This window comes from Rhinolophus sinicus, linkage group LG05 (genome assembly GCF_036562045.2).
Source record: "Rhinolophus sinicus isolate RSC01 linkage group LG05, ASM3656204v1, whole genome shotgun sequence".
Classification (NCBI taxonomy): domain Eukaryota; kingdom Metazoa; phylum Chordata; class Mammalia; order Chiroptera; family Rhinolophidae; genus Rhinolophus; species Rhinolophus sinicus.
In genome coordinates, this window is record NC_133755.1 from 50,566,186 (window position 1) to 50,636,929 (window position 70,744).

General features: G+C 45.6%; 3 protein-coding genes and 1 long non-coding RNA gene across 6 annotated transcripts; 1 reads left to right on the forward strand and 3 right to left on the reverse strand.

The window, feature by feature from the left end:
* Window positions 1–8,715: 8,715 nt before the first annotated feature.
* LOC141571561 (uncharacterized) lies at window positions 8,716–34,874 on the forward strand. The gene is made up of 2 exons (XR_012496400.1): window positions 8,716–8,847; window positions 34,055–34,874. It is a non-coding gene; the product is annotated as an uncharacterized LOC141571561 (long non-coding RNA).
* Window positions 22,294–26,936, reverse strand: FIGLA (folliculogenesis specific bHLH transcription factor). The gene is made up of 2 exons (XM_019717033.2): window positions 25,603–26,936; window positions 22,294–22,717 (listed from the first exon to the last, which is right to left on the reverse strand). Exons 1-2 carry the CDS (start codon window positions 25,840–25,842, stop codon window positions 22,553–22,555), a joined length of 405 nt encoding a protein of 134 aa, XP_019572592.2. The 5' UTR covers window positions 25,843–26,936; the 3' UTR covers window positions 22,294–22,552.
* Window positions 34,136–44,225, reverse strand: CLEC4F (C-type lectin domain family 4 member F). 3 transcript variants are annotated; one of them, XM_074332140.1, is made up of 8 exons: window positions 44,099–44,225; window positions 43,764–43,867; window positions 42,339–42,455; window positions 41,937–42,032; window positions 39,724–40,842; window positions 36,362–36,513; window positions 35,343–35,461; window positions 34,136–34,554 (listed from the first exon to the last, which is right to left on the reverse strand). In XM_074332140.1, the coding sequence occupies exons 2-8, from the start codon at window positions 43,837–43,839 to the stop codon at window positions 34,416–34,418; spliced, it is 1,818 nt and encodes a 605-aa protein (XP_074188241.1). In that variant the 5' UTR covers window positions 43,840–43,867; window positions 44,099–44,225; the 3' UTR covers window positions 34,136–34,415. The 3 variants fall into 3 exon arrangements, with proteins under 3 accessions (XP_074188241.1, XP_074188242.1, XP_074188244.1); XM_074332141.1 differs by lacking the exon at window positions 44,099–44,225 and adding an exon at window positions 44,066–44,084; XM_074332143.1 differs by lacking the exons at window positions 34,136–34,554; window positions 44,099–44,225 and adding an exon at window positions 34,680–34,828 and having other exon boundaries at window positions 43,764–44,052.
* Window positions 44,226–47,965: 3,740 nt separating this feature from the next.
* CD207 (CD207 molecule) lies at window positions 47,966–52,737 on the reverse strand. The gene is made up of 6 exons (XM_019717124.2): window positions 52,619–52,737; window positions 52,402–52,518; window positions 50,626–51,000; window positions 49,688–49,839; window positions 48,592–48,710; window positions 47,966–48,116 (listed from the first exon to the last, which is right to left on the reverse strand). The coding sequence occupies exons 1-6, from the start codon at window positions 52,692–52,694 to the stop codon at window positions 47,966–47,968; spliced, it is 990 nt and encodes a 329-aa protein (XP_019572683.2). The 5' UTR covers window positions 52,695–52,737.
* Between the last annotated feature and the right edge of the window lie 18,007 nt (window positions 52,738–70,744).

A 70,744-nucleotide genomic window follows, 5' to 3' on the forward strand; every position in this document is an offset into this window, starting at 1 on the left:
GTTTGAAGGCATTTTAATAACAAAGAAAAAGCAAACTTCACAAGGGTTTGAACGTAAATCATGGCTATGCCAGTAGTTTGTTTTCTCACTATTGTACAGGGCTTGGTTGGAAATGTATGTCCTTGACTTCTAATTCAAGATAGCAGGCCTAATCCACCTATCCCCGAATTTCTCTCTCTCCTTAGTCCTCATTAAATTGATCATAAGGCAATACAAATATATAATCCCACACTAACAATGTAAAAGCAGGTCATTAGCAGAAGAGAGATTTCAACAAGTTTCGGAAGGACCAAAAGAAGACGGAGAACTGGTGACTAATGTTTGAAAGCAAACAAGCCTCAGCCTAGATTTCAGGCAGAGGATGCTGAAGCCCAGGAGGCAGACGATCTGTCTAGTGGAGCCCTGCAGATGTCCCAGACTTTGAGATGGCAGGTATTACGGAGGGCAGGGGGGAAAGACACTGAACACGGGGCACAAATTGCAGGTCTCTAAAGGGAGCAGCGGACCCTGCCCACTCCAGCTCCTACGCCACACAGAGGGCTCCACAGCCAGGCACTCAGCTGTCATTCCCTCTGTATCTATATCTCAAGCTAGTGTGCACATATTGCTGGTTCTGAATGTATCCATTTGATCACTAGAAGGATCTTCTTAGAGAAATTGCACATACTGTGGGGCCGTAAACTAGCGCAGCTATGATGGTGCTGGTGCCCCCAATGGAACAGAATCCATTTGAAATTCACCCGGGGAGCATTTTTTAGTTAGTGGCCCAAGAGGTGAGATAGTGGAGCCCCTGAGAAGGATATGAAATACTAGCATGTTAATTATTGTGCGGTGAACAATATCAACTCCATTAGATAATGAACACTAAGAGTTTTCAGCATTTAGAATTACCTTATAGACAAATCAAGGAAATCAACTGTGGCTATGGAACACAATGAATATTTTATCCATTTTGATAATGCAGAAGTAAATGGTCAGCGAGAGGGAAAGAGGAAGCAGGCAAGGAGAGGTGGTGGTAATGCCCTTCCTTATCTTACAGAGCAGAGAGTCAAAGGACCCAATCAACAGTCCAAGCAATGCGAAATCTTGTTTTAATAAATGCATTGTCTGGAATGGCAGGGGTGAAAGGAGGTGAGGAGATGTAAGCTGGTGTAAATAAGTTACATCCTTGACTTCCACAGCAGAAAGTCACTAGACAACGATTGAAATTCAGAAACAGCAGTACCTGCATATTATTTTGAGATACAGAGGGAACTATAGCAGAATGGAAAACACAGCTAAAAGTTTGCCTGTGGATAAAGGATTGGGGTGGGGCCGGAATTGTTGCTTTCTGTTAGAAGCCCTTCAGTGCTCTGGGATTTATTAATTATGCACATGTATTGCCTTAAAAACAATAAAGATTGGGGACAGGAGAAGAAGAAAGAAAAAAATGGTATGTGTTATAAAATACAAGAAAGGCAGTTTCATGCATGGTACTGTTGGAACAAGCATGGAATGGGTTAAGCTGGATACTGCATAACTATGGTAACAGATGTAGCTAATTTAGGACACAAATGAGGGTGTTGGAAGGATCTAAGAGAAATGTGGTGCTAAGAGGGAAGGAGAATATATTCTAAATAAAGGAATGTTGCGATAATCAGTGTGGATGCTCTGCCATCTGACACAAGGAAAGGAGGAAAAAAATGAATACGCCCTCACTTTCCTGGTGTCTTTTCACCATAGTTTTCTAAAAGCAAAAATCAAGAGATTCTTATATGCACTCCATGCTGAGTAAAGAAAGCAAACATGATGAAATTCAAAGTCAATAAAATAATGCGAGTGGAAAATCATGTCCATTGTTAAATGAAATTCTGTCTTCATAAAGTTCCCATGCATTCAAAGTTTAATAACTTCATTTGTTCTTCAAGAAAAACAATTCACAAGTGACATTCAAACGCACATGTATTGACTTTCCCTTCAATAAAATGATTCACAATTCAGCACAAGCATTTAACTACCCCTTTCAAAGATCCACAGAAAATTACCAAAGGAATATAAAAATAGGAACAAATCTGCATCACTTCTGGTTACCAGGAAGGCTGCCCCTCCACACGGCAGAATCTGAGGACTCGACATCTTTGCAACGTTGAGTCTTCCCATCCAGGAACATGACATTCAATATCTGGAGTAAACATTGGTAATTCATTTTTTCTGGGAAAATTGTCCACTTGGTCAAGATTTTCACCTATGTTAACATTGAATAACGCAGTGTTCTTATGATTTCAAATCTCTTTTTCTCCCCTTTATTCCACATATCATTTCTACTTGCTAATATTTTTCTTTTTTATCTTAATTAAGTTTGCCATAAGTTTGTCTATTAGTCGGCTTGCTCAAAGAACCAATTTGCCAGACAGAAAGTGGGGGGAGGCTGTATGAGGTGGAGGAAAGAACCTGTGAAAGGTGTGGAAGCTGCCAGGGGGTGGGGTTGTGGGGGAGATAATGTCTAGAAAGATGGTGCTTCAGCCTACCTAGGGGGTAGAATGCGAAGGAAGAAGATGTAAGCAGGAAAGGTAGGTAAGGAGTTTAGGCTGTATCCTGAGGATAGAGGAATGACGAGGTTCGATTTTTGTTTAGGAAGAATCACTATGGAGGGTGGGGAGGGGGTTGGGCTCAATGTCTGAAAGAAAAGGGGAGGCTCTGGAGGAATCCAGAGTTCCAACCAGGAGCAGTATGGCTGTGTGAAACAGAAACCCAAGCAAACTAGCCCAGGTAGGATGGAGGGCAACCTCATCAGCATAGGGACCAAAGTCTAGCTGGGCCTCACAGAAGCTACTAGAACTGGAATCACTGTGGCCACCTCAAGGGAGCTAGTGGCTTCTTCTCCAAGTTGGCAAGGGAATTAGGGGGATGACCCATGCTTTCCCTCATGTCTGTTTTTGGGTTTTGGAGGATTTTGTCCACTTGGTTTGTTGGTTGGTTGGTTGGTTGGTTGGTTGGTTGGTTGGTTGGTTGGTTGGTTGGTTGGTTGTTTCATTTAGTTTGGTTTTCTCACCCTGTTCCCCTCCCCTGTTTGACCTAATATGTCCTGAGATTCCAAGTCTTCACAGGGCTATGTCTGGTCCAGTCAGTTGTCTGTACGTGTGTGTGTGAGGACGTGATAGAGGGTGTCAAATGATCCTTAGAGCTGTCACTCATGGAAGCCAAAGGGATTTGCTACCTGTCTTGTAAGTTTCTTCCGGCCACTTCAAGACTAGACTTAGGGAAGACCATTTCAGATATCACATGGCGCACCGACATTTGTTTCCTGGCAACTATCAACTCCCTGGCCTCCAGGTCTTGCCTGGTTTGCTTGTAGGTGAGGTCTTGTGTCAAATCAAAATATGTTAGGAATATTTTCTGCTGGGCCAAGTGGCAATTATTTATGTACTTACGATCTTTAGTTTTAGCTGCAACTGTTGGGGTGATCAGAACTGACCTGGTTGGAAGCTGGCTACGTTAAGGCCCCACTTTATTGGGGATTCCCTCAGCACATGTCAAGATTGGGGGTCCAGACACTCAAGGTGGAAGGTGCTGATAGAGTTCCTAGAGCCCTTTGATTTACAACCCCACCCTCTCCAACCACGCCACAACCCATCCAGGTGCAGGGAGCCTGAGGAATATCCTAGGACTCAACTGGGAGAACATCCCTGCTTCTTCCCAGGAGGGACCCTTGTTGAATCCTGGGCTGGCTAATGTTGGTTGGCACCATCTGTACCATATTTCTAGAAAGTCCTTGAAGAATCTGGGCCCATTGTTCGCTCCTTGTTCTCTAAAATTAAAATGGATCTGTCTCTGTCTGCCTTTGCCTGGCACTGTCTCGGTTTTAGCACTGCAAGTCCCTTATCCCAAGAAACCCATCAGTCCTGGGCAATCAGGGCCCTATCGACAGAGCATCAAATGTAACTCGTGTGTGTGTGTGTGTGTGTGTGTGTGTGTGACATATTTATGTATATATCTATGACATGTATATATCATACATAGATATCCCAAAAAAACTACCAAAAAAAAAACAATAATAATAGGAGACTAATGTATTTCTTGCGATCTTTGAAAGATCACTTAGGTACAAAGAAAATTTAAAAATAGATTTGAACAATATAACCAATGAACTTGTTTTAATCCATACAATCAAATACTGTACTCCATGGAGAATAGACGTTTCTTTTCACCTCATTCCATTATCACTGGAAAACCTTCCATGTGTAGTTTATCTTGGAGGATAGGTCAGGATGAGTATTTGAAGGCAGCTTGCCATTCCATAGGTGCGCTTTGAGCCTGTGGGATTTTGCTGTCGTTGAAGACAGAAACAGTTTTTGGTATTACCACCTTAAAATTCTTTCAGGCTAAAACTATGGCAGTCAAGGTAGATGGAGTCAAATATTGGGGCTGCACTTTCTCTTCTAGAGATTCAAATTCTACTCCAAGAATCTTGGGTGTGTCCTTGTAAACAGTTCAAAATGCATAAACTACATAGAAGTCCTTTTTGAAGAAAAAATTTCTCAAGGACCCAGAGCTGACCTAAGTCACTTTTATTAAGATATAACTTAAATATGTACCTTCATAAAGACCAATTCTAAACACTTATACTTTATAGCTTTTACATAATTAAAATGCCGAAATAAATTGTGCAAATAAATACAACTATCAAACTTTAAAATATCAAATTAATTCCCTGCACCAAATAGTATTGTTTTGCTGAAACTACAACACCATTTTGGGTTTAACGATAGAAAGATGTAGCCTCAGGTATAGTTACCACATGTTATTTTCTGAATTTTGACTTCAAAAATATGAACGCAGACAATGCATAAAGCATGCTGTGCAAAACAACGTTAGAACCTCAACAATGTGTTTGCTACATGAAGATAATCAGATATCAGAATGAAAAATTCTATCAAACCATCCTGGAGTGCCAACATGAATGAGGTGCCATTTCATAGTAATAATCGCTAACATTTACTGAACCGGACTGTATACTCCAAGCATTTCACATGTCATACCTCTAACCCTCACAATATCGCTATGAAATCAATACCACAAATTTATCAACATATATCATAAAAGGAAACTGAAAAAAAGAGAGGTTGACTAACTTGCCCGAAGTCTCACAGCTAGTAAGTAGAAAAATGGATTTGAAGTCAGGCAGTCTGACTCCACTTAACAATGACACCAAATCACCTGTGTCATTGCTTTGGCCATAAGGGAGTTATTGGAGGATTATGGAGATCTAATCCAATTATTGCTGAAACCAGCAACAGCAACTTTTTCATTGTGTTTTTACTATACCACCTGCTGCTAATAAATTGCTGAGACTTGGTCCCTATGCAGGTAGAATTGGCATGAGAGCTGCATTCCTTGCCAACACAGCAGTGGTTACCAGGATCTGTTCTCTTGAGTTTGGCAAGCCTGTGCCCTGTGCCGGCTCGCCTCTCTTTCCACATGCCTCTGTTTCAATTCCCTTCCCTTCATCCGTGCTGTAACCTGAGCCACTGGGCCTGCCCCTGGCTCACATAGGAAGATAGAAAGGCAAACACAGTCCCCAGAACTGGTTTTGGGGTGGCCGTCAAGATCATCCACAACACATTTTTATTCATTATTTAAGATTATCATTGAAATGAAACCACTAATTTTAGAGAAGAAACAGATCCCTCAAAATACATATGCCGTCAGAACCGCAAGGCTCTGAAAGACCTGTAGTGTGACATGAGCTCACACGGAGGGACACTAGAAGAAAACAGCCAAAGGCCACTCACCCTTGTGTCTGACAAAAACATAATTGAAGACATCATTCCAAACACTGTAACATATTTGAAAAAAGTTCCTTTTTGTTCTTAGAATCAAGAATTGTTGTGCTTCTCTTAAGAAGTTTTTATTTTGTATCTGTATATTCTAGCCATGTGATGTTTTGTGTTTCATGCTTTTCCTGCACAGCTCTTATCACAATTTGTAATTAGGAGTATATATTCACTGGAGAGATTTCTTCATGAATGTCTGTTTCTTGCATTCGTCTGTAAGTGCTGTCAGGGCAGAGACCATGTCTGTGGCTCACAGAACATGGCATATAGTAGGTCCTCACTGAATGCTTGTTGAGTGAATGAACGAAGGAATGAGTCAACAAATAAAACATATGAGCCGTGGGCTGGTCGATTTCCCTTTTTGCTACGAACTATGAGAAAGCTGAGAGCTGGAATTGTTTCCCTCTCATGAAAGGTATAGAGGGTCTTATGCTTGTATTTTTGTATTTGTCTCATTCTTAATACCATTTTATGTCTCTACCCTTAGTTTCCTTTTTTCTTTCCCATCTACTACTTGGTTAGTCTGCTTTTCTATATTTTATGAATTCCTTAAATCCCTTGTGGAACAAACTAGGTAATAAATATATTTATGAAAGCCTTTTTTACATTTATTTAAAATCTTAACATTAAACTCTCTGCCAACAAACATAGTTGATCACCTGTAAACTCTTAAGAATAGCTGCGATTTACTAATTCCAGCACTATACTTCTATTTAAAGCAAATTCAGCCCAAGCCTAGAAACTACATGTGGAGTGTCATTTCAGGCCGTGTTGTGTATTGTGTATGTGACAAGCACATTTCTAACAGGGCTAAGCAATTTGATGGACAAGAAAGAACATAGGGCTTGCTACAAAAATGTTATGGATTTAGATCAAAGAATGTATCATTAGTGGTTCTCCAAAATGTATTGACATCATGCTAGTACTGAAAAGTATGCTTTTACTGTGCCCATTGTGGGTGGGGGTTTGGGCAAGATCCTGGTCCACAGGTATTGAGAACGTCTGGTCATGTTGCAGAATGAAGGTACAACATTATAAAGTGAAAATATTAAATGGCCTAAAAATCTTTAACATATACTATTCATATGCCAGTGGGCAGTGTGACTTGTAAGTCTGAAACTTCAGTTGCCTCTCAGGTTTTATTCATTTAAAGCACTTTCACTTCAAATGTTGACCAATTATTTTTCCCTTAAAATGAAACATTATTTTCACATCCCATTCATGAGGACACACCTCACTGCCCAAGTTAAAAACCTCATGTATCCCAGCGGGACCCACACCCTACACGTGAAAGAACTGAAGTCCACCGTCTCCAATCACCGGCTCCCCGCCTTTGGGGTTACTCATACAATACTCATAAGTGTCCATTTAGGAAACTGAGATTTGATTTCTGTTATTTATAAGGCTCATTTGAGTCAGTTGAGTCTTAAACGACAAACTGCAAGAGGAGGGAAGAGTGGGCGTAAAGAAACAGATGGGTGATAATCATGTGTCACAGATAAATGACAATTTTTAAAAGAATTTGATAGGGTGTGGGTTGGGACTTTTTTCTTTCTCTCCCCCCTCCTTTTATTGGGGGGGTGAGGTTGGGGGCAGGGGTGGAGATTAGAGAAGAAAAGGAAAGGGGAGAAAAGGCAAGACAATAGGCTAGACCCTAGCGCCTGATCTGCACCCTAAAGCAGCCTGCCCCTCCCACCCTTCCCCCAACACCAGGTAGGCTGTGGTCGTGATTTCAAAACAAGCAGACGCTGGCCCCTGCCTCTCGGACCGGGGGTGTCCTCCTCTCGTAGTGCAGGAGGGAGGGGAGGCGGGGGGGGGGGGTGAAGGGAGGGAAGCGGGAAGATGGAAGCTAAGAGATGAACAGACTAGCAAGACCTCCTCGGGGACAGTGGCCTTTTTTCCCCCTCCAAAGTGGTGGAGTTCCATAAAAATCCAAATCCACCGGGACCCGCACATTTGCCAGCTCTCCTGCTCCAAAGGCAGGCGGCTGGAGACGCCGCACCTGCTCACCCCGCAGCTGCGGCGGGGCTCGTCGCCGGGGCGATGGCGAGGCTCGGGGAGCGCGCCCAGCCACGCTGAGCGCGCCTCGCACGACACCCCGGGAGGGCGGCGGCTCGGCAAGGCGCCGCTGGCCACCCTTCGGCCGGGCGGAGAAGAAAGCCCCACCTGTCAGATGTTGCGCTTAGAGGTAGCGGGTCCGACCGTCCCCAAGCAGAGTCCAGCGCTCTGCATGTAGCCCGGCTTTCCAAAGAACCTCCAATGTTACATCATCAACAGAAACCTTTAGGCAAAAACACAGCCGCGGGGAAGGGCTGCATCGCAGACGCACTCGCTAACTGACGCTCACCGATCTGGACCAGCCAGCTCCCGCACGGTGGAAGGATGCTGTAGGGTCTCAAATTCCATTAAAATAAACAAAACCAAGGCAAGCCTACGGTGCCCATGCCGGAGACGGGCTTACCTTCTGCACGGCTTTTTATCCATCGCTGATCTTCCACTGTGAGCTGTTGTTTTCTTTTGTCTCGTCTTTTCCGTCTTCTTTTTGGGATCTGATCAACAAATGCACCCAGCTAGTCTGCAGAGAAATGTTTTCTCCCCATCCTGCAGCCCTGCACTTGTCAGAGCTGCCTGGAATTCCACCAGCAATGCAGTTTCTCCGCGTCACTGGTGATTACAGACAACAGAGACTGTCAGTCCTTGACAAAAGGCGTTCGTTCCCGCTCGTCCCTTACAGCCCTGCAGTGAGAATTAAATCCAGTTCCCGCATGAGGCTGGGAGGAAATGAGAGTTCTCCTGGCGGTGCGCGCTGACAAAAGGACGTTTGGTGGTGCCCACAGCGCCCCCTCCAGCGGGCCGCTGCCCGTCCGCCCAGGGCCGCTGTGCTGCAGTGCCCCCGCCCGCAGTGCCTGCTGCCCGGCGCTGCCGCAGTCCCGCCGCCGCTGGCCTCTGCCCACGTCCACACCAGCACTACGAACCGCCACAAACAGCCAAGAGCCAGTATGAGGATTTTGTTACTAGGAAGAAAATCTGAAAGGTGAGCTCCCTTGGAGAATATATCCTCCCTGGGGTTTAAAATTTTTTAAAAAGAAAGAAAGACAGAAGTCTTACACCTGAAATATTTTTTGTGTATGAGGGACATCTTGCCTTTAGAAGGTAACACTATTAATGATTTTAATAGCAATTGTAAGACCATTTGAATTCCAAGCCAAGATTATCCGTATCCTAATTCTGACTCCATTTTCAAAGAGAACAAAATTTTTATTGTTGTCCTACCCTCTGGGACTATAGGCCCAGCTCCCTCCAATTCTCACTACTTCCTCCTCTCACCCCTTTCCCCTCCTTAATCAGTCACCCATAGGAACAGGTAGGTGTTTAGTGAATGGGGAACTGGATGGAGAACCAGAGTCCTTGGTCACAGTCTCAGATTTGCCATTAACTAGCTGTGACCTTGATGAAGTCATTTAACCTCTCTGGGCTTTTTTGTCTTCCTCTGTAAAATGACGTCCTAATACTCCCTGACAGTGTTTCTCAGGGAGTAGGGCCATCAAAGTGGCAGCATGGACGTTAGACCCCTATAATCTCTACCAGCTCCCCTAAATCAACATTCACTCTAAGTGTTTCTAAAAAATGTGAGTGCAGAGCAAGTACAGCTTCCAGGAAAGCTCCCAATCAGATCATGGCCCCTCTGCTCCTTCTAGGTTCTGGGGCATCACGGCTTTTAGACACCCTCATAGAAATCACCAGACCCCACCACAGTGCTGCTGCAGAATCAGTCTCTGGAGGGCCCAGGAATCCGTATTATTAACAAGCATCCCTAGGGACTCCTTCGCACACTAACATTTAAGAAATGCCATTCTATGTGAGCTACTACTGATGTAGGAAAAGAGAAAACGTCCAGCACAACAACCCTAGAACAACTAGCAGCCTTTTCGTTTCAGATACCAGAGTAAGTTTTGTCTTTCTGCTCCAGTCCCTCCAGCCCCTCCAGCCCCCAGTCTTTACACCATCCTTCCCCACTCACAGCTTCTCATTCATTCGCATTTCGTCTTCAGGATCACTGAGTCCACAAGCCCTTTCCCCACTGTCCTGTCAAAACCTACTAGAATTACAAGCAGCTCAGCCACGGGGACCGAGGTCTGTTTGGCCTGAACCAGGAAGTGATGTGTTTATTGACACTTCAGGCAACTGTGCGCTATCGGTATGAACTGATAATATCTCGGAAGTCAGGAACACCTTCTCCAGAGCCCTGAAATCACAGCGCTGGTGGGTACTTCTCTGAAATAGAACCCAAAAAGGGAATAGAGAATTTCTGTTTAGTCCAGAAATTGCAGGTTTCATAAATCCCTTTGGTCATCTCTATCACGCAGAAATTTTTCTTCCTAGTGTACTATTTAGCTTTCTCAAGAGCCAGCAGTCTCTTGTTGGCTCCTGACACCGTCCTGAGGGCTTTGCATGCATTTTTATTTATTTAATCCTCACAAGAACTCAATAAGGATGGTACTATTATTACCCCATTTTACAGATGAAGAGACTGGGGCACAGAGGGGTTAAGTAACTTACCCAAACTTGCACAGTTAGTGAGTGGCTGAGTCAGGCTTCAAACTCAAGCACTGTGGCTCCAGAGCTTGTGAGCCCTAACCACTGCCCTGCACATGGCCTTCAGAGAAAACCAAAAAAAAAAAAATTGATTTAAAAAAAACTGAACTAGTACAAGACACTGATAAAGTTGATAAGGCTAATATGATATACTCTCCTTTTCCCAAAAAAGTGATTCTGCTCTCCTAGCCATCAGAGTAAAACAAAAAAAGAGAGAAAAAAGAAAAAAACAAATCCCTCATTTCTCCCAGATGCCAACTGAATATGATACCTGAATATGACAAGTGCTGGGAAGAATAGCACCATCCTATGGCTGTAGGAATTGTTCAAATGCCAGACAGGAAACAAGATTTCATTATATAAATTTCTATATTAACAGCCTAGATGGAATTCTAGTTAAAGATCCTGAGGTTCTCGCTCAATTCTAAATTCACTTTGAAATCCAATTAAAGGAACCACCACTGTAGGTGGCTCCACAGCCTGGCCCAGGAAGACCATTAGGATGTAGAACCCACACTGCAGAAAGTCCAAGATGCCTGGCCCTTAACTAGGGAAAAGAAGCATAGGAGACTCCATGTCAGACCCAAAAATTCACATTTGGCTAGCCCCCAGTGGCCAGATAGTTTAAAATTAGATTTTCTGACTGATTTGCAGTAAAATTATTTCTAATCTCCAAGTCTCTTGACAAAAATGTTTTTGGCCAACAATAACTTGTAAAGAGAGCAAAACAGCAGTTTTGTAACAGACACCTACAGGGCCCCCCCTCAGTGTCCATGTCCTTGTGTAATCCCCTTCCCTTAGGTGCTGGCAGGACCTGTGATTTGTTCCCAACTAACAGAATAGAGCAAAAGGGATGGGATGTCACTTCTGTGATTGCATTACGTAAGATTCTTCATCTTGCTAGCTGACTCTCTTAATTGTCTTATTGGCTTTAATTAAGCAAATAGGCATATTAGAAAGAAGTACATGGTAAGGAACTGAGGGCAACATCTATCCAACAGCCAGCTAGAAACTGAGGTCCTTAGTCCAAAAGTCCTAGAAGAAATGAATTCTGCCAACAACCACATAAGACTAGAAATAGATCCTTCCCCAGCCAAGCTTTTAGCTGAGACCCCAGGCCAGACCACCACCTTGATTTCTGCCTTGAAAGAGACCTTGAAGCAGAGGACCCAGCTAAGCCATGCCCAGGTATGACGCCTGACCCACAGAAACTGTGAGATAATGTGTTGTTTTAAGTTTGTGGTCTTTTTTTACACAGTAGTACATAACTAATGCAGTGCCTTAGCACTCTCCAGGCTCAGGCATGCTCACCAAGGGCCTTCCATGGGCAAGTTGGAGGTGCTGGAGGAATTGACACTCCAGCAGAGCAGCTCTCAACCAATGACCATCAGGATTTAGTGGATCAACAGCCAGGGTCCCTCATCTCTGGGTGTTGGGAGGACACTTCTGTAGCATGTTGTGCTCAGTCTCCCTGAGTGCCTCAGCAGAGCTGCGCCCCAGCTGCCCACATGCATCTTTCATAGGCTGCTTTTCTTCCCCATATCACCTTTCCTTCCCCCTGTTGGTGCTTCCTGGGCTTGCCTCCCAAATCAACTACAAATCATGGCCTACTTTTAGGGGAACCCAATTTAAGACAGTCGGTGAGGGGAAAGACAGTGATTTCAAAGCAAGATAAAGTCTAGATCTCTTGAAGACACCACTCTCCCAAGTGGAAGTTCAGCCAGCCCTGTAGCCGAGGCCTGCTGTGGAAGGAGAATTGGGAGTCCAGGACCTCAGGCTGCAGTCTCGGTCCCCATGACTGTGTAGCCTCAGGAAAGATTCTGCCCTCGGGGGTTTCACTTCCCAGCTGTAACGTGAGGGTAACAGTACTCACCTTCTGTTATGGGCTACACTGTGTCCCCTGCCAATCCATATATATTGAAGTCCCAACCCCCAGTACCTTAGAATGTGACTTTATTTGGAGATGAGGTCTTCAAGAAATCATTAATGAAATAATTAAAATATAAAAAGTGAGGTCTGATGGGTGGGACCTAATCCAATAGGAATCTTTATAAGAAGAGAAATGTGGACATAGATTGACACAGAGGGAAGACCATGTGAAGACACAGGGAGACGACAACCAACTACAGCCAAGGAGAGAGGTATCAGAAGAAACTGACCCTGCTCACACCTTGATCTCTTGAGCTCAGACACTTTTCTGTTGTCCAAGCCACCCAGTCTGTGGTACTTTGTTATGGCAGCCCTAGAAAACACATAGTCCCACCCAGGGTAAGGACATGAATTTGGGGAAGTCGGGGACAGAATGCTATAGACTGAACTGTGTCCACCCCTAATTCATATGTTGAACCCCTAATCCCCAACATGACTATTTGGAGACAGGGCTTTTAGGTCATTCTGGTTAGATGAGGTCATGAGGGTGGGACCTTAATCCAACAGGATCTGTGTCCTTATAAGGACAGAGAGACCACCGTTTGTTCACGTGCACTCTCTCTCCACCTTGTGAAGCCAGAGAGGAGGCAGCTGTCCCCACAATCCAGGAAAAGCGTCCTCACCAGAAGCCAAACCTTTCCATCCTTGATCTTACATTTTCCAGTCTCCAGAACTTCAAGTATAAATTTGTTGTTTAAGCCACCCAATTGGTTGTTTAACTATTTGTTATGGGGGCCCAAGCTAATATGTGTTCTGTGCCTTGGTTTCCCATCTGTAAAACAGGGATAACGGTGGCCATCTAGCAAGAGTGTTGTGAAAAACATTAACATGTGTGAGGCAGGTGAACAGAATCCAGCATATAGTAAGTGCTCTGTCTTTGTGGGAAACTGTTATAAAGATGGAGACAGTCTCTATGCTCAAGGGGCTTCGGGGTCTAAATTGCACAAAAGTGCCACGTGGCCTAAGCTGGATACTGAGATAATCTTGAAAATTCTCACTCCCATTGGCCAAAACTTATAACACCACATTCTTCTAGCTTTAATTTATATTCCTCTTAAAGGTTAATTTCCCCAGGAAGTGTAACAGTGATGAAAACAAATGGAATGAAAGATATTAGGTGTAGGACCTAAGAAGATAAGGCTAGAAACCTCTGGAGGATTTGAAGAATGAGAGTGAAGGCTGAAGGCCCTGAAGCCTATTTCTTCAAAGCGTTAATTAAGGAGAAAGTAGAGTTGAGTAGATTTGTGACAGGCAAGGCCATTTAAAGGGTAATTATAAACTGAATTATCACAAAATGTTTGTTTTTAAAAATACTCCAAAACTTTCAAAACTGTTTTATTTGTCTCTGGAAAGTAGGCCTGGACCAGCTTGTTCACTTTTCACACTTGGGGAAGCCTGAAACATAGAAGAGAATTTATTGTAAATAGTTAAAGGATAAAGACAGACAGTTCACACAAGAAATATCTCCAGAAAAATTAATTTCATTAGTAATTAAAGATATTTAAATTTAAATATACCAATATTTACCCATTAAATTCTACCATTTTTAATAGATCCCAATGTTGGCAAGAATCTGATGAAACTGGCACTCTTACACACCTGTGGTACTAGCACCAAACATCAAGTCACAGATTGTACCTACCGGTGACTCAGGAGTTCGACTTCTGGGAATCTATCCTAAAAATTTTTTTAAATTTATAAATACAGAAAGAAGAGGTTATTTGCCATGTTTATGAGAACAAAATCCTGAAAACAACTTAAATGTCCAACAATTAGAAAACTGTCCCATTTCATGGGCCATTAAAACTTGTTATAAAGTTGACTATATAGTAACCTCTAAACATGCCAATGACAGAATAAAACAGAACACAACACTGTGTACCATAGGATAATTTCTTAATTTGGTTGTATAAAAAAACTGCTTGGAAGCATTTTAGTATATTTCCATTAGTGGTTTTACTAAGATCATTTTGTATCATCTCAATTTTCTGACATCTCAACTTGAAGAAGAGACAAATGCATGACTAAAAAATAAAATCACTCAAATCATGGTCAGGCAGTTCAGATACTGGAACCCAGATGTATATCACTATGGATAATAAAATATTGCAACCAAATGCTTTAAGTTAAAAAATTTATCTATTTCCTAGTTTGCTCTCATTTACATTTCAAGGGTGAGTTCCGAGAGGGAGTTAAAGAGTTTAACACTATTACCCACAACCCCCAACTCCAATCCTTCATTGGCTCACTGGATATTGGGCAAGTGACTTAACTTTTGTTCCTTAGTTTCCTGACATAGAAAATGGATATAATTATTTGTGCATCACAGGGTGGTTATGAAAACTAAATAGGTTGATAGGTATAAACTGCCAGGAACAGTGCCTGGTACAACATAATAGTATGGACGCTGGTCATCCTTTCTCTGGCCTAGATCAAGCTTTTCACTATGTATGTGATCAAGCTTTCTTTTCTTGAGTTCTCATTTAGCTTTAGACATTTTATTTAAAAATTTTAAGTTTTCACATATCTATGTTTTAAACCTAAGAGATAAATTCATATATTGTTGTGTTTACCTAAAGAGCCTATATCAGCCTGTAGTCTATTATAGTTCGTTGTCTTAGTTTATTTTTGTCTTAAGAGTTATCTGGAAAATTCCAGGAAGGTAATATTTAAGTATCAGATTATGAAAACTTGAAGTTTATTGGTGTTGTCTTATTCTCACAGTTCATTTTTAAAATACCTGTTGGCCTCATCTAAGTCAAGCAGTTAAATATCCAAGAAGAGTCTGGTCTGAGGACTAGAAACCCAGCTTCCTGCTCAAATCCTTTAATGAAGCAGGTGCGCTCCTGTTGTTTGTGTAGCTGGATAATCTGACACGTTATCCAGTGGACTTTTCCCTCCATCTCCTGAGTCAAGGCTTGGGGATTGGGGTAAGGGGCCTGCAGATAGATAACAAACAGAAGTCCTCACTCGCTCAGCTTTAGAATTCAGTGCCCAGCTTAACAAGAGTCTGAAAAGCAAGACTCTCATTTGAAACAAAGCTGACTTTATTGAATGTGTGGGTTCTAGTGGGCAGAGCTCACCAGGTAGGCACAGAACAGGAAGGAGACAAGGTACGACGAGAGGAAGACTGCCTACAACCAGGAACTGAGATGCAGGTTGAACCAGAAGGATGTAGTTATTCAGAGGGGATGGAACTCCTGTGCAGAAGCTGCCTGATCCCTAGGAAGGGCCCCTGTACTGTGCCATCCTGGGCCTTGACCCAAAGCAATAGAACCCAAGACACTTAAAGTAGAATCTGAGGGAAGCAAGGATTTGCACCAACTGTTTGGGACGTTGCCTCTCAGAGGAGTTTAGTGGCCACATGGCTGAGGGACATCACCAGGTATATGGGGCTGAGGGCAGCCTCCTAGCCCATTTGGAAGTGGCAAAGCCAGAGAGACCAGAAGAGGCCTGGGTTCTGAGTGCAGAAGGCCCAGCAAGTCTGGCCTAGAGAAGAGAGCCACAGTGGGGCCATGGACATACACGGGGAATGTCAGCTCAGCAATACCCAAAACCAGGGGCCAGAGGACCAGCTGGGGTCAGGGGAGGGGAAATACATATGAGAGCTTCCATTCCCGCCTCTACAGTGCATACATATCGTCCCCACGGTAGCTAGAAGAGGAGGAGAAGTGGGGAGATCACTTAAGAGGCAAAGAGCTCCCATCGGGATTCTGAACATTGAAATGATTCGGCATTTATTTACTCAAGGAAGATAGACTTTAATGGGGCAAAATAAAGAGTTTTCCCACCATCTGAGTCATAAGAGTCTCACTGGGTTCTCAAGACTAAGTGGAATACAGTGTAGAAAGTCATATTTCTTTCCATCTAAATTGTGCTCAAAATCATCCATCCTGCTTCCGTGTGTGAAAGTGCAGACAGGACCCGGGCATCAGAACCCAGCATTGTGACCACAGCCTTGCCGTCTCAAGTCTGGAGGGAGAGCCATACAGATGATCTTCCAGCAAATGAAGATCCTTTATAATGAGCAGGGCTTTGTCCATCAAACCCCACGTGGCCTGTCTCTTCCCTTGGAGACCTGGCCTAACCTGCATGATGCAGGGGAACTTGGTTCCTCTAATCTCAGAGCACCCCCAATGAGGCAGGTGCCCAGGCCTGTATGCCACACCCGAGTTGTTGGAAGGACACATTCCTGGAAGGAAATATCCTCCAAAAAGGAAGAGAGTGATCAGAGGACCAGAAGAGTTCCTGAAAATAATCGAGTTGCATTTAAATCCCTCTACCCTTCCACTCGGAGATTTATGCTTAACGCTATTTCTGGAGCCCATCTGATCCCCGATCTGTTCTGGACAGCCCAGGGGTTAGAATAGGGGGAGGAGGGGGAGGATGGAAGGTGAAAGGACACACTGACCTCCCTCAGGGGTAGCTTATGTGGTCCTTGCAGTTGGTGGTTTTCTGCTAACCCAAAGAGCCATCTGTCCAAGGGAGGTCAGCAGCACGTCAGAGAAGCCCTGCCTGTACCTTTGAGGGGATCTTCCATCCAATTCTTGCCATTCTCCTCTGTGTACATATGGGACCTTTTATAAAATGCATAAATATCCCTTCAAGAAGTCCACTAGAATAGATGAGGATTTCCTTCAATGAATTTAACAACCAAGCTCATTCTATTGGTATGTCAGAGAAATAGAAATACTTGGCTTTCTTAAATTAAGCTCAGCTCACAGGTAGGGTTAGGAGCACAAACCAGGTAGAGATCTTGCCAAACATACCAAACTTCACACACACACATATGCCTGCACACACAACACACCAAAACCTACTTCCGTGACTGATTCAACCTTTTGTCTCCATGGAAAAATTACATTTCCAACAAAAGAACTCTCCCTCGCTTATTTTCACAAAGAAATAGGAATCTGTCTTCCCTCTAACATTTTTTTTATCTTGATCAGATTGGGCCTTAAGAGCCTTCCTTGGGTGCTGGTTGAACCTCTTCCTAAACAGCTGCAGCCCAGGGGGTGCCATTGGAGGTGGCATCACTCCCGAGTTCCATGGATCCTGTCCTGTATGCCCCAGATCGTATCTTTCCAGAGTTCCAGAGAGAACAACCAGCATCCATATCATCACAGGACCAACCCCGAAACCCCCCAAGTTTAGAAGACACAATAACATCCCCAAGCCAAAGGCAACCACTGGCACAGCCTTCCCTCTGAGCTTCCATGCCCTTGACCCAGGGCTGCAAAGTTAAATGCTTAAACCAGTGAGGTAATAAGGATGGTAAGGACTGACAAACCAGAGGACGCCCAGCCCCTCAAAAGGGAAGTGCAATTTTTGAAAATACTCTGCTGCCTAAACTCATCAGAATATGCCCCCTAAGACCACCAGTGAACACCGGGGCAGGCAAAAGTACTTCTGAAGGAAATGACTAGACCCCCCATGGTGGTAGGAGTTTTGCTAAAACACATAACCACTAGCTGGGGCAAATGCAAGATGAGAGACAGAAGATAGATGCTTCTGGGCTTGCCCAGGGTGCTAATAAATTCATCACAACTAGCCAGACTATCTCATTTCGGATCTTAAAATGCCATTAGAAGAAATGTCCCCAGTAATTAATTTCACATACACACATTACCGCAACCTGAAGAGGTGTCAGTGGAAATCTACCACCCACACAAGTTTCCTTCTCTCAGAAATCCTTTCCAAAGAACACTCCTATGACAGGCCAAAGTTTAGAAGTGTGTGATGGCGGCATATCCAGGCCTCCTAACAGACACTTATGTTCATCCATATATCCTTTCTGGAGCCCTTGTGAGCCTAGCACAACTGGCATCTCACTCCAACACTGAGGGTGGTCTTTGCCCAGGGACACAGCCTCTAGAGGATCACAGGCAACTCAGAACAAAACTCAGAGCCTTGCATGATGTGAAATGCCCGTGTTGTAGCCACAGGGGACAAATAGAATAAACAACAGTGGGTCAGTGAACATCTTGCCACCCAGCAATACCCATCCCCCAAGCAGCAAAATCCTACATCTCGAAGTCCAGTTCTAAGTCAGCCTGGCCTGGACCTTGGCATCGATCCCTGTCCCCACCAAGGCCAGATGCTGTGGCTGCACATGGCTCACGGCCCTTTCCGTCTACACACATACTTGCTGATTCAGTCCCCAAGGAAACCTGCTCCGGCCCGAGAAGTTAATCTCCATCTCTTCCATCAGCATATTCTTATGTACTTTGTTTGGGACTGTGCCTCTCAGGAATGTTGCTGATCTTGCATAGCCTGTTCTGCCCCCATCTCCAAATCCCCAAAAATGCCCATCTCTGCCAGCACCAGGATTGCACTCCTCAGATCCTCTCCAAGGGCAGAAAGAAAGGGTGATGGGGCATCCGGTGGTCAACTTACTCTCAAAAGGGTCAGGAAAGAAGTTCTCTGTACTGTACTTGCAACCTTTCTATGAGTGGATCATTGTTTCAACATCAGCATTTTTATTTCAAAAATGATGATTTGAATCTCAAAGAATGAGAAACCCTTGACAAAACGTGAGATCCAAGAACAGTCCCGTGGCACGCCTTACATGAAGGCACACTTGACAGAAGTTACACACATCTATAAAGATTTCAAACAGATGATTAATCCTTTATTCATTCTAAGAATTAGCACACTCTTCCAATTACCAACTTAAACTTGGTTAGCTAAAAGACTGAAAATTAAGTGTTTTGTTTACTTTCTAAAAGGAATTTCCAGTCAGAACTTTTGTTTCCTACTAGAAAACGTTAATCCCTCTTTAAATCAATTTACCATAATTGGCCTATTTCCAGGATCAATTATCCTTGGACAATAGGAATCTCCCATACAGCCTTGCGGCTGGTGTTGCCAACGTAGGTCTGCTCGGCGACCAGGATCGCCAAGCAGAAAGGAAGTGCCAGGTAGCTTACCGTGAGGATGCATGATGCCTACCTGATAAGGATCAGTGAGGATTAAATGCAAGTAAGATTCTTGCCTTAATAGCTAGTACATATTAAAACTTATGTTTGTGGAAGCGTTACTATTATTAACTTAGATAGCCAGGTTCAAGTTTCCATTCAGGACATATCTTCATTCTTTTCTTTTGTCCTCAGTCATTCCCTATCAGCTCATGTAGTAGCAAGAGAAATTCTGTCTCCTAAAGGTAGACTGGCAAGGGAAGGTTTATATCTCAAGTGGCCAGAATTGGAAAATCTAGATGGAGCATGTGCACAAATGGAATCCTTAGAAAACTAACCAGATCAGAAATGGGAACCAAGGCCCGCCAGTCAGCAGGCAGCCTGTACGACTTCAAACAAGAGTGGAGCATTGGTGAGAACCAAGTGAGAAAACCCAGAACACTTGGTACGAACAGAGCTGCAAACTGTGGCTCATTTTCAACTGCTCACCAATCAATACTGATTGCTCATGGTGATCAAGCAGACTTAATGCCCAAGTGAACACTGACGATGCTAGACACTTCACTGACATGAGGCCATTTGAACCTCACAGTTATCTTATGTACAAAGTAGGTACAATTATCATTCCCATTCTACAGATGGGAACACTGAGAACTGGAAAGATTCAGTAGCTTACCCACGACCACACAGCTAGCAAGTGATAGAACCAGGGTTTGAACCTCAGCATTCTATCTCCAGAGCCTGCACTCAACTGCTATTTGAAACTGTCTCTCACCACCAACCATCATTTATGATGCCACAGCCTCCACTGTCCCTTACCTCACACTAAGCTACTTGCTTGTTACAGCACATTTGGTTCCAGATCCTGATAAGCCTTTCTTATTTCAATAGCAATCGTGTTGTATGATGAAGCAAGGGGTCTCATTTGTGTAACAGTGAGATATAGCAAGAGCCAAAAGTCTACTTTCTAGATCTGGAGAAGCAAGCTGCTACTTCCAGGGACTTTGTTTAGCTTGGCAATTAGTAAGAGCTGTTACAATAAACTCCTTTGTTATTACTTATAAGATGCTGCCTTCTAACAAGGCCAATTTAAAAAAAATGTGTGTGTGTGTTATCACCATGCACCTTTATGTATAGCAATATAGTACTTATTTCTTTTTCTAAGAACCACAGAATACAGAAAACCTTTTGACGTATTAATTAGGATCATAAAAATGAGCTTATGTCTATGTTGAGTGATCGGGAGGAATGGCCTTCCCCTTGAGCTGCTGACCAATTAATTTGGGGACATAATAATACATCTTTCAAACCAGCAAACTCCACCTCCCACCGAGATACTTTTGCAAAATGATCTTGTTCCACTCATGGCTTAGCGTGGAAAATGCCACATGCTTCAAGGGATGTGTTTTGAGTTTTTTGACATCTATATTGCAGTTTAAGAAGGAACACTTTATCAGACTTCTGGTTGGGGAGATAGCTCCAGTCACAGACATCACACTCTGGCGACAAGCGTACGCCAACTCACCACTGCCACCATCTGCCCAGGGCGCTTCCTCCTCATTCTTCAAGCTGATAGCACAGCTGGCAGGTTGGGTGTTGTTTCTCAGTAGCTCTCTAGCCAAGGATACATGTGCTTCACAAGTACTGTTGCTATAGTTCTGATGATCTTGTTTCTAGAAACCGGAGTTAGTTGTCAAATAGTATGACAGTTAGAGTTTGAAGATCCGAATCAATATGTTTCAAAATTTTAATGGATAAAGTTGCATTTAAGTGATAAGGGGGGCAATGCTTCAGTTATTGTGGGGAGAAAAATCATTGTTCAATCAATTGTATTTTGTTCTTCTGTAACCATAAAATCTTGCACAACGGGCACCTTCATTAAAAAGATAATAGCATGGAACAGATCCTATATTTTAATGAATGCAGCATATGACAAATTCTGTTACACAATAAACATGCAAGAAAAAACTAAGGCAGCCACCTGCACATTTGCAAACACTATGACAACCCAACCATCAGATTTGGACAATAGGACAATCCATTCCCATAATTGCATAATTTATCCGGCCAACAGTCACCTAAGTAGGACTAGTAGACAAGAGAAAAAGAAATCCAAAAAGTAGCATTATACACCTGCCTGTTTCTGCCCTAAGTTTCTAGATTGATTGCTTCTCTTCTTTCTAGTATCTGTCCTTCTCTTCTGTCCCTAAACACAATCACATTGCTATTTAGGAAAGACCTTTACTGGCTCTTCTTTACAGCATTTCTTCTTCCTTTTCTGGGGGGGTTGGGAAGAAGGGGTATCTTTCTTTTAGTCTCAGACTTCCAGGTTGAACAGACTTGAAGTTTGGCACTTCGCTCTGCTTGGACTCCAGATCTGTACCTATAACACATCCTCAACCCTCTACGAGCTGGCTTCCAACCAATTCCTGTTACACATCTCAAATACTGGGCCTGGTTGCCTTTCCCAGCCTCTGTGTATCTTCTCCCACTACTTGCCACCCTCACATTCCCAAGAGTCCCCCGTCTCTGACTTCAGGACCTATCATGCTTTTGTTCTACCTTCCTGACACCTTCCCTCTGATGGTTTCTCCTTCCTCCTGTCAGTGATGTCATGTAGGGCTCATTTCTAAGGCCTTTTCTCTCTTCATATCTTACCTCCTCCAATGACTAGTCCATTTTCAGGCCTTCAAGCTTTGCCTCTCCAAGGAACGAGCCCATAAAACCAACCCACACTTCTGAGCTGTGCAACCTGATAACAGTGGTAACACTGATGCTTCCCAGTTTGTAAAGCAGGTTCATTTATGTCATCCCACGGAATGGCTGGAAAACCCCATGAGATTGCTGAGCTATCCAGCAGGGCTGTCTCTCAGGGAGGGCCTCTCCCAAGGGAGGCCCCTTAGGCACAGAAATGCCTCTTCTTTCTGTCTGATGTTTTTCCAGCTAAAGAGAAGCCACCACTACAGAGTGGGTGTACAGAGGTCTTCTCTCATGCCCCAGCTGCCAAGGTCCTATTAAAGATTCAGCATTTAGGAGCTCCGTGCCCTGGACAGTGACAGGAGGTAACTACATAGATGGCCAGGAACTTGGCTCCAAAGCTCTCATGGACCTGGACTCAATCCCCAGTCCTGACATTTCTTAATTGTGTGGTCTTTACCTGTGTTTTGTTTTCTTCCTTCGTAAAATGAGGACAGCAAATAGATCAGAGGATTGTTATAAACTAACTGGAATGTATACATAAATTGTCTGGCACATAGAACGGGCTCGATAAACGATGCGTATCATTGTTCTAACTTCTTAAACCTTTACCTCAGAGCCTTTGGCTGCTTCCAAAACGTCGTTGAGAACTTGTATGTATTCAGTTGCGCCTTTAAGGATATCAACTTTGCTGGGCTTCCTGCTTTGCGGAAGAAATGGCACCAGTGCCTTCAGTTTGGCAAAACCACGGTTGAGATTTTTTATCTGGAAAACAAAAAGACACAGTAACACACAGAGCAGCTAATTTGTACAGACATCCCCCCAAAACCGCACAAGGGGGGTTTGAAGGTTCATTTCCACAGCTCTCTTTTCTGGGTGGGGAATCTCAGCAGGCACATGCCAAAGAGTTGCCACTCCACCAACCATAGTTCCAGGCAAGGGGAGCGGGAGCCACATACACTCGGCACTGGAGGTGGACAGGCTGGAGGGGTGTCCATGTTCACTTGACCTCCTCCTCCTCTGAGAGCACACCCACTGCAACATAATGCGGAGGCAGTGGGGAGAGTGGCTAAAAGCTCTGAGTCAATACAGCAGGATTTAAAACCCAGTGCTACCATTAAGCTTTACAAGAGTGTATAGGATACTGCATATCACCAAGCCTTGGTTTATCTGCAAAGTGGAAAATACCACCTTGTAGTTTTATTGTTATAATTCTTCAACTTCTTTCCCAGCAGAGTTGATGATTTAGAGTCAAGTGTTAGAGTCCAGACAGACTGCATGTTGCCAGACTTGAAAGGTAGAATAAAGTACCTCTTTTTTTTTCTCTTTTTCTTTTTTTTTTTTTTTTTTTATCTCCAGGGTCTAATTCCTTAGCTCCAAAACACTGAAACTCTGATGATCAACCCCTGGGGGACACAGACCCTGGAAAAACTCAGCTCCCACTATACCATAAAACCAGTGTATGTACTCACTTATGTAGAGTCTTCTCCCACCCCACATCTAAGTGGACAATGGACATAGCCCATTCACAGCATAATACAGTGACAAATAAACTTGAAAATATTGAACTTTAATAATCAAAGAACTATAAATTAAAACAGAAATTAGATACTATTTTTCATGTACCAAGCTGGTAACCTTTTTCTTTTGTTTTGTTAATCATACCCAGCATTGAGAGTGGGAACAGTCCTATATCTTATAAAAGGGGATAAAAATTAGTAAACGTTTCTAAGAAAGCAATTGGGCAACTTGTATCAAAAATCATGAGATTATATACATCCCATTGATTCTAGCATTTGATTCCAAAGCAGGACACTATTCTGGTAAAACATGCACATAGATTTATGTAGCAGTAAAAAGCTGCAAAAAGCATACATGCCCCACAATGGGAGACTGGGTAAGTTATGGTTCATTTCTATGCTAGACTATGCAGTCAAAAGCTGCTCTCGGAAAGAATGCTTAGGAATGTGAGGGAATGCTTTTGATACTGTTAAGTGCAAAAAAGTATAAAGATGTGTACTAGATGGCCAAAATTTTGTAAAATTATATATATGCACACACATAACTAGAAAAAAAGACTGGGAGTATACAGAAAAATGATAGTTCCTGGTTGTTATATTTGTATAATGGGTGTTTCTTTTCCCTATTTAGTCATCTCTATATTTTCCAGGTGTATTTTTTCCCTAAGTTTCTTATTTTTTTAAGATATGTATTAAAATATAGCTAACATACAATGTTATATTAGTCCCAGGGGTACACCACAGTTATTCGACATTTATACACCTAAAGAAGTGATCACCGTAAGCCCAGCAACCATCTGACACCATACTATGCTGTCACAATATTACTGATAATGTTCCCTATGCTGTACATTACATCCCCAAGACTTATTTGTTTTATATCCAGGTGTATTACTTGTATCACTATATAGAATAAAGGTCATTAGCTTTAAAACAGTGGATAACATCAGGACCAATTCTCCACAGAAAGCAATTCCTTCCTGGTGGAAAGTCCCACTTAAAATGCAAAATATTGCATCAGAACCTTTTTTGAGGGCCACATCATCACTTCAGATCAGAGTCATTTTCATAAAGGGTCTAATGCCTGGTCAAACCATGGAGACTCTTGCACTTTTCCCAACTTTCCCTTAAGTCTTCTACTCTTCCTTGGTCCTTTCTCCCCACACCTTTCCCCAGACAAAACTTAGTTGATTCACTGGGTCTACATTTCTAAGGGACCCAGGGTGTGTAGGAACAGCCCCACAGACCTTCCTCCTCGAATCCAGTCTAAACGCTCACCCCTGCCTCTTCCACCATTCACCCTTCCCTCCCTGGGATCCGTCTCTACGGCAACACAAGACAAAGATTGCAAAGGGACCAAAGGAGACCAGATCTGACAAGTTTGGGGCCCTAGTTTAGTTAGAAATACTAAGAGCTACCGGTAGATGCCGCTCCGACTCCGGCCCACAGGACCATTCGGGTTGGTGATTTAACGAGAAACCCGCGGGATTGGGAAACAGACACTTTCTCTTGACAGGGGGTCGAGTGGGAGTCTGGGTGCACACTGAGGGGTCGTGTTTTTTTGTTTTGTTTGTTTGTTTAAAGAGTAACTTCCATTAGGTCCGACCCTTACCCCATTTGTGCTTCGAGGCAGAGTTGCAGAGCGCAGGGAAAATGGGTGGTGGGAGTCCTGTGCGCCCCAAGCACCCACGCAGCTTACTCGGTTGTGAAATTTAAGCGCAACTCTCCTGCTCTAAGCTTTCCAAAAGCACTTGCTAAGGGGAGACATTTTGGAAGTTGTCACGGGCCTCCTCGGGCTTACCCAAACCCGGTTTCTGCACAAGTTCAGGTGGGTTGCCAGGTGAGGCGGCCATCCCAGCGGCCGCGAACAAGGTGCTGGACCAGAGTGGAGGGTAACAAGGCCACTGTCATTCTCCCAGGCTAGGCCACGAGCAGGACCTCGGGAGGCCAAAGTCGCCTCTGGGCCCCGCAGGTGGGCAGTGAGTGGGTGCACCGTGTCCTGACCAGGTGTTCAGAGGTGGGTAGCAGCTACAAGAGGAGAGGGCAGGAATTCATTCCCGTCCAGGCGCGGGGGTCTTGGTGCTGCCGGACAGGGTGGCCTTGGGGACCCACGCGCGGCAAGGCGCTCACCCGCTCGCGCTCCTTGGCATTGGCCACGCGCCGCCGCTCCAGGACCAACTGGAGGTCGTCGGTGGATGAGTAGGCGCCAGAGGGCAGCCGCTTCAGCCGGCAGATGGCGGCCAGCTGGGGCAGCGGCCCAAATTGCTCCCGCAGCACTTCTTCCAGCACCTCGGCTGGCGGGGTGCCCAGGAGGCCGGGCGTGGCGTCCATGGCGGCGCACGGGGTCGACAGGCTGCCCGGGCTTTTCATCCAGGGCACCTGGGGCCGCACGAGGCCCGCGGGGCCGCGGGGGCGGGGCCTGGACCACCTGCACCCATTCCCCGCTCGCTCACTACAGCTCCGTCCCGCTTTCTGGAAGCAGGTCAAGGAATTGTTTTTAACGAACTGCACTGGTGATTATGGTGAACATTGACTTACAGACAACACTGGTTCTCAAATTTAACTGCACCCTGGAATCACCTGAGGAGTTTTTTTGGTTTTTCTTTAATCCACATGCTTGGGTACCAAACCCCCAAATTGAGATTTAACCAATCTGGGCTAGGACCTGAGCTTCTGGATATGTGTATATGCATGTATGCAAATACACGCATGTACATATATACATTTAGCAGAAAAAAAATTTGATGGATACACACAAAACTTTTTAAAAATTCATTTTGAAATCAAAGTTGCAAGAGCAATAACAAAGAGGTCCCGTAGCCTTTCACCTAGATTCTCTACTTGTTAACTTTTTTCACGTTTGCTCCATCACCCTCTTTCTCTCTATGAATGTTCTCACTGTGGTGGTTCGTTTTCCAAAGCATTTCCTCAGTCTTGCCCTATCTTCATAGCCTTGATCGTTTCGAAGAGGAGAAGTCTTCCATTCTGTAGGATGTCCCTCAACTTTGGTTTGTCCTGCGTTCCTTCAATTCCAGACCCAGGTGGTGCCCTCTTGGCAGAGACTCCATAGAAAAGATGCCTGGCTTTTCTGAGTGCATCAAGTCAGAGGATACATAATGTCAACCTTGATCATCTGATCAAGGTGGTGTCTGCCAGGTTCCTTTACCATACAGAAATTGACTAATTTTTCCTTTTAACTGATCAATATTTAATGAGGAGGTATCTTAGCATCCATTGCTGACTCTTGCCTGAATTCACCACCACTCTGATAATGGCCAAATGGTTAGCATCCTACTGTGGGGAAGAGCTTTCCTTTCTCCCCATTTATTTATTCATTTTGTATTCATCGGCATGGGCTCATGAATTTCTAATTTATTGAATAAGATGTAATTTATTCCTATCATTACCACATTTCCCCGAAAATGAGACCCAGCCGGTCCATCAGCTCTAATGCATCCTTTGGAGCAAAACTTAATATAAGATCCAGTATTTATATGATATTATGTGATATGATATGATATGATATTATTGTGGGGATAGAGCCCCAGAAAGCAGTTTCCAGGCTCTCAGCCTCATATAGAAAGGTGCTGGCTCAGGTAGTAAATGGCCATCAACTGTGATTGCATGGCCATCAGCTGTGGCTAGTTGGCTGTCAGCTGTAACCAGTGAGCCATTGGCCACTAATATAACTGCTGTGGCTAGGCTAGCAGTAAAGATGGGAGCTAGCAAGAAGATGGTGGCTGAGCCTGTAAGCGGTACAGTGAGGGTTGAGAATTGTGTGGCTCCTGTTTCCTGTTTCTCCAACCCAGCTGCCAGCGAGAGTATAGTGGTATGACTCCCCTACCTATGGCTCCGCGGGTGTTCCTGTTTGGCCTCACCATATCCTGTGTTCTCTTGTGGGGAGCGGGAGCAGAGACCCTGCCGGAGGCCCCCCACAACAATTATATTATGAGACCTGGTCTTATATAACACCTGGTCTTATATTATATGACACCCAGTCTTATATTAAAATAAATAAGGCTGGGTCTTATTTTTGGGGAAATGGCATTTTAATGCTCAAATTGTCCCAGATTTGGCCAGTGCGAAGCCCTCCAGGCTGTCCCCTTTCAACATAATCTCATCATTCTTTGAGCACTTTCTTGTACCAAAAAAGACACATTCCAGGCTCATCTTGCAGCCCTGGAATCAGTCAATTCTCTCTTTAGTGGAAGATGGGATTTACAGACCAAAATTGAATGCTTGATTTTTCATTCCTTTTGGGATGTCATTGCTTCTAAGCACTGTTTGCAGACAAAAAAAAAAAAAATGTACATACATACACACACACAAGCATACACACACATACAGCTATACGTGTATATAGATGGATCGGTAGATTTAAAAAGCACGAGTTCACACTAATACTTCCAATTCTAATTCAACACCTCGGCTTTCTCTCTAGTTTCCCCCGTTCCTTATTTATAACTCCCTTCTCCCACAGTGAGAAGTCTGGCTCCAGTCATCCTCCGTATATTTACTTATTTGCTCAGTTCTCATGTATGACCTCTCTCTTAGCCACATCAGCTAAGTCCTCAGCCCTATCTCCTCAGCTCCCACCATGGCACTGCCTCCAAGAGAAGGGCAAGGGGAAGAGAAGAGGACATACCAATGCTGAACTGGGTTCCCCTGAGTCAGGGACCTGAGAATGGGGAGGTGTAATCTGGTATTCCATCTTCTATATGGCTTGCATTTTTTATATTAAGCATGGGTCAGTTCTATAATTTTTTAAATACATATATTTTTAAGGAGGAAAATAATTTTGTTTGCTCTAAGTTTGTTTGGTGGTGTTTACTGGGAGGCAGATAGAAGGCAACAGGAGCCAAATGTGTGGGAATGATGCTGAAAATGGAGATACAGCGGTACCTCGGTTTTCAAACGTCTCCATTGATGAACATTTTGGTTTACAAACGCCATAAACCCAGAAGTAAATACTCCAGTTTTCGAACATGACTCAGAAGTCAAACATGTCACGCGGCTTCTACTGAGTGCAAGATCCTGAGTCCTAGCTGTCAGCTGTTTTTGAATGGTTCAGAACTCACGGATTACATTCGAAAACCGAGGTACCACTGTAGTTTACCACTTACTTAACTGTCCTTGCATCAAAAAGGACATTATTGACATTGTTCTATTTTATTGCCAAACCTTTGAGCAGACCAGCTGCTATACATCAGGAACCCAGTGTGAGAACCCCAGACTTTGTTCCTTCATACTTTCTCCCCTCTATCAACTCCAACTATAACTTTCTGAACTGTTGGCTGTTAGATTCTTCCACTGAGCCATCTGCCCTGAGGGAGAGCCGTTTGAGCTAAGGTGTTACACCTGATGGTGACAGTGTCACTACCTTGCCATCACCCAATAATGCAATGACCTAATGAACAAAAAAGATTATTTCTCTCTCCTTTAACAGTGCAAAAGGCATAGGTCAGCAGTGCATTTCTGCCCTCATGGTCACTCAGGGACTTAGGTTCCTTCCAAATCATACTCCTCCATCATTGTTCCTAGGTGTCATTTTGAAAAGTGGAGTTGTCCCCATAGAGGCTTCTGCCATCACTAGTGCCTGGCAGGGATTGAGCCTCACAGCACATAAGTCCCAGGCTATTCACCCCAGGCAGGGCTCAGAGCAGGATCAGAAGCTCTTCTAGGTATTCCAAGCAGATGCCAAGGGATCTCGTTTAGGGATTTAGGTCCTTACACAAACATTGGGAGGACTGGAGGAGGAGGGAGGGGCTCTGAGTTCAAGAACTCACCACCAAAGCTGCAGACCATGGAGCTCCTGCACCTGCCACTCAACGCCCGAAAGCTGGGAAAGGAGCCCTGGAACACTGCTGCAGAGAAAGTTCCAACCCCCTGTCCTGTCCACAGGAAATAGACAAAAGGACCGGAGGTGCTCTGCCCCACTTCCACACTTGCAACCTCACACAACTGCTTCTAATTAAATCACCTTAATTGGCATACACAACCTTCAGCACAAGGGCTTCTGGAAAATGGAGCTTCAGCCTCCCTGCCTCTGCAATGCAGAAAGGCACCTTGGAGGAAGGGAGAGAGGCTGGAGGGTTGAGGAAGCCAATCCACATTATCTTCCACCTGAAACACGAAGAAATTTCCCCTTGCTCATCTCATGGAGGTTCATCTCATCAATCTTTGCCTGTTCGTTACCCTGAGGCCCCGCTGAGAGGAGCACCCCCTCTTATACCTGTCAGCCTGGGTGCTCAGCAGCCCCCCCCATCACACCAGCCCGATCATGACTCAAACACAGGTCCCTTCATCTCCTTAGCTTAGTCAAGACACAAAAGAGCTGCTAAAAGAACAGCTTTAGTAAAACAAACAAACAAAAACATATTTAGTAAGAGAAGGCAAAGCATGACATTTTTAAAAGGGACCAAAAATTATACAAAAGTGTTTGCATTGCCCAGAATTCCTATCCAAATTAATTTGGCAATTGTATATTATTATTCATATTCACATTAATTTGTGTTGTTATTATGACATATTGTTTCTTATATGGTATATATTATTTTATCTCACCACATTTCTAGGAGTTAGACTTTACTCCAATTGTGTAGATGAGAAAATCAATGTGAGAATTTGAGTGACAACCCAAGGTTGTGCTGCTTGCTGGTCAGTGGCAGAGCCGAGTCTCAAACTCAGGTTTGCTGCATCCCCTGCAGTTCTTTTTCCTCGACGTCTGAGTGGCCTCCTTCCCAAAGTTACTGAGTCCAGCCCCGTGCCTGGGGTGGGCCTGGCCCACGGGTACACAGACCCTGATCCTCTCTCCGTGGCCCTGCTTGCCGTGCTCATACTTTACTTCCCTTGAGGCTCCTCCTCCACTCTCACAGGCCATGAGTTGAGGTAAACATCTTGACCATATCACTAGCAGGGTTAACAGTGAGTCAGAAGTGCTTCTCCACCAAGAGCAGAAAAGAGGAACCAGCCCACAGGCTTTGTCCCCAGAAAGCTGGTAAAAGGTTATTTCCTCAACAGGGACCCTCAGCTCAAGTCCTTCTACTTCGTGCCCCAGCAGCTGGTAGCCTTGAGCTCTGACAAGATGCACAAAGATGGCCGGCAGCCTCGAGAAGGGGTAGATGGAAGCTGAGAGCCCTGTGGGCTGTGGGGTCTCTAGAGAGAAGCTGAGACATAAGCAGGGCCCCAGGGTTAGTAGTGGGTCAGAGGGAAGAGCTTCTGCAGCTCGGTGGTTCATAGAACCTTTGGGCAAGTCATTCAAACTCCAGGCTTCTTCTTGCCATCTGTAAAGTGGCAATTATAACAGAAATCCCTCAGAGGTGTGATGAGGAGTCCATTAGACCATGGGCATAACCATAACAGCAAACACCTTTATAGAGGTCCACACTCCATAAAGAACCAACGCTTTTACAGGGATCCGCATGCCACACCCTTCTAAACCCTTTATAGACAATAACTGTCTTAAACCACACAACAGCCTCAAGAGGGAGCTACTGTAATTTTTTCACAGAAGAAATTGAGACACAAACTTCAGGTAACCAGCTTTCCCAGCTAGAAAGGGACAAAGCTGGGACTGTCCCCAGACAGTCTGGTCACAGAGCCTGGGTCTGTAACCACCAATCTCCTGCCTCATCTAATTCCCACCACATTGGAAGTGAAGGCTACAGTAGCAAAGATGGTTTATGAACCAAACAGAACATCCAGAAACTCAGCTATTGTACAGACAAATCCAAAGTGACCCAGGAAGAGGGATGGGCTGAGCAAGAGTGCAAAAGCTGAAATAAGAGCTGGTTGAGGGGACACTGAGGCAGGGCTCAGTTCCAAGGATTTGGTAGTGGAGATGTCAAGAAAGGCTCTTTGGGGCCGCCTGGAAGAGGGCCTGGAATTCCTGTCCTGGGACTGGTACAGCTGGGAGTGGAAAATGCTTGTCATATATAAGGAAGGTAAGATTGCAACAAAAGCAGGGCTTTGGGGAGATTCAAGAAGAAGTGGGGTGCAGGCTGCTTTGGGGAGAGTACGTGAAACTAAGAGGCACAGCTGTGCTGGCCATACCCTGCTGCGTGGGCCCTTGTCCTGCAGGAGGAAGCCTTGTTGAGGCCCAGCTGGCAGGCCCCTGTTCTAATTCTCCCCTCCCAAGAGCAGTGCAGGCCTCCTCACTCTTCTGTGATTCTCCCTGGGACCTGGGCTTTCACTGGCAGGGAGGGTCCCTGGCATTGGTTGGCTTTGAGCTGCAGGAATTGATAACAGCAGATAGAAGTAGAGCCAGTTATAACTTTCCCTTATAAGTGAGAGCAATACAAAAAGAGACGGTCTTTCCTGCAGACATGGTGCAGGGGAGATTGGGTCAAGGCCCAAATGTAGGTACAGTACATGGGAGCAAGTTGTTATAAGAATTCAGGAGGATGGAGGCCTGGGGCATTAGTTGGTATAGGACACTCAGTTGCTGACTATAGGCACAGGTACATTTTCCTCTAAACTAGTGACTTCTGTCGTCCTTAAAGTGCTGTGACATCTTCCTCCAGAATATGTGCACTCTCTTTACTGAGAAATTGTTCCCTACCCCTAGAAAACCAGGCCTGGGAGACCATGTCAAAAAGAAATCTATGCCTTCTTCTCCCTGTGCTTGAGTCAGGCCTTCCCCTAACATGAGTAGAACCCAGGCTCCATCAGGTTGGGTCCCCATACCCGTGGCTCTGGAAGAAAAGGCTGTGGGCACAAGGTGCCAACAGCACACCCTGTGTGGTGGCAATTGTCTGTCACAGCCTCCTGTTGCCACCAACACAATCCATGGTGACCGAGAGTGGCAGCTGTACAGGGTCCCCACAGCAGAGGCAGGGTGGGACAGGCTGTCCAGAGTGACAAGCTGACCACTTCCCCCAGGTCAACTGAGGACTTTACTGTCTCCCCAGATGGCTCCATTCAGTCTGTAAACAACTTAATTCCTCTGCCTTTCTGACTCTCTCTTAGGGAATTGCAGCTTTCGGAACCTCCCCTGGAGGAGCAAAACTACCTCCTATAACCAGGCAACACCATATAGCTGCCTATACTGCAGAAGAGTGGTTTATATCCAGAGAGGCCTGCACAGCCAGACTGAAAGCAGGGGGCTATCTCTCTACCAGTGGCCTTCTCCCTTCTGGGGCCTGTACATGGCTGGCAGCTGAGCTTCTATTTCCCAGGCAAAATATTGGAGAATTCCTTTCTGAGGAGCCTCCCACAGCCCTTAGGTTAACTAAAATTAGAAATGCAGATGCTCCAATGAAAAATCCAACTAGCCCATCATGCCCTAAAGTAGGACCCACCAATCACCAAGCCTGTCCCACAAAGATCTAAAACTTTTTGAAAAAGTTAAAGGGGCTCTTGCCCTACTAGATAACCAAACATAGAAAACTACAATAATTAAAACAATGTGGTTCTAGTAAAAGAAAAGAGCTCATTAGAATGTAATCAAAAGCCCAGAAACAAACTCGTGAATATAGTATTTGAAAAAGTTGACTTTTCAAGTGAGTGAAAAATAGTATGTTATGAATTAATGATATTTGAGAAAAAGTAGATGCCTACCTCATGATGTTCCAGAAATAAATTCCAGATGGCTTAGTAACATAAATGTAAAAAGTAAAACTATGTAAAAATACTAAAAGAAATATAGTAAAATGTTATTTCAATCCTGGAATAGAGGAGGAATTTCTAAAAGTGATAAAATGCTAAGAAGCCATACAAGAAAAAGTCAAAGGAAAATATGAATACAAACAGATTCAAGTCTTGTTCAGCCAAAGATATCATAAAAGATAGAATAGATTTCCATTTCTGATCATCATGGAGTAACTGGACTGGCCTTTTTGCTGTAAGCAACTAGAAAATTGGACAAAATACATGAAATTATTGTTTTCAGACATTGGACAACAGGCAGAGCAAAACTGTGATCCAAGTTCCTGGCTAGGGAAGCACACCTGAGCCCATGACCCACATGGGTTTCCTCCTAGAGTGTCTTTCCAGACCACAGTACAGGGAGCAGGGTCCCATACAGGGTATGATAGTCAAACTAAGCTGGAGAAAGAAAGATGGGAGTTTGGGGGGACAGAGTGTGCTAGAATTTAGTGAAGAGTATGATGGGGAGGGAGCTATGCAGAGAAAGAGTTCCAGAAATCTCCTCAGGGTTCCCTGTGTGTACATAGGAGGGGATTCCACAGGCAGGGCAAAGCACTGCTGTAGAAATTCTCATTCTAAATTGAGCTGGCAGAAACCTGAGTCCCTGGAAGGATGCATGGGGGCACAAGACAAGGCCGAAGTCAGAGATACGCCTCTGAGAGTTAACAGTCTGAAAATGAGATGCAGCCAACCACAGGAGAGAAATCCGTTTTTGGAGTGGTTTAAAGACCTGGAATAATCTAGCTCCAGCCCCATCTGCAGAAAAGGAAACTCAGAGAACAGCCAGGATGGCTATGACGTCCTGAGAACTTGGACCATCTATGGTTTCCCTGTCATTGGTGTTAAACCTCTGCTGTTTTTCAACAAATTAATTACGTGTTCCTAGCTATTAAGGAACTAGGAACTAGCACATTAACCAAAGATGTGCTTCTTTCAGGACAGAAAGGACATTGAGGAAGGGGAGCCAATCCAAGGTGAAGAGAGTATGGCAGCTGTCGCAGAGATAAATACAAAGGTTTTGTTCATCCAATAAGTATTTATTGAGACCCTTGGGACCCGCTGTCTGACAGACCTGTGCTGATTGCTGAGGGGGATACAGAGGCACAGCAAGGCTCTTGCCTTGAGGAGCCATTGGTGCCACTGGGTCCCTTGAGGTAAGTATGCTTGAGGGGTAAAATAAAAGTACAGAGCAGGAAACACAGATGGAAGGCCCCAGAGGGTTCAGAGGCTCGAGTGGAAAGGGTCCAGAGCTAGCAGCGGCAGTGACCTCTCATTTCTGGCCTGCCTCAGGCCACACCCTAGCTAACGGGCTTCTTGCAGACCCAGTGATAGGGGGAGTTACAGTTCATGTCATTCCACTTCTGCTGAATTTGGACACAGTCTTCATTCTGCCCATCTCTGTGGCGCCAGTTGTCTGGTTGGTTATTTTCCCAAAATCTGGAGGGAGAGGGCTTTATTCTATGAGATGAAGAAAGAGTCCCTTTCCCCCACTGTGGCATAAGGAGCTGACGTGACATGGGTCCCTAATCCCCTGGTGGCCCCAGGATGGGAACGGAGCTGGGGCCAGAGTCACCAGGAGGGGATCTCTGCTGAGGTCGGCCTTAGTTACCGAGGATCAAAGGACAGGAAGGGTGTCTGAAGCTGCAAGCCCCCACCCCAGAATTCACATTCAGATACCTTGTGATCTGGGCAGGGCCTCTTGGGACCAGGCCTATGCAGGATATAGACAGGCAAAAACAAACAAACAAACAAACAAACAAACAAAAGAAAAACAGGAACATCCCCTCAGGCTGCCTGCCACGCCTGGAACATGTCCTCTGTGGAGAGGTCCAGGCAAGGATCACAACTATGCCCATTTATACTCACATGCACGTACACACATCATACACCCATCACACACAGTTATGCACACACACCATACACACACACCATACATATGTCACATCATACACACACTATACGTACACATCACGCACAACTACACACATCACATCACGCACATACACACGCACACATCACGTACAATCATACACACACCATACACACACATCACACACACACCAGACACACATCATATCACACACACATCATACACGTATATCACACACACAACATTAACACTTACTGGGCAGGTTTACACAGACAGGACAGGGCCACACAAGAGCCTCTAATCAGACCTGCCTGAGACCGTGCCTGGGACAGCACCAGGCAGTGGCTGGACTTACGCTCTGCTCTGGGCATCATTGAATGGTGTCCCGTCTACCCAGCGCCAGGAGCCCTCATTTCCTCTGTCAGTGAGGCCAATCCAGTGGTAGGTAGTACTCGTGAACGCTTTCAGATATGCCTGGCAAGAAAAGGCAGTGTTGTTTGACCTGTGCGAGGAGCTGGTTCTCCGAGCCACGTAGAAGAGGAGTTCAGGTCATCCCCTGCTGGTCCCGGGGGCCTGCGGACCGCTCCTCTGAAGGAGCTGGGTCCCTCCCCGTGCCTTCCACGGTTTGTCCAAGATCTAGGGCAGCAGCCAGGTCCCCTGAAGGGAAGTCCAGCTTCTCCCATGTTGACTTGATGAGGAGTGGGGTTTTCCTGGGAAAAAGAGACCTGGCCACAGTTTATTAAGGAAATTTGTTTTACAAAATAGCATGTCCTTTGACAGACATACAAGAACAGTTGGGAGAACCACCAGGATGGGCAGTTCTGTTAGTTGAATTAGACCAAACCTGTTGTGGTCTTTTGTCAATAACCCTAGTAAATTCTGATAAGGACCTTCAGCAGACGGGCCACCCAGGGACTATATGGACTTTGGTGGTCCTCAAACTCCTATGTGTATGTCTGGCCTTCCCAAGAAGCCTGGGTCTCCTGCTCATGGGCCCTCCACAGCTACTGAATTAACTGACGTTAAAATCAAGATTGACAACTAGAGAAGATGCTGAGGGGTTAAACAAGGGGATGAGGAGGGAAGTATACGCCCCACACTTTGTGGGCAGTCATCTGGTGCCACCTCCCTTTGCCCTCCCTCACTGCTGAAATCTGTGGGCCTGGGGGTCTACCTCATTCACTGAGGACATTGGGGTTTGCTGTCAGTGCTTCTACTTCCAGTGCAAGATGCTCATCAGAACACAGTAAATATTTGCTCCCTTACTGACAGAAGTGACATGACGATCTCTGCCATGTGTGCTCCAAGAGGGAGAAGGCCAAAGCACCAAAGTCCTTTATCCCACCAGCGCCACACCAAGCCCACAGCTCTGACCTGCTCCTCTTCAGAGGTCACTGAGGCCAGGTGGGCTCCCTGGGACACACAGAACTGCTCAGCCTCGTGCCAAGACTTCTTGACTTTAGAGAAGTAATAAAAGTTGCTGTCATGGACCATCCAGCCTTGCAGGATCAGCTGGAGAAGTTGATCTGGAACAAAGGTTGGGGAGGAGAAAGAAGCAGGGGCTGGCTGTGGATGTCCAAGAGCTGGCCTTCCTGGCCTCTCCAGGGACTGGCCACTGAGAGTCACAAGCCCATGCAATGCTTGTCGCCCAGTGCCCCAGGGACAAGGCCTGGGAGGCTGCCCCCTCAGCCCACTACCCAATACTCCAGGTACTCCAGGAAGCTACAGCCCAAGACACCTGCTCCATCACTCCGGGGATCCTCAGACAGCTTTTCTACCCAAACAACACTCTCTTTCCAGACTCCTGCTTTCTGGCTCGACTCCCCTGCTTCCCAACTCATTGCCATCACTTGACAGTCCTCTGCACCTCAATTCCTGCCATGTCCCTGGGGGAGATTTCCAGCCGTCCCATAATGCCACTCATTGCCTTGACTTCATCTCCATCCACTTCAGCTGCCCACACCTAGGACCATACCTGGAACCTTGTCGTCACCTGGTCTGCCTGACCTCACACTTTCAGTGAGCTCCTCCCCCGAGCACCATCCCTCCCTGCCCTGACACTCTGCCCTTTAACATCATCTAAACGTCATTTGTCGGAACGGGTGCCACAACAGACTCGCTTATGCATTCATTTATTCTTTTGTTCAACATTCCTTAACTTCTACTAACAGTGATCTATTATACAAAGATCAGTAAAACAGGATTCATGCCCTCTAGGAACTTCCAGCCTAGTAAAGAGACTGGTGTAAAAAAGGGTGTTGGAGGTGCATTGATTGACGCCTGTCAGAATAGAGGCAGGAAAGAGGTTATGGTCTATTTCACCAGGGCTAGAAGTGGGGCTCAGGAAGGATACCCAAGGTGAGATATAACTTGAGCTGAGTCTTAAAAGACTAAGGAACAGTTTTCCAGGTGGTCAGGGTCAAGGAGAGGATTCCTGGCAGGAGAAAGCGTAGACACAAAAGCGTGAAGGTGTGAAACAGCAGAGCATGGCCTGATCTGTTCAAGTATTTGGTGTGGTCAATGCACAAAGGATAGGAGACGAACTTGGACGGGCTCACCAGCACTAAATTGTACCTCCACTGTGAAGGAGTTTGGGATTTTTCCCCTGTGAGCAGCGGGAAGGCCTGATGGCCACTGGTTCCTTTCTCTCACGTCAGATCAAGCCCATCGTAATCTAGCAAAAGCCTCTCAAGGAAGTTCACCTAAATGTTAGCAGTGGGTTCATATAGAAAATATAGAAATTTTCATGCAAATGTACTTGGTTGTTTTCTCATCCTTCTCTTTTTCATCCTTTGCCACATTAATACATAGGTTTTATAATGTAAATACTAATGATACATTTTTTTTACATCCCTCCCTCTACCCTGCCATCCACTCACCTTAGCCTCATCTCTCTCCTTCTCTTCTCAGCCGAGGTCCTTAAATGACCGGTGCACCTGATCTTTCATTCACACCCCTGGCCACATACCACTCTCTCCACTTAAACTTCATTCCAATGAAGTTTGCCCAGAGTCAGTGAATGTTTATTGGTTACTTTACCTATCCGCTCTAAGTTGTTTGCAGGAATAGCCACTCCCTCTTGTAATTCTGCCCTTCTTTGGCTTCCCCAACAGCACATGTGCTGGTTCTCCTCCTGCCTCTAAGATTGCCTTCTCCAGTCTCCTTCAAAAACACCTCTTTCCCTCTTGCCACCTGAAGGTTGACTTCCTGTGTCCACCCTCAGCCTTCTTCTCATGAAGCATTTCATCTCATGCAAATCCCCCACCGCCGCTCCCATTGCCACAACCAGAACCAAAATACCCAGGATTCCCACATCTAGGTCTGCAGCCAAGGCCTCTCTCCTACACTCCAGACAGTCTGCAGGTGACATCCACATGAATATTCCTGCAGCATCTCCAACTCAGCATGTCTAAATCTCCCTGCCCTTCTGCCTATTCTATTCCCCGTCTCAGTAGGAGGCCTATCTAGCCCTGCAATAGATCCTCAGAGGCCTTCCACATCTAGCTGGTGTCTCTCCAGGTCTGCCTACCTTTCTAGCATAGTGTTTTTCAAACTGCAATTATCAACTCATTAGTGGGGTGTGTTGAGGTGTTTTTGTTTTTTAAGAATAAATTATAAAACAACAGAATGCATTCATGCAGTGAAAGTTTTGTTTTTTTGAAACGTGTGTGTGTATGTGTAGGTGTGTGTCACATACATAATTATACTGGGTCACACTGTAAAATGAATTGCATGCTGTGGTTACATTCAAAACAGTTTGAAAGCCGCCATTCTGGCCCCTGCCTACTGTCCTTTCAGCCTGCACCTCATCAACTGCCCTCTTGGCCACAGTCCAGTCAGAGAGAACTGCCTCAAGTTTCCTGAACCTCGTGGATTCACGTCTCCATGCCTGCGAACCTGCTGCTTTCTTACCCTGTTTGCCTGGCAAACACTTACTAGTTTTCCAGGACTCAGTTCAAGGGCCATCTTCTCAACAAGGCATCTTTTGTTCTTTTCTCCCCCAAAAGATTTTCCCTCCTAGGAAGATCTCTTCTCTACACCAGAGAATGCCAGCCCTCAGAAGCTCCCTCCTTTCCCTTCTTTTGCTCTTTCCCACCCCCAGTTTCTAGATTTGCTCCTAACATAATAACTCGTATGCCTCTATGCATGTGTTTCATGCGAGGCTGCTCTACCAGCCTGTGAGCTTCAAGGGTGGGCATCACATCTTATTCACCTTTATGCCCCGGACATATAATAAAGCCTCAAAAACTTTTCTCAGAGGAATGCATGAATGCTGGGTAGTTTGTTAAATGTGTTAACTCATTTTATCCTCACTGAGAAGCAAATATTATTGTCCCCACTTTGCAGATGAAAAAAGTGAAGCTCAGAGAAGGTAAGCGACTTGATCAGTTACACCACTTGTGACAGCGGGAAGTCAGAAATAAGGCTGTCTGGCCCCACTAGCACCCGCTGTCCTTATTGCACACCTTCACCATACACAGTTTGTTTCCCAAGTGTTCATTTTGTGACTCTGGCCAGGTGATGAGCAACTTGAAAGAAGGGTCTGTGCCTCCTGTGCCTCCTCCACCACTTCCTAAGCACATCGAGGTATGTGGTTGGATTTGGCCCCTCTCCAGCACTCACACTCTTTCCCAGAGGGATGTATGGTGAAGTAAGCAAAAGGCCAAAGCAACAGAAGACTCTGCCCTCCCAAGAGACTGCATCTTCCCCAGGTCAACCCCTTCCCTTCCACTTACTTTGGGTCTTCTGTAGCTGCTCCTGTGAAGCAAAGGCCGCGTGGAGGGTCTCCAGGCTCCTTTGCGCCTCCTGGACTTTCGTAGTGAGTGTTTTAGAGTTCTCTAACTGGCCTTTTAACTTCTGGATCTCAGCGTTGGCCTTCTGCAGGTTGCTCTCTAACATCTGGGTCTTAGCATTTAAGGCCGCAGCACCCTTCATTCCTTCTTTTAGGGTCTTTATCTCTCTGCTGGCATTTTTCAAATGATCATTTAATACCTGAATATCAGAATTTAAGGCATTGGCATTTTCCAGCTGTGTTTTTAATACTTGGATCTGAGCACCTGTCTGCTCCAGGCGGCCATTTGCCATTTGGGCCTGGGCAGTGGCAGTTTCCAAACCTCTTTTTAACAAGTGAATCTCATTGCCAGCCCTTTCCAGATGACCTCTTAATAACTGGATCTCAGCACTGCTGTTGTCTAAACTGCCTTTTAAAAGGGTCTGAGTCTGGGAATTTAAAGCATTTACATTTTGCAGGCTTTCCTTTAGCTTCTGAATCTCAGTATTGGCTCCTTTCAAACTATTTCTTAAAAACTGATGCTGAGCCTTTAAATCATTGACACTATCCAGATTGCCTCTCAAAACGAGGATCTGAGCATTAGTATGCTTTAAACTACTGTTTGTCAACTGGGCCTGGGAGTTTGCCATTTCCAACCCTGTCTTCAAGGCCTGAATATCAGTGTTGGCATTTTCTAATCCTCTGCTTAATATGCCCAGCTCGAGACTGGTGTTTTCTAAACTGCTTTTTAAGAAAGTCTGGGTCTGGGAATTTAAGGCATTTGCCTTTTCCAGATCTCCCTTTTGCTTCTGGATCTCAGCACTGGCCCCCTCCGAGGAACTCCGTAACATTTGGGTCTGGAAACTCAAAGTTTTGACATCTTTTTGAATGCCTTTTACCATCTGGATGTCAGCACTGGCATTTTTCAGATGACCACTAAGCATCTGGATCTGAGAACTGACGTTGTCCATTCTGCACATCAACATCTGGATCTCCACGCTCCAGCTGCTGGAATTCTCCACATGATCTTTAAACATCTGGATAGCCTCTTGCAACTCTGCCACCCTGTCAGAGTGGTAGGGATCTGGAGGGAGGAGATGGAGAAGGCAGCCAAAGAGGCCCATTACATGGGGAAGCATTCATTATCTGGGTCCCTAAAATTTCCAAGGGAATGTGTACGGCACAGCCCTGAGTGCCCCTCAAGCAGCCTCCTGCTCACTGTTTCCTGAGTGTCCTCTGAGAGGCCCTGGGGACGAGCCACCCGAGAATGTGGGCCAAAAAATGAAAGAAGTGAATGCTTACTTAGCGATCCCACACAAACTGAGGGGCAAATCACATGACTGATAAAGGACCAAAAAATAGTACATGCTCTATGATCCCTTTTATATAAATCTCTGGAAAAAACCAAGTGATCTATATTACAGCAATTACAGTGGTCGCCTGGGGATGAAGGGAGGAGGGAAGAGGCAAGGACGACAAAGGGTACAAGTAAACTTTGAAGGGAGGATGGTGGCTACTTGTACGTTCGTTATGGTGAATGTGACATGATTTCACAGGTATATACGTATGGCACAACTTATCAGATTGTACGCTTTAAATATGTGTACTTTAGTATGTGTCAATTATACCTCTATAAAGCTGTTTTTAAAAAAGATCATGCCTCTTGAGATTATAATGCTAAGCGAAACAAGTCAGACAGAAAAAGCAGAGAACTATATGATTTCACTGATATGTGGTATATGAACCAAAAACAACAAAAGAACAAGACAAATGAATGAGAAACAAAAACTCATAGACACAGACAATAGTTTAGTGGTTACCAGAGGGTAAGGGGGGAGGGGTGGGAGATGAGGGTAAGGGGGATCAAATATATGGTGATAGAAGGAGAACGGACTCTGGGTGGTGAACACACAACGGGATTTATAGATGATGTATTACAGAATTGTACACCTGAAATCTATGTAATTTTACTAACAACTGTCACAAAAAAAAACAAAAAAAAACTTTAATTAAAAAAAAAAGAAGAAACAAACCAAAAAAAATGATCATGCCTTTCTGTGAGGAGAGTGGAACCCATTCAGGGGCCGAGGAGTGTGAAGGGAGAGGCCCCACCTAGGACCCGGGCACCCGAGTGCCCCAGCTCCCTCCCCCACCCCCACCCGCACTATGGCTACTCACTGTCAAGTTCCACATGTAACTGCCCAGTAGTGTTGTCTCCTGGAAACTCTTGGAAGGAGGCCGAGGCTTCTGGTGTAGGTCTTTGGTTCTGTAGAACTGAGACCCCCCCATTCCTGGGTCAGCACAACCCCTCAGCACTGAGCCTTGGGGAACAGGCTGCCCTACCCAGTGGCAGGGTTCTGAAATGAGGGAGATGGCACCAAGGACTCCTCAGTTTCCTTCATGGACCTCTGCTCTTGGAAAGCTCCCCTTTGACAGTGGCCTTGGTTGGATCCCAAGAAAGCTCTTCTTTGGGCCTGAGGCTGGAGATGAACTGACCCTTCTGGGAGCAGGGTGTGTGTGTCTAGCCTTTATGCAATAAGGAGAGAGAGTCAGTGGGGTTCAGATTACCTAGGAACTTACCCACAACAAAGAGAGCCGTAAGAAAGGTGATGATGGTCACCACCATAAATGCCAGGGTGGCCCGAACAAGCCTTGACGTCTTATGGGCCGCGGGAGCCACTGCTGAGGAGTCCGGGCCTGTAGGGGAGACACCAGTGTCCAGGACAAGACTATGCTGTGCAACCTGGACAGTCAGCCCTTCAGGCTCAGTCTCCTGGCCTGTCCGAGGGAGATGAGAACACCCGCCACACTATCACGGAGAAGGGAGCTTCAGTGCTTTGAACGTTCACCAGAGCTATGGGGGGATATGGTGGCAACACAAAGGCCAAGAGAAGACCACAGCCCAGAACCTGGAGGAGGTGCATAGGGCACAAAACCTAGCACAGACAAAAAGGACAACAGATGTGTAGTTTGAATGAAAGCAGAAAGGAGGAAGGGAGAGAAGGCAAGACAGAGCAGGAACCCCGACCTCAGAGTCTCAGGGCCCGTCTTGTCCATGAAGCCTGACCAGAGAAAGACTCACAGCCCTATGGGGCTGCTGCCGCCCGCCCCCAAACCAACATGGCCTCAGTCTCCCTCTGCTGGACTCAGAAAGGCCCCTGTGGATGTCCGAAGGGCTGTGTCTGGGGGGCTGTGGTTAAGGATAAAAAATATACAGAGAAATCCACTCAAAGGTAGAGAGACACCAGCCCAGCACCCCTGAGACCTCACAGGGTCAGCCCAGAGTGCAGAGATGGGATTCAAAACCAGGACCCTCTGAATTCAAAGTTCACCTTCTCTCTCTTACTAGGTTGCCAATGTCAAGGAAAGGGTCTGGGAGGGGCGGCCGGGTGGCTCAGTTGGTTAGAGCACAAGCTCTGAACAACAGTGTTGCCAGTTGGATTCCCACATGGGCCAGTGGGCTGCTCCCTCCACAACTAGATTGAAGACAATGAGTTGCCACTGAGCTTCCAGAGTGACAGCCGATGGCTCAGTTGGTTAGAGTACCAGCTCTCAACAACAAGGTTGCCAGTTCAATTCCCACATGGGATGGTGGGCGGCGTCCTCTGCAACTAAAGATTGAAAACGGCAACTGGACTTGGAGCTGAGCTGCGCCCTCCACAACTAGATTGAAGGACAACGACTTGGAGCTGATGGGCCCTGGAAAAACACACTGTTCCCCAATATTCCCCAATAAAATAAAATAAAATAAAAAGATTTCTCTGACTAGATCTTTAAAAAAAAAAAAAAAAGAAAGAAAGAAAAAGGTCTGGGAGATTTCATGTGGAGACTAAGGGTATGCCCTCACCCTACCACCTTCTGTCCTTGCCTGTTTGTTCTGGAGGCTGAGACAGAAATGAGCAGAGCTCTGGCCTGGCATGGAGGAGTTGAGAAAAATGGCAGAGGGCTGGGGGACAAGCAGGCCAGTCCCTGACTGAGGATGGGCCGAGCCCCCAGTTTGCTCACCTGGCGGGTGCAGGGAGACATTCTGGTTGTCTGTGCAGAAGTGGACGCTGTCACTGTTCATCTCTGCTTCCATCATCCTCCAGTGCTGCTCGCTGCCTCTGCCCCTGTAAAGTCGTGTTGTAGGCCAGCAGTGGTGGGAAGAGAAGCTGACATACCCCGGACTTATATGCTCCTGAGCAGGTCCTGACCACCCCCAAGCTCTGCCGCCTTCCCCTGCTGACTCTGCACAAGCACCCCAGTGGGGCCCCTCCCCTCAGGACTCCAGGCACCAGTCCATCCAGGCTCCCTGAGTGCTAATAAACCTGTAGCCCACTGCACTCGTGGAAGAACCATACTGAAACTGCTTCCTACTGAAGCTGGGCCAGGTGAGCAGCTTCAGTGCAGGGAAGCCTGCCTGGGTCCTACGGCCACTGTCAACTCAGATTGCAACCAGCCAAGTGCACAGCTGATCTGCAGAGTGAGGAAGGAGTGGTTGCCTACACCCAGTTCATGATGGCAGAAAAGAAAGGGTGTGTACTTGGTTTCTATTTCCCCACACACAGAAGGGCTCAGGCCAGGCCCACTCAAGAGCTGACTCTTCCTAGGGCCTCAGAAGCTAAGGGAGCCTCAAAACAGAAATTTGGGGACCCCCTTATCCAGCTAGAAGGGCTGAGTCTGGGCCAGGAGAGGGGCATAGTCCTCCAGACGTGGTGGCCTCAGAGGTGTGATCAGCAGGACCCTTCCTCTAGCCCCCTCTCCCCTGTCCCCATTCCCCTCCAACCCCCAGATCCAAGCTTTTACTTCTCCCACAAGAACATCACCTGCCAGCAGGAAAGAAACACCAGGAGGCTGCTGCATCCTTGCCAAAGAGGTCTCTCTGTTCTCTGGCCAGAAAAAATCAAATGGACATTTTATACATTAATATCAGAACCATTCATCAGCTGGGAACTCTCACACATTTGTTTTCCCTATTCCTACTGAAGGGTACAGGGCTGTGCTCCTAGAGGTGCAGACCACTAGCTTCAGGCACCCCAGAAGTTTTTCAGTCATCCATATTAACCCCTAACAACACAGTGTGGTCAGCTGTATTCCAGGGAGTAGCTAGATCCAGCAGTTTTGATGGAAAGACCTACAGCCTGCAAGCAGGGGTCCTTAGCAGCTGAGAGCTAACAATCTCCCTTCCTCAGGCATCTGTCCTGGGATTTGTCTTGAGAACGACCCTTCCCTCATGCTCAGTCTGGTCGGTAGGGGTGAGGCTGAACCCATACCCAATTCCCAGCCCCAGGAATGAGCGTGAGGCTCCATCAACATAACCCACTTCCCTGACCTCCATCATTACTTCAGAGATAAGCATGTGACCCAATGCTGGGTTTGATTGGAACTGTTGGAAAAGGGACATTCTTTTCTCGGAAGTTGCAGAGCCATGAGGTTGTAAGTGTGGAGCTACCAAGATCACCACCGAGAAGCTTGCTTGGCACTAACTCCAAACCAGAGGCAGCCAGAGGCAGCCAGAGGCAGCCAGAGGCAGGGCAACTTCATGGCCTGATGGGAGCACCTGTACCCAGCTGCACAACGTGTCTTGACACCCCATATTGAATCCAACAATAGCAACAACAATCCCTCACTCCACAGGCCGCAGTGCAGGCCACCATGTCACCTGGTTTTAGCTCAATTAGTCTTCTAACGGTTCTCCCTGCCTCTTGTCTTGCCTCCCTCAAGTCTGGTCACCATATTGCAGGAATGAGCGTGAGGATCCATCAAAAGATCATGTGTAATGATCTTTTCAAAACACAAGTATGCACACACACATTACCTAGCTCTCTCAGCCAAGAAGAAGCAACCACACTCCAATAGCAGTGGCTGATCTTGGTTTCTAATACCAGTCTCCAAAAACAGAAACCAGGTCTTTTTAGAGAAATGGCTGATTCTAGGATTGGGACAGGAAATGCACAAAATGAGTCTGGAGTATCTTGTACTGCCAGAAAGTTAAAGAGATGCTTTAAAAAGAAATGATGAAAGTATGTCAAAAGGACACAGGAGACAACTGAAATAGTTCCCAATGGCCAAAGCTGGAACAACTTGAACAAGAAAATACATATAGGATTATCAGGTTATAACACAAAGTAGAAAATCTATGAATTCGGGGGCCGGCCCGGTGGCTCAGGCAGTTAGAGCTCCACGCTCCTAACTCCGAAGGCTGCCGGTTCGATTCCCACATGGGCCAGTGGGTTCTCAACCACAAGGGTGCCAGTTCAATTCCTCGACTCCCGCGAGGGATGGTGGGCTGTGCCCCCTGCAACTAACAATGGCAACTGGACCTGGAGCTGAGCTGCGCCCTCCACAACTAAGACTGAAAGGACAACAACTTGAAGCTGAAAGGCACCCTCCACAACTAAGATTGAAAGGACAACAACTTGACTTGGGAAAAAGTCCTGGAAGTACACACTGTTCCCCAATAAAGTCGTGTTCCCCTTCCCCAATAAAATCTTTAAAAAAATAAATAAAAATAAAATCTATGAATTTATACTGATGTAAATAAAAGTTTGACTACATAAACAAATAGAGAAATTCCCCATGCATAAAAATTCCAAGTAATTTCTGTAGATAATCCATCCTCAAGAAAGTACAGCATAACTTCCACTCCTTACGTGTGGGCTACGCAGAGTGACTGCTATGGTCTGAATGTTTGTGTCCCCCAGATTCATATGCTGAAATCCTAACTCTCAACGTGATGGTATTAGGAGTTGGGGCCTTTGGGAGGTGAGGAGGTCATGAGGGTGGGGCCCTCATGAATGGGATTAGTGCCCTTAGAAACAAGGCCCAGAGAACTTGCTTCATCCTTCCACCATGGAAAGACACAACAAGAAGTCTGCAGCATGGACGAGAGCCCATTTCATTGAAAGACAACGTCCTCTTCTCAGGACCCTAACAAATGTCCTAACGAGAACACTAACGAGGGGAGGGTCGCTCTGCCGAGCCCACTCCTGTGCTCACACTGTACTCCTTCCTGCTTCCTCTCTACTCTCCTCCTGTCTGCTGCCACCTGGATTCCTGCCTCAGTCACTGGACTGGGATTTGGAACCACTACCCATGAACAGGGTCTCCGTGAAGAGTGGGAAACCTGAGTAGCCTCCCCCTTGGGAGTAAAGCCAGAGAATAGAAGATGGTCCAATGAACATCAGACAGGAGAGACCACCAAGAAAGTCATGACACTGCAGACCTCACTCTCCTTCATTTCAATAAAACCAGCGGTAAGCACTGCTGTATTCTGTGGCATTTCCGGAGCTGGCAGTTCCCTACTCCTTGTTCATTTTAAACCATCAGTTGGTTCCTGAGGGTACCCCAGCACTTCGTGTCCGGCAAAGCAGCTGGCCTTTCCTGAACATTCACTTGCACACCCAGGAATAAAACATGCACAGAGAGGGAAGACTTCACCCAGGGAGCACTTTATTCTAATGAAGCTTGGAAGCTTTATTCTAATGAAATGCTTCAGGTACTGAAGACCACTTCCCCTGCACAGGGCACAGGAAGGGAAGACACGAAGAAGAAAGAGGATGTGCAGGGTGGTGAGGCTGGGGTGGGAGAGGGGCTAGCTGGGCCTCACAGGTTACTGAGTGAGGGGGAGGGAGAAACAGCCCAGATGCTGGCCCAGCTCGAAACGAGATGGGTCTCCTGATCCCATCCAGGGGAAGAAGTTCAGACCTCGGAGGATGAGGATGAAGAGGATGATGGGGGCGTGGCATGGACAGGGTCACGAAGAGCAGAGCTCTTCCCACTGAGAACACGGCCATCTAAACAGGCAACTGGGAATATGGGGGGATCGACCAGAAAAGCGCTGAGTATGTATCAGAATTGCTTGGGTGTCTGAAGCAACTTTCATGTGATGAAATTGAGGCTTCAATTCATCCCTGAAGGAACGAGAAACCCCAGGGTGTTGCCCCAAATTATGAGTCCTGATCCACCTTACGGAGGCAGTTTGAACTTCTAAATCCTCTCCACCCTCCGCTCCCATTTTAACCCAAGGTCTCCTTTCCATTCCAGCTACCTCGGTGGGGTCGGAGAACTCCCAGCCGAGGCAGACAGATTCCAGGATGCCTTTGCGACAATTCTGAAGCAAGCAAAATCAAGGTGCAAAGTCACCCAGGAGTATGGAGGACAGAGAAGCATTTCCTTGAGTTCATCAAGCACTAGAGCTCAAAGTGCCAGCTTGGGGGCCAGTCCTGTCAGGGTTCTGATGGTTTATAGGGCCGTTTACAGATGAAAAGGAAATTTTTGTCACAGAGGGCATCATTCCACGACTGAAGAGAGTATTTCAACAAATTGGCACAGTGTTCATTGTTCCCAGCATTGTTGGGCTCACCTGGAATCCAGAACCTACCACAGGAAAATACAAAGAAAAACATATTTCCAATGAAGAAATGAATGACTTCAATTCAAGCTTTGGTCCTAGGTGAAAGCATCGCAAGTTTTTGCACCCAGGCCTGAGAGAAAGGGAATTGGTGAGCTGTCAACCTCTAAGCCTGCAGTCACCCTCCCCACCCCCAAGTAAGGGCCAAACCTGCCCACCTCTCTCAAGACCCTACACAAACCCACAGTTCTGAGATGAGACTTAGAACAGGGCCCCTGCTGAAGCCAAACCCCAAAGGGCAGAGAGAGGCCACAGATTTGTCCCCAGTCCCACAGCCCATTAGTGGCAGAGAAGAGCTGGATTTTGGTTCAGGGCTCCTGCCATCCGTGGACAGGGAAGAATCACAAACTCTGTAGTCAGAGGAAAATATCACTCCATCCTTTGTGCCCTGGCCCTGGCCCAAAAATGTCTGGCTGAAAAGGAGGGTGACGGGCAGCTTACCTCCTACTCAGGACCTTGTCGAAGGGGGTATCATCCACCCATTTCCAGTCCCCGTCACTCCCTGCTTTGGTCAGGCCAATCCAATGGCTAAGTCCACCAGCTGTTTTGTACAGAAACTCCTGGAGGGGAGACAGAATAAGCAGAGGCGCTGCCATCACTTGCAGTTGGAGTACCTCTATGCCTGGGTCTTCACCTGTCCTCAGTGACAGCCCACAAACACACTGGGCACACTGACCTCTAAAGCCTCTTCCTGTCCCTGCCCAGAGCCCAGAATCCCATCTTCCAATTTCTGATTTGTCTCTGCTCTGTAACGAACAGACTCAGGGCTCAGGCCTTTCTGTCGCTCAGGACGAAGGTGCTGGAGCACAAGAAAGATTCAGGTAAACCCCAGAGCAAGAACCCCAAGAGAATGGCCCAGATAATAATAGCTAAATTTAGTAAGCACTTAATATGTGCGAGGCACTATGCATTTAAATGCATTTAAATTGTTTTTTTCGTCTGAAGTCGGGACTATTGCCATATGTGTTCCATCTAGGACTACTTAGAGGCAGGATTGGGACTCTAGACTCTGACCCCAGAGCCCACACTCAACTGCGCTGCTAGCGGACCTCCCAGATGAAAGGCTTGTTCAATATTCTGCCTCACAAGAAGGAGACTTCTTGGGTTGTGTAGTATCATTAATGCTGTTTACAAATATTTCTGTTTTCTGGGCACATAGAAAGATTGTACCTCCCTGCCCTCTTTGAAGCTAGGAGTATTGGGTCAGTTGCTTTGCAAATGAAATGTGAGCAAAAGTGATGTCTGTTATTTCTAGGCAGAGCCAACATACAATTTTTCATGTTTCCTTTTCTTGCCTCAGCAATTATGGAAATATACGTTGAGATGAAGTTTCCTTTGGCCTAAATCCTTGAGTAAGCACAATGAGTAAAACCCCTTGTTGGCCCTTATTGCACACGTAGTGTAAGTGAGACATAACCCTTCACTTTTAGGTCACTGATATTTGGGGATTTTTGTCATCACAGCATAATCTTTCCGATCCTGCCTGATACAGATACTAATATACCCCCTTTCTAGAGCCTATAGGAACAACACTCACCTGTTCACTCTCTGAGGTCACTGAGGTCAGGTGTGAATCCCTGAATGCACAGAACTGCTCGGCACTGTACCAGGCCTTTGGGACACGAGAAAAGTAATAAAAGTTCCCCCTGAAGTACTTCCAGCCTTGAGAAACCATCTGTACAATGTCATCTGGAGAATAAAGGTGAAAGGTGAACACTGGTGTTCTTCTTTTCTCTGGGTTCTGGCTAAGTGGGGGCACTGGAGTGGGATCTCACAGACAGCAGTAAATGGGACTGGGCTCTGGGGTCCTTGGGTTCAAGTGTGGACTTGGGGACACTCTCTCAGATCCTGAAAGTCGGACTGAGATTAGTAGAGTCTCTGGTCTCAGAGAGGGGAGAGTGAGAGAGGATGGATCAAGAATCTGTCTCTCAGGGCGGCCAATTAGCTCAGTTGGTTAGAGCACAGTGCTCAGAACACCAGGGTTGCTGGTTCGATCCCCCCATGGGCCAATGTGAGCTGTGCCCTCCACAACTAGATTGAAACAACTGCTTGACTTGGAGTTGGTGGGTCCTGGAAAAACACGCTTAAAATAAATAAAAAGTTATAAAAAAAAAAAAAAAAAAAAGAATCTGTCTGTCATGAGAGAGAAGCAATTCTCCCCTAGCCATCACAAGTGGCTGAGCCCCTGGGCTTTAGGTAAGAAACTTAATGAAAAATGGCTCAGTTTGGGCCAGGACGACTCCTAATGCCTTCATAGTCTGTGTCTTTGTGTGGGAGCCCAAGCTTAACCCTGGTTCCCTCTCTTCTGAAAAGCCCCTGAGTCCTCTGTAACCCCAATGCTGAGCCCTCTCTGCTTGGCTGTCCAGCCACGTCTGCTTGCCTCCACAAACACCAACCCAATGGCCTCGTGCCTGAGACTGGCAAAGTCCCATGGGCCACTGATCCGTTTTCCATGTTCTTTTCTGAGTCACTTACTTTGCTGTTTGAGCAACTTTCTGATATTCTCCAAACTGCTCTGGAGTCCCCGGACCTTCTCATTTAAAGCACTGGCTTTATCCAAATCTCTCTTTAACTCTGGGATTCGGGTGTATAAATTATGGACATCCTCCCAACTGTTTGTTAATATCTGGATCCGTGCATTGGCTTCTTTCACACTAGTTTCCAACCTCCGGATGTGAGAATGCACGTGATCCAGGCTCGCATTCACCATCTGGACCTGAGCGCCAGCTGCTTCCACGCCGCCTCTGTTCCTCTTAATTTCAGAACTCAGGGCGCTGATGTTGTCCACACGACCTTTCAGCAACTGGGCATTGGTCTTTTCATCTGATAGTGTGCTCATAAACCAGGGATCTGGAGTTGAAAAAATCCAGAAGTCAGTCAAGGGGATCCCTAGGGACGGGAGTGGGGTGTTATCAGGGTGATTCCAGGAAGAAGAGAGAAGGGAAGAGACAAGCTCCAGCTTCACAAGGACACAACCCAAGGAGCTGTTGCCTACCCTCCATTCATTTATAATCTATTCATTCACCAAACATACGAGGACACCTACCATGTGCCAGGAACCCTGGAAGAGTGGGTAATGCAAAGATCGATAAACACAGGCTCTCTGTTAGAGGACTTCACAGGCGAGCAGAAGCAGGGCTTAAAACCCAGTCCAAAACTTTCTTTGAGTGTTCAGGGCACATTTGATAAAGGGATGCCCCTGACCACCCCCTTGTCACTCTCCCTACATCCTTCCGGGCCCCATCGCTTGATTCCCAGCCCTCTCCTGCAGTGGCCATCAGCGTGGGCAGCACCACCCTTCCCACATCTGTCCACAGACTCTTTGTGACCATGGGAGGAGCCAGCCATGCAGACTTCTAACCTGTTCTCTTCTAATCCAGAGCACACGCAAAGGGAGAATTATGACACCATTTCACCTTTTCCCTTATCCCTCCCACTGTCACGTTCTGCTTGGGCCACAGGCTTAGTGACAGAGAGGAGACCAAACGTAACCCAAGACGACTCCAAGCAGAGGAGACTCTGCTGAGAGGCTCAAAGTCTGAGACCAAATATGTCCCGAGGCCATGAAGGCAGAAGACATTCGTTCCCTCCCTGTTTTCTGCAGACCTGCTGAGAGATGAACGCTCTGCCAGCAGCAGATGCCATAAGCCTTGACAAAGCTGGAAGAAGAAGAAAGATAAGCCACACATCCAATGAAGAAGAAGGAAGTCTCCCTTGACATGAGCCTTGCGAGAATAGGAGAATGAAAAGAGCATGAAGGGGTCCTGCTAAGGGGAGGAGCCATGGAGATGTATTGGCTTGTTCGTCCGGCTCTCCATCTAGTCGGTTGGGGCTGAGGATACAGTCGGGAATCCATCCCTCATGGGATCAGGAAATATCTCACTGTTGGGGCTGCCCTCAAGGTTCTGGATCAATGGGGTGCAGAGCTCAGAGAGGGAGGCGAAAATGACACAGGATGAAGAAATAGGTGAACATTTCCTTGGGGCAGAGGAGTGTACCTTTGAGCACAAGCATGCAAGTGCTGAGCCCATTCAGGAAAATCTCCCCAGAATTGGGAAGGAAGGAGCAGCAGCTCATCTTCCTGAGGACAGGGACCCTGTGACTGCACAAGGAAAGAAGAGAAATGAGACCAATGAAAACGCCATAGGTGGGAGAGACCACTGGAGAGCAGGAAAGCGAGGGTCTGGATTGGAGGGAGCTGCCGGACCCTGGAGAAGCACCCAGCCCAGCTGAGTAACACAGAGGACTTACAGAGGATGGCTTGCAGCAGGACGGAGGCGAGCAGGACCAGCGTCAGGACGATTACAGCAGCACGAACTGTGCATATTTTCCTCAGAACCAGAGATGAACCCGTCTTGGGAGGAGGCTCTGTCAGAAGGAGAGAACATTTGTTGAAGGGCCAGCGAGGGATGGGAGATGGGTTTGTGCGCGGAGCCCTGAGCAGGTCCTGAGCAGGAACTGGGCTTACCTCGGGGCCAGAGGGAGATATTCTGTTTATCCACAGTGAAGTGTACATCAGGGACCTCGCCTTCTGCAGTCTTCATCCTACACCTTCACTTTTGCAGCACAGATGCTTCTGGTTGGCTGCCCAGGGAACTTTATCTAAAGGAAAAGGGAAGTGAGTCCCGCAAGAGGTCGTCATGTATCCCGAAGTTCCCCGTTCCTGCCTTAGACACCTTGTCCCGCCTGGGCCACCGCTCAGTCCTCTCTTCCAAGGTCTGAGCTTTCAGGAAGAGGCCATTTGTCTTCTTCTCTGGGGGAGTCTGTTACATGGACACTTTAACCATCTTGTCCCAAGGCTATCCTACTTCTTTTATTCCCCTCATCCAGCATCTCTCCACCCATCCCTTTAATCCCACAAATACATATAGAGTGCCTTCTAGGTGCCAGGTATGGCGCTAGGACTGGGCCACAAAGACAAATACTCACAGTCTTTGCACTCAAGCCACTCACAGTCCAGAAGGAAAGACAGATCCAAGCAAATCAATTACACTACAGGGTGATGATTATAACAATAAAAGAATACACACGGTTCAAAGGAAGTAAAGAGAACGGAGAAAGGGTAAAAAGTTCCAGGTAGAGGGATTAGCATATTTAAAAGACAGCATGAGTGTCTGGCAATTGCAAGTAGTTTGGTGGTGTTGGAGTGTAAAGCATGGGACAGGAGCCGAGTTCATGGAGCTAAAGAGGCACCTGGGGTCAGAGCATAAAGATCCTTTGGAATCATGTTAAGAAGCTTGAACTCTGGCTTATTGGTGACATGGAGGCAGTAAAGGATTCCAGGCAGGAGAGAGACATGGACAGGGACATTGTAGAAAGATCGTTCTGATGATGGTGAGAAACATAGATCAGGGTGTGGAAAACCTGGAAGCAGGGAAACCAAAAAGGAAACCACTTACTGCAGAATATTCTACTTTCTGTTATTAGGGCATCTTAGATGATACAGTATCCCCTTTATAAAATGGGACTTGGAGATAAGAAATTTAAGTGTAAGACTTGGGTTCACCTCCCTGTTTCCTGTACTTGTGAGCTTCTTACAGTGGGGAGGCTCAGCAACATCAGGCCAGGAACTGTTCTTTCATATGTGGGAGTTCCTCAGTGCAAAGAGGAGATGATTTAGGGCTCAGTGATTTAGGGCTCACTAATTTTCCTCCTGGGGCACTTCTCATGCTTTGAAGAAGTCTGCCAAATCTGAGAAGGCTCGTACGTAACAGATTCTAAACAACTATTTCTTGGAAGGTAGGAAAGAGAGAAGAGAAGAATGGGGGAGGCGGTGGGCAAAAAAGAAAAGGAAAGGAATTTAGTCCAGAGAATTGGATGGATGGATGGATGGATGGATGGATGGATGGATGGATGGATGGATGGTTGGATGGATGGAAGACTGATGAATGGATAGATGATGGATGGATGATCAATGAGTAGATGGCTGGCTGGATGGATCGATAAATCAATCAGTTGATCAATGGATGGGTACCTGAAAGATAAATGAATGGAAGAATTGCTAGCTGATCATTTCTCAGTTTTCAAACCTACAATCTGTGGACTGGAATCTATCATCCAGAAGCTACTTCTTCTTCCCACTGTCTCCAAAAATTCTCATTCATTTTCATAGCAAAAGTATAAGGGAAGTGTGATTGACACCTTATCCAAAATGCAAAAAACACTTCGGCCACGGGACTAGAAAGTTAGCTTAGCCTTTCTGAGACGAAGCCAGTAGAGCTGGATGGCAGAGCAGTGTCAGGGACTTGGGTTGGAAACTAAATGAGCAGGACAAAGGAAGCAGCCACCTATACTTTCAGGGGGCATTTAGAAGAATCCTACCTCCCTGCTCAGCCCAGCTTTGTCTGGCCAACCCGCAGTTCCTACGGGTCTCTTGCTGTTCTGTTCCTGGCTGACTGGGCCTCAGACTGGAGCTGCTTCTCAGACTGGATGAGAGAACCCAGGGAGGACTCCACATCACACTTCCCAAGTGCTGGGAAAGAAGCTAGGTCACAAGGATGGTATCCCATTCATCCTATCTCATCTCCTCCCTACCCACATTCTGTCCATAGCTTCCAGAACGGCTATCTGTTCTAACCTTTGACACTAGTTAATCATGCAAACTGAAGGCCTCACTCTGACTCACCGCCTATGTGAACATTTATCACTATATGTACCTGTTTTCTTCAGCGTTGCTCATCTAGTTGCAGAGCCTTGATGCCCCTGGTTAGAATGTTCTGCTCCTGGACTCTCGTGCCTGGTACCCAGTCTAACCCCAGAGTCATCTCAGCCCTTCTGCACCTGGCTCCTGGCCCTATATTCACAACTTGTCATAGTCTAGGGCCTGAGAGTGGAAAAGAATCCAAGTTACTTAAGACCCCATTGGGGTCTGGGTCTCTTCCTGAGGCTTTGAGAGAGAGAAGCTGCCCCATAACACAACTTGGGGGTATCTGGCCCCTTTCCTCTCTGTCAGAATGTTGACTTTTCCCCAACCTCTGCTGATTGGTACCGTGAGGCATTGATGGAAAACCCGCATGCCCTCTCATTGGTCCCAGAAAAGAATCCAGAAGCCTCACCATGCTGATGCCCACTGTGAAAGAGGGACTGGGGTTGGGGAGCATTTATCCAAGGGATAGAAATGGAGGCCTCAGATAGATGTTCTGCTGATTTCTGGGCAAAAGGCTGAGCCAGCATGAGGAAGCAAAACATGAAGCAACCAGAAACCTGGGCTGCGGGCCCTGTGGGGTTTCAGAAACAGTGGGTATAAAAGTCCCAGCTATAAGGAGTTTCGTTTCCCATTCATAGGGAAGGAGTGAGTCACATGCTGTCTTCCTATGGCCAGGCCCATCTGCAGCTGTTTACTGAGCACGAGCAACCCTCCCGTGCATCCCTCTGGGGGTTCTATCAGGCCCCTGACCTAACAGTCTGGGAGGAGAAAGGACAGAGCGGGAGACGAGTGCTTCAGGCACACTTGCCAGCCAGAAAAGTGAGCAGTTCTCCTGGACACGCAGGAGATGCCAGTTCTTCCAAACAGAGGAGGAACTGTGGACAAGATCCGGAGTGACCAAAAACCAGTGCTGTAATGAGAAAAGGAAAGTCCGTGCTCATTTTTCTGTTTCCCCACTAGCCACACTCCTGAGGTTCTAAGACCTTCTCTGGATAAGGGCAGAGGAAGAAAACAGTTTGGCCAACTTTCTCTCTTCTCTGGCTGGGACCCACCTTATGCTTAAAGGTGGGCCGTGGATATAATCAATGAGAGTGGAAAAGAGACCTAGTTGTTAAGAAACTAGAATGGACCAAAAAAAATCAGGGAGAGGGAACTGGGAGGCAGGAAGAATGACTATGAGATGAGAAAGGAGCTATTATAGTTGGTCAGGCTGGTCATAAGCCTCAGAGAGAATACAATGTGATGGGAGATTTGATCAGCAGACCCCAGATAATCAAAAGATTTCTTCCCACCCTATGGATGTGTGCTCTGGGGATGGAGGATAAGGCAGAGACACCAAGAAAGGAGTGGTAGGCGGCACAACTCATTTCCGTTCCCTGAGAATGCCTGCTCTGCCCCAGGCACAAGGAGAAAGTCCGATAGACCCTGCCTGCGGAAACACCATTCCTCTTATTGGAAAAAATATGCTTATATTTTTTTTAATTCTAGGGAGAAGGGAAGAATCTCCCAAGACTGAAAAGGAGCACGGAGACAGCAGGGAGCCTCCCCAGGTCTCCCTTGAACCTAGGAATGAGTTCCTCTTTTTTAGAACATCATGGGGAAGCAGGTCCCTCTGGAACAGTGACAATGAGTCAGACCGCAGTGAATAAGCCGTTACGTCTGGTGCCATCATTTAAGTATTATGGTATGGATACGGTGGGCAATCTGGCTGCCTGGAAGGTTCAATGAGTTTCAGGTACAGGGAGCGGCTCTGAACTACGCAAGTCAAAGAGAGCCTGCCTGTGGTCTTAGTGAGAAAGGCAAATGCGTGTCAGAAAAGTAACAAAGGGCTTTTGGAAAAAGTATGCATAGTTCTTTTTAAATCTTTTATTTCTTTATTATGTAAATAATGATATTCATATAGAAAAAAATCCAGATAAGCATAAAGAAAAAATTACCTACTGTAACAAAAAAAGCTGTATACCAGTTCATTCTTCCTATCTCTGTGTATATATAGCTCCACATCTATATCCATAGCTGTATCTAACTATAACTGTGTATATTTATATAAGTATCAAATGGGATAGCTCCTATTTATTTTCTCCATCATCCTTCCCACCCCCATTTCCGATACCAAAAATCCCCTTCTTTTGAGAAGTTGTTCCCCCTTTTAAATCCCACCATTTCTTGGCTCACAGCCAACATCAGCAGGTGGAGTTGTTAGCCACACCCCATCACTGACAGTCTTCTGCCTCCGGCTTCCACTTTCAGGACTCTTACATTGGGCCCCACCAGATAATCCAGGATAATTTCCCTATCTTAAAATCAGCTAGTTAGCAAACTTCATTCCACTTTGCTATAGAACTTAATATACTTCCAGGTTCCAGGGATGAGGATGTGGATATCTTCACAGTCATTATTCTGCCTACCACACTTCTTCACCATATTAAGTTCGGGTGGCCTTAATGGAACGATTCAGAAAGTTAGGTATCTGTCCCTGGAGTTAGAGATATCAAGTCTGGTACTTGACACATGAATGAAAAGTCTAAGGGCTTCAGTAGGTGAATGGATAAATAAACTGTGGTACATCAGACAATAGAATATCGTTCAGCGCAAAAAAAAAAAAAAAGAGCTATCAAGCCATGAAAAGACACGGAGGAACGTAAATGCATATTACTAAGTGAAGGAAGCCATGCTGAAAAGGCTACATAATGGATGGCTCCAATTATACGACACTCTGGAAAAGGCAAAACTATGGACACACTAAAAAGATGGTTGGTTGTCAGATGTTATAGGGGAGGGAGGGATGAAAAGATAGAGCACAGAGGAATTTTAGGGCAGTGAAACTATTCTATATGATACTGATGATGGATACATGTCATTTTACATTTATCCAAACCCATAGAATGTATAACACCAATAGTGAACCCTAATGTAAGTGATGGACTTTGGGAGACAGTGATGTGTCAATGTAGTTTCATCAGTTTTAACTAATGCACCCCTCTGCTGAGGATGTTGCTACTGGAGGAGGCTGAGGGCTCGGGTCAGGGAGTATATGAGAACCCTTTGTACTTTCTGCTCAATTTAGCTGTGAACCTAAAACTGTTCTAAAAAAGTATATTTAAAAGGAGGGGCTGTGAAATCTAAGGCAAGACACTTTCGCTCGCTACTGCCTTGGGGCAGCAGGATGGGGAAGAAATGCAAAATTCAAAATTCAAAGGCAGGGCCGGCCCGGTGGCTCAGGCGGTTAGAGCTCCATGCTCCTAACGCCGAAGGCTGCCGGTTCGATTCCCACATGGCCCAGTGGGCTCTCAACCACAAGGTTGCCAGTTCAATTCCTCGAGTCCCACAGGGATGGTGGGCAGCACCCCCTGCAACTAAAGATTGAACGCGGCACCTTGAGCTGAGCTGCTGCTGAGCTCCCGGATGGCTCAGTTGGTTGGAGGGCATCCTCTCAACCACAAGGTTGCCAGCAGTTCGACTCCCACAAGGGATGGTGGGCTGCACCCCCTGCAACTAGCAACGACAACTGGATGTGGAGCTGAGCTGCGCCCTCCACAACTAAGACTGAAAGGACAACAACTTGAAGCTGAATGGCACCCTCCACAACTAAGAGATTGAAAGGACAACAACTTGACTTGGGAAAAAGTCCTGGAAGTACACACTGTTCCCCAGTAAAGTCCTGTTCCCATTCCCCAATTAAAAAAATAAAATAAAATAAAAAATTCAAAGGCAAAATCTGCTCTTTCAGAGTTTGGTGGGGAAAAAGATGTCTGTCAATGGACCAGACTTGGGGTCCCCCTGGCAGGAAGCTATTCGTAATTGATTAAGAGGGACTGTATGATAAGGACCACCTGGAGGAGTGCGCAGTGAGACCACAGGGAGGCAGGGGCTTAGATAAGCCCATAAGCAGACAGCCAGAGGAGGCATTGTCTGTGCCAATGCAGGTGCACACAATGCAGAGCTCCTAAAAACCCCCAGAACACACCTAAGAAAATGAATTGGGATTTAGAACATGTTCCACCTTGACGTCATGAAAACCGGATTTCAACTCTTCCAAGCAAAGAACACCTTTCTGCCACCTGGACCAAGGTACAGTTTGGTGTGGGGGAGGGGAGGAGTAAGGAGGAGAGAAGAGAGAAAAATGTGACAAAAAATCAAACCCTCCCTCCACCGTCTCATACTTCCAAGACTGAGCCTGGGGAAGAGGAGAAATGCTAATTCAATGAAAGTCTGCACTTTTGTGATTATTTTGACTGGATGTTGGGGGTATAACAACGTGATCAGAAAAGTTGTAATACCTGCCTGAGGTTCCATCCAGGTGTAAGGAAGAACAAAGAAAGGAAAGCAGGCTTGAAGGGGAAATGATGGGAAATCATCCAGATGCTGGCTAACCAGTGTAGCTCATCAGTAAACCAGCTGTAGGCTAGTTAACTTTTAGGAGTCCCCAGAGCTCTAGAGACCACAGACCCAACAGGGGACAAGAATCACAGCCTCTCTCATCCACCCCGCACCCCCAGCCAGTCTCAGGATCATACAAAATGTGAGCTCCTGTGCAGAACTGCCCATTATGGCCTTGAACAGAGAAAAGGACAGAGGTGAAAATAAGTGATGTCTTAGCCTTTGCGGGAAAGTGATGTCATGTGATACCCAGGAGGGAATCTCCAGAATCAAACCTGGTCAGAATTAGGTCTAGTTGCTCTACAAGGAGGAAGTGAAGAACTGACGATGACAACAGTGTAATCCATAGCGTGTTTGATAATTCATTCATCCCTATTTCACGTTACTCTTGGGTTCCCTCCCCTAGCATTATGGGGAGAAAGGTAACGGCTGAACTTTCACCTCTACAAGTAACACATAATAATAAGTAACACACAACTTAAATAATAATCATTTAGTCCTTGACCACATGGCTACTTCTTGGCAATTAAAGTAAGTTCCCAGTGCCTGGAATAAGGAATACCCAGCAAGTGTCCAATTCTGCCTTAATGGGACTTTTTTGTGCTACATGTGCTATTCAAACCTATGCCCAAATCCACAAGAAAAAACAGGATCTCTGGAAACCCCAATCCTAAATAATATCTCCAATACCAAAACAGGACATTCTGTCCTCGACAAACTAAAATCATGAAGCCAATAAATTACAAAATCCCAACATATGCCCATATTCTAATAAATCGTAACACGGTTCACTTTATATACCAATGCTATGTATGCTTCCCTCTAGCTTCCTTTTTCAACTTTAACAGCAGTTTTATTTTTCCAAATATTTCCATTTTGCTCTTTTTCAGAAAGTAAATGAGATAACTGCTTTCAACTGCAATTTTATGCTTTTAGAATAGGTTTTTGTGGGCAGCCGGTTGGCTCAGGTGGTTGGAACACAGCACTCATTAACACCAAGGTTGCCGGTTCGATTCCCACATGGGCCAGTGAGCTGCGCCCTGCACTAGACTGAAGGAAAAGGACTAGGAGCTGATGGGCCCTGGAGAAACACACTGTTCCCCAATATTCCCCAATAAATTTTTTTTTAATTGTAGTTTAAAATGGTGTAAAACATGGCATTTTTCCAAACTACTTCTATTTAAAACACAATACAGAGATATAGGTACAGCCTTTCATTTCCTGCAAATGAATCTGCTTTTGCAACATACGTGACTCTGAACTACATGAGAACTCCATGCTTATACTGCCCTTGCTCAGAGCCCTTCTCTGGATGGGGAGAATGAGCGCTACATGTCTAGGGCCTGGCGCAATGATCCTCAACACTCCGAGCACATTTGTAAAAATGCCATCACCCCACCCCCAGAGATTCTGACTTAACTGGTGTGGGTTGGGCCCAGGCAGAGTATCTTTAATAACTCTTGAGGTGAATCCCATGGGCAGCCAGGACTGAAAACCTCCAACCCAGTGGAAAAGCAATGAGTCCTGGGACAGAATCCTGGCTCTGCCACACCCCAGTTGGGTGGATGATTTAGGGGACCTTCCATCACCTGTGTCAGTTCAAGTGAAGTAAGATGGATGTATGTGGAAACATCTTGCCAAGTGCTGCATAACGAGAGTTGCTTAGTCTAGATGATTGTTGAATGAAAATGCCTGGCAGCATTTGTCCAGAGTTAATGATCTTGAACCGGAAAACGAATAGAGAAGTGAGACATCTTGTGGCCAAAAAAGCCAAACCTCAAGACTCCATAGCTTAACCGCCTTAGGGCTGCAAACAGTATTTGAGAACAGGAACTTGAAGACAGCAACCCACGTCAGTCACATACATATCGTGTTTCCCAGAAAATAAGACCTAGCTGGACAATTATTTTACTATAAGACCCGTGTTATCTAACATAATATAAGACCGGGCTCTTATATTAATTTTTGCTCCAAAAGATGTATTAGACCTGATTGCCCAGCTAGGTCTTATTTTCAGGGAAACACAGTAGAACACTGAATACAGGCACAGAGAATCAAGAACACACCCAGAACTTCTCACCAGAGAGTCATTCAACAAACAATTATTGCACACCTTCTCTATGCCAGGCCTCAATAGGTGGTGAGCAATAAACATTAGAGTTTTCAATAAAGAGCACAAATAAGTACATCACATGCTGTGTTAAGTGACAGGAAGGAAAAGTACATGGAGCACTCAGATCATGTAAAAGAGAAGCTGACTTGTCTGCAAGGACAGATAAGACTTCCCCGGAAAGGGACATTTGAGCTGAGAACTGAAGGGAAAGTGGGGGCAAACGTTTGTGTAGAGGCAAAGGCATTCCTGCAAGAGTAGGGTTCAGAGGACATGTGGCACATTGGAAGAAAGAAGAAAGGTCAGAGAGACTGGGGCAAAGGGATGGCACAGCATGGTACCTGAGAACAAAGGCTCTGGAGCCAGACCGCCTAGGTTCGAATCTGGGTTGGCCACTTTCAGTGTATAACCCCGGGCAAGTTACTTAACTGCCTCATCCGTAAGATAAGTATGATAATGATGTCTACCTTATACGCTGTTAATAGAGATTCAGTGAGTTAAAACAAGCACAAGTATATAGTAAGCACTCAATGAATGTAATGATTATAACCATTATTAATAATAATGATACTCTTACTTCTTGACAGCTAGGGGTGGGAAAATTCACCTACTAGTAACACGCCGCTTACATTGAACCTTTTCCATCAGGAGTAGGATAGCGATTTGGCCCAAAGTGTGAAAATATGTTTATCCCACATCAGTACTCACCAAAGCCCCCTAGAAGACACGCTCAATAATCAGTGGGCCAGATGACCCTTCTGTGGATGAGAGTCAGACTCTTCGCCCAGCCTCTTCTGTGATCACTCAGTGGACCCATGTTCAAGTGTCATGTGTTGAGACTATGCATGAGCTCAACGGCATGATTTCTCCTCTCCAAGGCTACCTACCACTGCTGAGTACCCAAACTACCAACACAGCAGCTAACTCTGAGCCCTCAAAATAATACCATTCCTTGGGTGGATCAAAGTGCCACCTAATAGCAGATTGATTGTTTTGGATCCCTGCCATCATGGAAGGAACTGTTTTGTTTTTATTACCAAAGAAACTTATTTTGAATTTGGGTTTGTTCTCACTACTTGTCACACTTCTGCCAGCAACACCATCCATAATCACTTAATAAACGTCATTGCATCCCATATATCATAGCCCTTTTCTAAGGAACTCACTTTAGAGTGAAAGAAGAAAGACAATGGGCTTGTACCATGGGATTTACTAGATTTACCATGTATTCCATCACCCAGAAATAGCTGGCCTTATAGAACAGTGGACTAGTCTATTGAAGAGTCAGTTATAGTATCAGCTGGAAAATAACACCTTGAAATACTGGAGCTCTTCTGCAGCAGGTAGCATCTGCTTTAAGGGCTCTTTCTTCTCAAAAAAATCCATAGGTACCAAGAAGTATAAATAGGAAGTGATAGGTCAGCCTGTAAAGGAACACGCATGGTCAGGCAACTTAAGAAAGTTTTTAGTGTAAGAGCAAGACTTTATCGACTGAGCAAAAGATGGCTACAACCCAGGTTTCACGTCTAAAGGAGACTTGCAGCCCTGAGAGAGGGGGTGAGGAGGGTTTTATAGCTGTGCTGACAGGGGAGCAGTGTTTAAACAGAAAGTGTTGACTGCCTGCAAGCCAGTGGCTGTTTTGTGACGTTTCCTGTTATCGCAAGTTCAGCTCTGTCTGCAGGTGCAGGCCCACAGACATTTTGTTGTTTTCTTGCAGACATGGCTCTGTCTGTAAGTCAAGGTCTCTGAGACCTGAATTCAAAGACCTAACATTAAGTCAAGGTCTCTAATATTCAGAGACCTAATAGGAAGTATCTCTCACGTTGACATGTAATGACCCATCGTCAAGGGTTTCATTTCCTATTTCTGAAACTGGATATGCTGACCTAAGATACCCAGAGGAGAAATATTTCCACCAGGAAACACAACAATTATTCCCGTAAATTAGGAGACTGCTACCAGGCTATTTCCAACATCTCATTACACTGGGAAAACAGGTTTTAAAAAATGTTCATAGGTATGGCAGTGTTGCAGACTGGGTTTTTCAAAAGCAGACACTGAGATGGAGTTTGGTGTACAGGATATTTATGAAGGACCAACATCTGTGGAAGGGAATAGGAGGAGAAAGGATTGGGCAGAGAGAGAAGCTAAACTGTTGAACTGTAGTGCAGGCCCAACAAATCTCAGACAGCCCCAGGAGGAGCTCTGGAGCATATATGAGTCACCAGACTTGTCTGATGTTGGGCCAAAATGGCCAGGCCTCATTAACTGTGGCTCCATCATTCATTGGGTATAGGCCACCCAGGGAAAGACATGCCCTTAGGTGAGGAGATCTCTGTAACTGAGGCTCCCTGAAGGAGCTGACAGCTGGAGGCCATCTGCTGACAGCCCTCCCAACTGCTGGGGCAACAGGTTCTTTTTTGAAGGGGGCTCTGGGAAGTGTATCTCTATGTCCTCCCATAGGATGATTGATCCTGACAATTAAGGGAAGAAGGTCTGCTGACACACAAATGGAGTGTGGTATGTTGTTTCTAAGATGCTCTTCAATGATCTCTGCCTCCTGGTGTTCATGTTTTTGTGAGCTTGGAAATATGAACCTCCCCCACGAGTTGATTCTTCAGATGAGACCACAGCCCCCACTTGGGAAACTGTCATTATGGGGAAAAGGATGTTTTTGGATGTGGGACTGTAGAGATAGTTGTCTTTTTTGGCTGTCCAGGATATAAATACCTTTCTTAATAAAAAGAAATCTCAAAATCAGTGGTAGACAGGACCCCAACTCCAAGTCAAATGTCTAAAGGAGCCAGACATTTCTTCTTGCCAACTGCACGACAGCTGAATCTCAGGCACATCGCCCAGACTCATGGAATCAGATGTCATTACCTGTGTGACTGAGACAAAAATGCACTGTTTCAGAAATATCTGAGATTCTTCAAGGGGTATCTTGGGAGTCATCTCTTATGCCCACCCTTCTTTGGTGCTGCTCCACATTTTTTTTTTTTTTTTCAGATTTTATTGGGGAAGGGGAACAGGACTTTATTGGGGAACAGTGTGTACTTCTAGGACTTTTTCCAAGTCAAGTTGTTGTCCTTTCAATCTTAGTTGTGGAGGGCACAACTCAGCTCCAGGTCCAGTTGCTGTTGTTGGTTGCAGGGGGCGCAGCCCACCATCCCTTGCAGGAGTCGAACCGGCAACCTTGTGGTTGAGAGCCCACTGGCCCATGTGGGAATCGAACCAGCAGCCTTCGGAGTTAGGAGCACGGAACTCCAACCACCTGAGCCACTGGGCCAGCCCCCTGCCCCACTTTCTAAGCCTCCTCATTGAGTCTGGGTTACCTTCCCAATAAATTCCTTTGATGCTTAAAGTGTGCAGACATGGGCTTGTTTCCAGCCAAGAACACTGAGTGATATATCCACCAAGGTATCTCCTTTCCTATTAAGACTGATCCAGTTTCTCCAAAGTGTGTTATATGGGACACTAGTCCAGAAATACGCTTTGCCCAAAATAGGTTCTAAGATTAAATAAGTTTGGTGAATATTCCATGCTATATGCCTTTTTTAAAAGATTTATGGAAACTATGATCCTATTAAACATTCCAAGAAGTCCTATGTGAAGAAAATCTGTTTAACATTGTTTATACCAGAGTTTCCATTATGGTTTTTTGTTTATGCTTATTTAATGGGTGATCCTTCTCTCTCTGAACAACAATGGTCTGAAGCCAAGAAAGGAAGATTCAGAGAGAGACTGCAGTTCCCTTCAAGTTTCAGGTTACTCTATGAGGTTTTGTCATTTTCCCCGGTTGAACCACACGAAGAATCATCACCCCCATCAAAAGCCTCCATGTTACCCACAGAATATCAACGCCATTCTGTTGAGTAACCTGTATTTTTCCCATTAATTTCAGATGCTTCCTTTGACATTAACAGAGTGTTTTATTCTGGGGTCTGCTAACGGTCTCTCTATTCTGTTTCATTGATCTTCACATTTTTTTTTAATATTACCAAACTAATAATTGCTTTACAAAACATCTTAAAATATGGTGGTCTGTTTTTTAACCTTTTTTTAAATTAAATGTTTCTTAGCCATTCTTAACTTGTTCTTTCAAATACCTTTTGGCAAGTTACAATAACAAAGTCCTATTGAGATTTTAAGTAAAGCTTAATTTTAGTAAATTTAGTAATTTTAGTAAAGCCATAAAATTTCTTAGGAATACTTGATGTCCTTAAAATAGTCTTTATACCTAGATACACATGATGGCTCTATACTTCCTTTATATCTGAGAGTCAACAATTTTGGTTTTCTTCACATAAGTCCCAACCTTCTTTTTTTTCTGAAGGGAAGAACACAAAGTTATTATTATTTATAGATGATATTATTTTTTTATCTATGAAATCTGAAAAAAATCCAAAAGCATTCTTTAAATTTATAAGATATTTCAGTAATCATATGGATAAAAATAATCCACATGAATAATTTTCCTATATACCAAACAACCCATTAAAAATAAGGATATGCACCATGAAGATGTAAGTACCCCTATGTTCATTGCAGCATTTTTCATGGTGGCCAAGACATGGAAATAACCAAAGTGTCCTTCAACAGATTATTGGGTAAAGAAGATGTGGTACATACATACAATGGACCATTACTTGACCATAAGAAAGGATGAAATACTGCCACTTATGACATCATTGATGGATCTTGAGATTATCACGCTAAGTGAAATAAGTCGGAGAGAAAAAGTTGAGAACCATATGACTGCACTCAAATGTGGGATATAAAGCAACAAACAAAGAAACAAAAACTCATAGACACAGACAACAGTTTAGTGGTTACCAGAGGGTAAGGGGGAGGTGGTAGAAGAGGGAAAAGGGGTCAAATATATGGTGATTGAAGGAGAACTGACTGTGGGTGGTGAACACACAAAGCAATATGTAGATGACATAGAATTGTACACTTAAAACCGATACAATTTTACTAACCAATGTCACCCCAATAAATTTAATCAAAATTAATTTTAAAAATATGGGTATGCTGAGAAATTGGGAGGATTCCAGATATTTTTTAAGAACAGAATTAACAGGACTTGGTAATGGGTTTGGTGTAGAGTATGTTGGGGTGGCGTTATCAATTAAATTTTTCAGAATTTTGTGTCACTATCACTCTCCAGAAGAACCATGTTGGATTATACAATCTCATTTCAATTTTAAGTCCATATTTTTGCCTCTCAATGACACTTTTCAAAGTTCCTGGCATTCCGAATTTTAGCACTGCTCGTGTGGTCTTTGCTACTTTGATTTATTTTGTTCTTTTCATTTCTGTTGCCTGGAACTGGGTTTGGATAACTAGTCAACTTCTCCCCACCATTATTCCCAGAAATCTGCCTATAAGGTTCTCTGTGACTATTTCCCCCTCACTCTTTTCTGGTTGTTTGATGAAGTCAGAGGAAGAATCATCTGCTAGAGTTGCACAGTGGAATGAAAAGAGTGAAGATTTAGAACAGTGGTAGAGGAGAAAGGAAGAGGAAACTTACCAAAGACAGAGAAGTGGACAGCCAGCCAGAGACCACATAGTGACCCTGAAATTCAGAGTGGCCCTGTACATTTCAAAGGCTCTCAGACCCTTTGAAAAAGCATCCATGAAGGTAGGAAAAGGAAAGGCCAAAGCTCCTTTTCTGGACTAACTTAAAATCTTGCAAGGTATGCCCTCAGGGGGGAAAAATATATCAGTGTAAATATTGTTATCAGGGCATCAAATTACTGAGTGACAACCAATCCGACTTATGGACTTTCAAGGGTTAAAGGTTACACTTCACAATACATAATGACAATCTCTGAAATTCAGGCATCTTAAAAGACTCTTTTGTTATATGAAAACAGACCAAGACTGTACACATTTAACAAGTCTTACCACTGGGCAGGAGAATAAAACTGATATTATTTGTAAATATTCTCAATACCCCTCTTTATCAGAACTCACTTTAAATGGGTCTGCTTTCCTACAGTTTGGTGTGAGGGAGTATTTTCTCATGTTTCTAGGATCTTTTTTATGAGCACCGTGCTCAAGGTTAAGTGTGTTCTCAAGGTTAAGTCCATTCGTCCAGGAGAAAAGTCCTGAGAAACTTCAATATAGAAAAAAAAAACAGGGTAGGAAAGAACTTTAAACAAATGGACTATGCTACAGAATGCTCAAAGGCCCTCTAGTACTAAAGGGGAAGCTTTTGCAATATTTGCCAGTTACCATTGCGTAAATATTCCCACCATGGCCATCAAATTACCAACATGATGCCACTGAATGCAGAGCTGAGAAGAAATGCACACAATAGGCTCATGAGAACCTGTAAGGGCCATTTCCAGCCCATCACTAAGGGACAAGTAATGTTTTCCTCCTGTGGCCTAAACCTATCCAACTGTGTAGTTTTTCTCCAGCTTTGCACTCCAGGAAACAGAGGAGGCTGTAGGTTTCAGGTGGAAGGACAGGGATACTTCTAAGTGCTATCCGGGGGACCCAGAGTGGGGAAAAGATGCAAAGACTCAGAATAAAATAGAAGGAATGAGCCCCTATTCCTCTTGGAGATCTCCATTCTGATAACTTATTTGTCCATTTCCACCAATTTTCACCAACAGTATGCTATTGCCTGCTTTAAGTTCTCTCTGTAAATTTCATAATGAACCATTCCTCTTCCCTAGCCGCAAGAGGCCTGGCTACTCCCCACAACCAAAACTCCCTGATGTGGGCATGATTCCCTTTCCTTGGTCGGGCCTATGGTCACCTGATCAGGAGTGGGAGGACTAACAGGGAAACCCCCTGGTTCCTGGGTACTTTCCCTGGAGCGAAAGCCACCGAGACCACAAAGGCCCCGTGTTTGGCCACCAGAGAGATAGATTGGGGGAACAGCTGTATGTCTACAAAGAACAAAAACCTTTTCCATGAGGCCTGGGGATATGGGAAGAAATGAGATGCATAGTGGGATTTTAAAACAAAAATATGATCATGTCAGTCCCTTGCTTCAAAGGATTCTCATTAGCCTTAAAACACTACTTCCACAGCCCATCAGCCTGACACGAGCCCCACCCCAAACTCAGGCCTGTGCTCCAGTTGTACTTTCATCTGTTTCCCTCTCTGTTGTATCCGAACAATGTAATCCACTCAAATAAATATCTGTTGACTGAATAAGCAGCACGGAAGTCAGACAACTTTAGTTCAGATCTTAGCTCCACTATTTCCTCGCTTTATGACCTCAGAGCAAGTCAGCTCAGCCCAACGGGGTTAGTAATCAATAGTACCTACCTCCCAGAATTGTAGATTGACTGTGGAGACTCATAAAAATCACTAGCTGTGTCTATTACAATAAACAGTCAATAAATGTCTAAGAAATTAAAATAAGTAAATAAAGGAACCTAGTAAAGGCTCCCTGGCCACTTGTCTTGGCTTTACTCTTATGGGAGAATTTTTGTCCTTCATGGTTCTTTACTTTCCTAAAATCAAGGCTATGTGGGCCCTCACTTTTCTGTGAGGCCTCCAAAAGGGGGCGTGAGGGTGGAGAAGGAGGGAGCTGGGAAGGGGTGCAGACACCCTTGGAAGCTCCCCTCACCACCCAAAATGAGGCAGTTTGAGAGAATGGCTGAAGTCCAAGAGCAGTGAATGAGAGGAGAGAGGCAGACAGTGAGCACAGAGGGACACCGAGGCCCTCCGTCCACAGCCAATGTCACAGAGCAGCTGCCTCACTGAACACAGGGTCTCCTCACTTTGGAGATCCTAGTGACGGAGACTGGAGGGTGGGCCTCTGCTCTGGGTACCAAGCACCTCAAAGGCCTCCCTGCTCCCCAACACCCCTCACTGACAGCAGCTCAGTGAAGGTGGGGATGTAGACTGGCAGCCAAGGGAGGAAGAGTCCAAAATGGGGCTCCCAGTTTTGAGCAAGGGCAGTGTGTTAGTCCAAGCAGTCAAAAAAACAGAAGCCAAGACAGAATGAAACATGCAATAGATTTGTTAGGAGATTGCCTGGGATGGATGGGGGGAATCTAGAGGGACTGGAAGAGGCTGGGGAGACGTCTGACCACCAAGCAAGTCTGACCCCAGTGAAGGAGACAGGAGGGGAGGTCGAGTGGAAATGTCCCAGGCTGCTGGTCATCTACAGAGTGTTCGGCGAGGCCCATGGGGAGTCCTGGAACCGGTGACACATCAAAGGAGTCTCACATCATCTAGGGATCCCCTTGGTGTCCTGCCTTTGCCTGGAAACAGCTATGGGAAGTGAGGCCTCAGAACGAGGAAGTAATGGATTTCAGAGTGAGCAAATGAGGACCTCCATCAATTACACTGCCTGGAGTTGGAGATCTGACAGGTGAATTTGCAGGGTCAATACAGGGAAGGTGTGGGGACAGAGCCAGGAGTACAGTTTCCAGGCTCTCGCCCTCTCGTGGAAAGGTGCTCACTCAGGTAGTAAATGGCCATCAACTGTGATTGGATGGTCATCAGCTGTGGCTAGTTAGCCGTCAGCTGTAACCAGTGAGCCATTGGCCACTAATATAACTGCCGTGGCTACGCCAGCAGAAAATGGGGACTAGCAAGAAGATGGTGGCTGAGCTAGCAAGCGCGGATTGCAGTTAGCATGGCGGATTGCAGCTAGCAAGTGGGGTTGGCTGGCAGAGAGAAGTGGACGGCAGGTTGCAGATCGTGTGGCTCCTGCTTCCTGTGTCTCCAACCCAGCTGCCAGCAAGAATATAGTGGTATGACTCCCCTATCTATGGCTCCGTGGGTGTTCCTTTTTGGCCTCACCATATCCTGCATTCTTATGAGGGGAGAGGAACCAGAGACCCTGCATGACACCCCACATGACAGAAGGTCTAGCAAAAAGTGGAGGTTAAGGACAGGAAATAAGTAAAAGGGCCCTTGCATAAATCCTGAAGGGAGTGAAATCTCCCTGAAGGTCTCTGGGAGCTTCTAACCAAGCTGGTGGCTCAAATCTTTCTGCCAAATCAGGATACCGCCTCTTGGAGACCTCCTTGTATCAGATTCACACTGCACAAAACAAAATGAGAAATAGAAAGAAGAAAGATGACGAATCCAGAAAGGACATATGAGTCACTACCTCTAGTCCTCAGCCTGTGGGAGCCCCTTTGGGCCAGGGCCATCAAACTGCTTCTGTGGTTGGGGGAGGGGAGCAGACCTCTCCAGCTGTTGGGATGATAGATCCCCCAGGAGACCACAGCACTTGATGATGGAGCTCATGTCTCCCCATCAGGCTGTTCCCACCCATCCTCCAACTAGGGCTCTACACTCTAGACAGGGAGAAGGAACGACCACTCAAGAAAACCTGCGAAAGACCCATTCTTCCAAATGTACCTTCAGCTGCTGCTAGATCCTTCTTGAGGTCAGCAACACCTCCCTTCTCACAACCTTCCCCTCTCTGCACTCTTTCACACTCCTGCCTTTTCTTCCACGATTCCTGCTGAACC

What these genes read in the sequence shown, in the direction of transcription:
- FIGLA (XM_019717033.2), bottom strand. Translation starts at nt 25,842, where the DNA reads ATGAAAAGCCCGGGCAGCCTGTCGACCCCGTGCGCCGCCATGGACGCC. An exon ending in ATGCCAAGGAGCGCGAGCGG is followed by an intron (nt 22,718 to 25,602) that starts GTGAGCGCCTTG and finishes TTTGTTTTCCAG; the next exon opens with ATAAAAAATCTCAACCGTGG.
- CLEC4F (XM_074332140.1), bottom strand. Translation starts at nt 43,839, where the DNA reads ATGATGGAAGCAGAGATGAACAGTGACAGCGTCCACTTCTGCACAGAC. An exon ending in TGTCTCCCTGCACCCGCCAG is followed by an intron (nt 42,456 to 43,763) that starts GTGAGCAAACTG and finishes TCTCCCCTACAG; the next exon opens with GCCCGGACTCCTCAGCAGTG. An exon ending in GCAGCTACAGAAGACCCAAA is followed by an intron (nt 36,514 to 39,723) that starts GTAAGTGGAAGG and finishes CCTTTGTTCCAG; the next exon opens with ATCAACTTCTCCAGCTGATC.
- CD207 (XM_019717124.2), bottom strand. Translation starts at nt 52,694, where the DNA reads ATGAAGACTGCAGAAGGCGAGGTCCCTGATGTACACTTCACTGTGGAT. An exon ending in AAAGTTGCTCAAACAGCAAA is followed by an intron (nt 49,840 to 50,625) that starts GTAAGTGACTCA and finishes TTTATTCTCCAG; the next exon opens with ATGACATTGTACAGATGGTT. An exon ending in GACAAGGTCCTGAGTAGGAG is followed by an intron (nt 48,117 to 48,591) that starts GTAAGCTGCCCG and finishes TTCCTGTGGTAG; the next exon opens with GTTCTGGATTCCAGGTGAGC.